We start from the raw sequence: 71542 nt of genomic DNA on the forward strand, positions 1-71542 counted from the left end.
TTCATCGCTACGAGTAACTCCGTTGCTCAAAGATGAGTGGCGGGTGTCAGTTTCTCCAACTTTAGTTGAATCGGATTTGACCGAGGAGGTCCTTGGATGAGGTTAAATAGCAACTCATATATCTCCGTTGTGGTGTTTGCGTAAGTAAGATGCGATCCTACTAGATACCCATGGTCACCACGTAAAGCATGCAACAACAAAATTATAGGACGTCTAACTTGTTTTTGCAGGGTATGCTTCTGATGTGATATGGCCAACGATGTGATGTGATATATTGGATGTATGAGATGATCATGTTGTAATAGATAATATCGACTTGCACGTCGATGGTACGGCAACCGGCAGGAGCCATAGGGTTGTCTTTATACTAACGTTTGTGCTTGCAGATGCATTTACTATTTTGCTAGGATGTAGCTTTAGTAGTAATAGCATGAGTAGCACGACAACCCCGATGGTGACACGTTGATGGAGATCATGGTGTGGCGCCGGTGACAAGAAGATCGTGTCGGTGCTTGGTGATGGAGATCAAGGAGCACGTGATGATGGCCATATCATGTCACTTATGAATTGCATGTGATGTTAATCCTTTTATGCACCTTATTTTTCCTAGAATGACGGTAGCATTATGAGGTGATCTCTCACTAAAATTTCAAGACGAAATTATGTTCTCCCCGACTGTGCACCGTTGCTACAGTTTGTCGTTTCGAGACACCACGTGATGATCGGGTGTGATAGACTCAACGTTCACATACAACGGATGCAAAACAGTTGCGCACGCGGAACACTCGGGTTAAGCTTGACGAGCCTAGCATGTGCAGACATGGCCTCGGAACACATGAGACCGAAAGGTCGATCATGAACCATATAGATGATATGATTAGCATGGGGATACTTACCACTGAAACTATGCTCAACTCACGTGATGATCGGACTTGAGCTAGTGTAAGTGGATCATGAACCACTCAAATGACTAGAGAGATGTACTTTTTGAGTGGGAGTTTAGCGAGTAATTTGATTAAGTTAAACTTTAATTATCTTGAACATAGTCTAAGTCCACTTTGAATATATTTGTGTTGTAGATCATGGCTCATGTGACAGTCACCCTGAATTTTAATACGTTCCTAGAGAAAGCTAAGTTGAAAGATGATGGAAGCAACTTTGTAGACTGGGCTCGTTTATCTTAAGCTAATCTTACAAGCTGGGAAGAAGGATTATATCCTTAATGCTGCGCTAGGAGATGAACCACCCGCTATGGCTGATCAGGATGTTAAGAACGCTTGGTTAGCACGTAAGGAGGACTACTCGGTAGTTCAATGTGCAGTCTTGTATGGCTTAGAACCGGGACTTCAACATCGCTTTGAGCGTCATGGAGCATTTGAGATGTTCCAAGAGTTGAAGTTTATCTTTCAGAAGAACGCCCGGATCGAGAGGTATGAGACCTCTGATAAATTCTATGCTTGCAAGATGGAGGAGAACTCGTCTGTCAGTGAACATGTGCTCAAAATGTCTGGGTACTCAAACCGTCTAGCTGAGCTGGGGATTGAACTCCCACAAGAGGCTATCACTGACAGAATCCTTCAATCACTGCCGCCAAGCTATAAAGGCTTTGTGTTGAACTACAACATGCAAGGGATGAACAAGTCACCCGGCGAGTTGTTTGCGATGCTGAAAGTCGCAGAGTCTGAACTCCGTAAAGAACATCAAGTGTTGATGGTGAATAAGGACACTAGTTTCAAGAGAAACGGCAAAGGCAAGAAGGGTAAATCAAAGAAGATCGGCAAGCCTGTTGCCAATCCGACGAAGAAACCCAAAGCTGGACCTAAGCCTGAAACAGAGTGTTACTATTGCAAGGGTATGGGTCACTCGAAGCGCAATTGCCCCAAGTATTTGGCTGATAAGAAGGCGGCCAAAGAAAAATTAGGTATATTTGATATACATGTTATTGATGTGTACTTAACTGGCTCTCGTAGTAGTGCCTGGGTATTCGATACCGGTTCCGTTGCTCATATTTGCAACTCGAAACAGGAACTACGGAATAGACGAAGGCTGGCGAAAGATGAAGTGACGATGCGCGTAGGAAATGGTTCCAAGGTTGATGCAATCGCCGTCGGCACAGTTTCACTTCAGTTACCATCAGGATTAGTTATGAACTTGAATCATTGTTATTTAGTGCCTGCGTTGAGCATGAAAATTATATCTGGATCTTGTTTATTGCGGGACGATTACTATTTTAAGTCAGAGAATAATGGTTGTTCTATTTCTATGAGTAACATCTTTTATGGTCATGCACCCAATGTGAGAGGATTGTTCATATTGAATCTTGATAGCGATACACACATACATAACATTGAGACCAAAAGAGTTAGATTTAACAATGATAGCGCCATATTTTTGTGGCACTGCCGCTTAGGTCATATTGGTGTAAAGTGCATGAAGAAACTCCATGTCGATGGACTTTTGGAGTCACTTGACTTTGATTCACTTGACACGTGCGAACCATGCCTCATGGGCAAGATGACTAAAACTCTGTTCTCCGGAACAATGGAGCGTGCAAGTGACTTGTTGGAAATCATACATACCGATGTGTGTGGTCCGATGAGCGTAGAGGCACGCGGCGGATATCGTTATTTTCTCACCTTCACTGATGATTTGAGTAGATATGGTTCTGTCTACTTAATGAAGCACAAGTCTAAAACATTTGAAAAGTTCAAGCAATTTCAGAGTGAAGTTGAAAATCATCGTAACAAGAAGATCAAGTTCCTACGGTCTGATCGTGGGGGTGAATATCTAAGTTTCGAGTTTGGTGCTCACTTAAGACAATGTGGAATTGTTTCACAGTTGACACCGCCTGGAACACCACAGCGTAATGGTGTGTCAGAACGTCGTAATCGTACTTTATTAGAGATGGTGCGATCTATGATGTCTCTTACCGATTTGCCGTTATCGTTTTGGGGTTATGCATTAGAAACAGCTGCATTCACTTTAAATAGGGCACCATCAAAATCCGTTGAGACGACACCATACGAACTATGGTATGGCAAAAGGCCAAAGTTGTCGTTTCTTAAAGTTTGGGGATGTGATGCTTATGTCAAAAAGCTTCAGCCTGAAAAGCTGGAACCCAAAGCGGAAAAGTGCATCTTCATAGGTTACCCAAAAGAGACAGTTGGGTACACCTTCTATCTCAAATCCGAGGGCAAAGTGTTTGTTGCTAAAAACGGAGCTTTTCTCGAGAAGGAGTTTCTCTCGAGAGAATTGAGTGGGAGGAAGATAGAACTTGACGAGGTTGTCGAACCTCTCATCCCTCTGGATGGTGGCGCAGGGCAAGGGGAAACCTCTGTAGTTGCGACGCCGGTTGAGGAGGAAGTTAATGATGATGATCATGAAACTCCGGTTCAAGTTTCTGTCGAACCACGCAGGTCGACGAGACCACGTGCTGCTCCAGAGTGGTACGGTAATCTCGTCTTATCAATCATGTTGTTGGACAACAATGAACCTGCAAATTCTGAAGAAGCAATGGTGGGCCCAGATTCCAACAAATGGCTAGAAGCCATGAAGTCCGAGATAGGATCCATGTATGAGAACGAAGTGTGGACTTTGGAAGTACTGCTTGAGGGCCGCAAGGCTATTCAGAACAAATGGATCTTTAAGAGGAAGACGGACGCTGACGGTAATGTGACCGTTTATAAAGCTCGACTTGTGGCAAAGGGTTTTTCACAAGTTCAAGGAGTTGACTACGATGAGACATTCTCACCCGTAACGATGCTTAAGTCCGTCAGAATCATGTTAGCAATAGCTGCATTTTTCGATTATGAAATCTGGCAGATGGATGTCAAAACGGCGGTCCTTAACGGTTTCCTTAAGGAAGAGTTGTATATGATGCAACCCGAAAGTTTTGTCGATCCTAAGAATGCTAACAAGGTGTGCAAGCTCCAGCGATCCATTTATGGACTGGTGCAAGCATCTCGGAGTTGGAACAAACGCTTTGATGAGGTGATCAAAGCATTTGGGTTTATACAAGTGGTTGGAGAATCTTGTACTTACAAGAAAGTGAGTGGGAGCTCTGTGGCGTTTCTAATATTATATGTGGATGACATATTGCTGATTGGAAACAACGTAGAGTTTTTGGAGAGCATAAAGGATTACTTGAATAAAAGTTTCTCTATGAAGGACCTAGGAGAAGCTGCTTACATTCTAGGCATTAAGATCTACAGGGATAGATCAAAACGCCTGATAGGACTTTCACAAAGCACATACCTTGATAAAGTTTTGAAGAGGTTCAAAATGGAACAGTCCAAGAAAGGGTTCTTGCCAGTTTTACAAGGTACGAGATTGAGTAAGACTCAGTGCCCAGCAACTGATGAGAATAGAGAGCATATGAGCACCGTCCCCTATGCTTCAGCCATAGGTTCTATCATGTATGCAATGCTGTGCACTAGACCGGACGTTAGCCTGACCATAAGTATGGCAGGTAGGTTCCAGAGTAATCCAGGAGTGGATCACTGGACGGCGGTCAAGAATATCCTGAAGTACCTGAAAAGGACTAAGGAGATGTTTCTCGTGTATGGAGGTGACGAAGAGCTCGCCGTAAAAGGTTACGTCGATGCAAGCTTCGACACAGATCCGGACGACTCTAAGTCGCAGACCGGATACGTATTTATTCTTAATGGGGGTGCGGTAAGCTGGTGCAGTTCCAAGCAAAGCGTCGTAGCAGATTCTACATGTGAAGCGGAGTACATGGCTGCCTCGGAGGCAGCTAAGGACGGTGTCTGGATGAAGCAGTTCATGACGAATCTTGGAGTGGTGCCAAGTGCACTGAATCCAATAACCTTGTTCTGTGACAACACGGGTGCCATTGCCTTACCAAAGGAACCACGGTTTCACAAGAAGTCCAGACACATCAAACGACGCTTCAACCTCATCCGCGACTACGTCGAAGGGGAGGACGTGAATATATGCAAAGTGCACACGGATCTGAATGTAGCAGACCTGCTGACTAAACCTCTTCCACGGGCAAAGCATGATCAACACCAGAACTGTATGGGTGTTAGATTTATTACAATGTAATTCGCATGATGATGTGAGGGCTAGATTATTGACTCTAGTGCAAGTGGGAGACTGTTGGAATTATGCCCTAGAGGCAATAATAATATAGTTATTATTATAATCCCTGTATCAAGATAATCGTTTGTTATCCATGCTATAATTGTATTGAATGAAGACTTATATACATGTGTGGATACATAGACAAAACACTGTCCCTAGCAAGCCTCTAGTTGGCTAGCCAGTTGATCAAAGATAGTCAGTGTCTTCTGATTATAAACAAGGTGTTGTTGCTTGATAACTGGATCACGTCATTAGGAGAATCACGTGATGGACTAGACCCAAACTAATAGACGTAGCATGTTGATCGTGTCATTTTGTTGCTACTGTTTTCTGCGTGTCAAGTATTTGTTCCTATGACCATGAGATCATATAGTTCACTGACACCGGAGGAATACTTTTTGTGTATCAAATGTCGCAATGTAACTGGGTGACTATAAAGATGCTCTACAGGTATCTCCGAAGGTGTTCGTTGAGTTAGTATGGATCGAGACTGGGATTTGTCACTCCGTGTGACGGAGAGGTATCTCGGGGCCCACTCGGTAATACAACATCACACACAAGCCTTGCAAGCAATGTGACTTATTGTAAGTTGCGGGATCTTGTATTACGGAACGAGTAAAGAGACTTGCCGGTAAACGAGATTGAAATAGGTATACGAATACTGACGATCGAATCTCAGGCAAGTAACATACCGAAGGACAAATGGAATGACATACGGGATTATATGAATCCTTGGCACTGAGGTTCAAACGATAAGATCTTCGTAGAATATGTAGGATCCAATATGGGCATCCAGGTCCCGCTATTGGATATTGACCGAGGAGTCTCTCGGGTCATGTCTACATAGTTCTCGAACCCGCAGGGTCTGCACACTTAAGGTTCGACGTTGTTTTATGCGTATTTGAGTTATATGGTTGGTTACCAAATGTTGTTCGGAGTCCCGGATGAGATCACGAACGTCACGAGGGTTTCCAGAATGGTCCGGAAACGAAGATTGATATATAGGATGACCTCATTTGATTACCGGAAGGTTTTCGGAGTTACCGGGAATGTACCGGGAATGGCGAATGGGTTCCAGGAGTTCACCCGGGGGGCAACCCACCCCGGGGAAGACCATAGGCCTTGGGGTGGCACACCAGCCCTTAGTGGGCTGGTGGGACAGCCCAAGAAGGCCCTATGCGCCATAGGAAGAAAATCACAGAGAAAAGAAAAAAGAAAGAGGAGGTGGGAAAAGGGGGAAGGACTCCTCCTTCCAAACCTAGTTGGACTCGGTTTGGAAGGGGAGGGCTACCCCCCTTGGCTCGGCCGAAACCCTTAGGGGTCCTTGGACCCCAAGGCAAGGCACCCCCTCTTCCCCTATATATACGGAGGTTTTAGGGCTGATTTGAGACGACTTTTCCACGGCAGCCCGACCACATACCTCCACGGTTTTTCCTCTAGATCGCATTTCTGCGGAGCTCGGGCGGAGCCCTGCTGAGATAAGATCACCACCAACCTCCGGAGCGCCGTCATGCTGCCGGAGAAATCTTCTACCTCTCCGTCTCTCTTGCTGGATCAAGAAGGCCAAGATCATCGTCGAGTTGTACGTGTGTTGAACGCGGAGGTGCCGTCCGTTCGCCACTAGATCGTGGGACTGATCGCGGGACGGTTCGCGGGGCGGATCGAGGGACGTGAGGATGTTCCACTACATCAACCACGTTCACTAACGCTTCTGCTGTACGGCCTACAAGGGTACGTAGATCACACATCCCCTCTCGTAGATGGACATCACCATGATAGGTCTTCGTGCGCGTAGGAATTTTTTTGTTTCCCATGCGACGTTCCCCAACACATATAGGCATCACGTCCGAGACAAGTAGACCGATACTTTCTGCATCTACTACTATTACTCCACACATCGACCGCTATCCAGCATGCATCTAGTGTATTGAGTTCATGACGAACAGAGTAACGCCTTAAGCAAAATGACATGATGTAGAGGGATAAACTCAAACCAATGATGTAAACCACATCTTTTTACCCTTGATGGCAACAACACGATACGTGCCTCGCTACCCCTTCCGTCACTGGGTGAGGTCACCGCACGGTATGAACCCAAAACCAAGCACTTCTCCCATTGCAAGAATCATAGATCAAGTTGGACAAACAAAACCCACAACTCGAAGAGAATTACAAGGATATGAAATCATGCATATAAGAGATCAGAAGAAAGTCAAATAAGATTCATAGATAATCTGATCATAAATCCACAATTCATCGGATCTCAACAAACACACCGCAAAAGAAGATTACATCGGATAGATCTCCATGAAGATCATGGAGAACTTTGTATTGAAGATCCAAGACAGAGAAGAAGCCATCTAGCTACTAGCTATGGACCCGAAGGTCTATGGTGAACTACTCACGCATTATTGGAGAGGCAATGGTGTTGATGAAGAAGCCCTCCGTATCCGAATCCCCCCTCCGGCAGGGCACCCGAACGTGCCCCAGATGGGATCTTGCGGAGACAGAAGCTTGCGGCGGCGGAAAAGTATTTTCGTGGATCTCTCCCGTGGTTTTTGATTTTTCGGGGATTTATAGGCGGAAGAAGTAGGGCAGACGAGCCATAGGGGGGCCACAAGCCTGCTAGGCATGGGCCCCTCGGCCGCGCCTAGGGGGCTTGTGGCCTCCCCTAGTGGCCTCTGCCTTGGTTCTCACGCCCCCTGTGTATCTTCTGTTCCGGAAAAATCTTTTCGAAGTTTTATTCCGTTTGGACTCCGTTTAATATTTTCCTTTAAAAAGGGTCAAAAACACGGAAAAAACAGGAACTGGCACTTGGCACTGAGTTAATAAGTTAGTCCCAAAAAAGATATAAAAGGCATACAAAACATCCAAAGTTTGACAAGATAATAGCATGGAACCATAAAAAATTATAGATACGTTGGAGACGTATCAAGCATCCCCGAGCTTAACTCCTGCTCGTCCTCGAGTAGGGAAGTGATAAAGACTGAATTTTTGATGTGGAATGCCACCTAGCATAGTTGTCCTTTGTAACTTCTTTCATGTGACATGAATGTTCAGATCCGTAAGATTCAAAAGAATAGTTTGCTATTGACATGAAAACAATAATACTTCAAGTAAACTAGCAAGGTAATCATGAACTTTCGAAATAACAAGGCCAAAGAAAGTTATCCCTACAAAATCATATAGTCTGGCTATGCTCCATCATCCCCACACAACTAATTTAAATCATGCACAACCCCGGTATTGGCCAAGTAATTGTTTTTGCACTCTTACTTTCTCAAACCTTTTTCAATTCTCACGCAATACATGAGCGTGATCCATGGATATAGCACTATAGGTGGTATAGAGTGTGGTGGAGGTTGTGAGACAAAAAGGAGGAGATGGTCACATCGACTCGGTGTATCAAAGGGCTATGGAGATGCCAGTTAATAGATATCAATGTGAATGAGTAGGGATTGCCATACAACAGATGCACTAGAGCTATAAGTATGTGAAAGCTCAAAAGGAGAACTAGTGGGTGTGCATCCAACTTGCTTGCTCACGAAGACCTAGGGCAATTTTGAGGAAGCCCATCATTGGAATATACAAGCCAAGTTATATAATGAAGATTCCCAGTAGCATATGGTGGTGACAAAACGAGAGGCTCTCAATCATGAAGACATTGGTGCTATTATGAAGCGCAAACGTGGAAAAGATAGTAGCATTGTCCCTTCTCTCTTTTTCTCTTTTTTTTGTTTGGGCTCTTTGGCCTCTTTCCATATCTCTTTTTTTTTGTGGGCAACTTTGGCCTATTTTTTATTTTTATTTCCTCACATGGGACAATGCTCTAATAATGGTGATCATCACACTTTTATTTACTCACAGCTCAGAGCTTAGAACAATGATGACTCTATAGGAAATGCCTCCGGCAGTGTACCGGGATGTGCAACGATCTAGCTTGGCGTATGACATTGAAACATCTCGCTAGCTATCTTACGATCATGCAATGGCAATATGAGAGTGACGGCACAAGTCATGAGACGGAACAGTGGGAGTTGCATGGCAATATATCTCGGAATGGCTATGAAAATGCCATAGTAGGTAGGTATGGTGGCTGTTTTGAGGAAGGCATATGGTGGGTTTGTGTACCGGCGAAAGTTGCGCGGCACTAGAGAGTCTAGCAAAGGTGGAAGGTGAAAGTGCATCTATACCATGGACTCACATTAGTCATGAAGAACTCACATACTTGTTGCGAAAGTTTTTATTAGTAATCGAAACAAAGTGCTAAACGCATACTCCTAGGGGAAGGGTTGGTAGGTGTTAACCATCGCGCGATCCCGACCGCGACACAAAGGATGACAATCAATAGATCAATTATGCTCCGACTTCCTAACATAGCGGTTCACCATACGTGCATGTTACGAGAATCACTAACTTCCACACAAGTATTTCTAGATTCACAACACCCTACTAACATAACTCTTAATATTACCAAATCCACGTCTCAAAACTAATTGAGAGGAATCAAACTTCTCTTTCTAATCAATGCACATGAATATGGAAGTTTTATTGTATCCTCGGTGCCTATCGCCTTTGGGACTACTTTCATAGCACAAGCCAACTACCAAGTTATGCACCGTAGTGCTCTAAAAGATCTAAGTGAAGCACATAGAGCAAAGTTATCTAGCTCAAAGGATATAAGTGAAGCACGTGTGAGCTAAATTGCCTAACTCAAAAGATATAAGCGAAGCTCAACGAGTATTCTAGCAAATTCACGATGAGTGCATGTCTCTCTCAAAAGGTGTGCACCAAGGATGATTCTGACACAACAAAAAATAAAATACTCCTACAATACACGACACTCCAAGCAAAACACATATCATGTGGTGAATAAAAATATAGCTCCAAGTAATGTTACCGATGGATTGAAGACGAAAGAGGGGATGCCTTTCTGGGGCATCCCCAAGCTTAGGCTTTTTGGTGTCCTTGAATTTGGCTTGGGATGCCTTGGGCATCCCCAAGCTTGAGCTCTTTCCACTCTTTATCCCTTTGTCCGTAAGAACATCACCCAAAACTTGAAAACTTCACAACACAAAACTTAAACAGAAACTCGTGATATCATTAGCACAAGAAAACAAACTACCACCTCTTGATGTACTGTAGCAAACTTGATTTCTATTTATATTGGTGTTAGATTACTGTATTCTCACTTTTCCATGGCTAGTACCCCCGATACTATCCATAGTTTCATCAAAACAAGCAATCAACACAACAAAAATAGAATCTGTCAAAAACAGACCAGTCTATAGCAATCTGTATACTTCGTGTACTTCTGTTATCTAAAAAATTCTTAAAAATTACGACAGTTTGGGCAATTGGCGTAACAACTAGCAGCAAAAAGAATCAACTCAAAAGTTCTTTCTGGATAAAAATGAAAAATAATTTCGTGAGCGAAAAGTTTCTGTCTTTTTCCAGCATGATCAAACAACCATCACCAAAACTAGTCATAAAGGTTTTACTTGGCTCAAACACGAAAAGAAACACAAAAAACACAATCATAACAGAATTATGATGGTGTGGACACAACAAAACAGAAAACAAAAATCAAAGATAAATTCCTTGGGTTGCCTCCCAACAAGCGCTATTATTTAACGCCCTTAGCTAGGCATTGATAATTCAATGATGCTCACACAAAAGACAAGAATTGAAGCACAATGAGAGCATCATAAAGCATGTGAAAATCACATCTAAGTCTAACATACTTCCTATGCATAGGCATTTTATAGGAAAACAAATTGGCAAGACAACCAATAATTACCAAATGCAAGGAAGAAGAAAGAGACAATAGCAATCTCAACATAACGAGAGGTAATTTGGTAACATGAAAGTTTCTACCACAATATTTTCCTCTCTCGTAGCAATTACATGTGGGATCATAATCAAATTCAACAATATAGCTATCACAAAGGATATTCTTTTCATGATCCACATGCATGCAAAGTTGACGCTCTTCAAAAATAGTGGGATCATCATCAACTAAAGTCATGACTTCTCCAAACCCACTTTCAATATTATTGCAAACATCATAATCATCATGAGGGTTAAACAAATTTTCAAGATCATAAGAAAAATCATTACCCCAACCATGATCATTGCAACAAGTAGTGGACATAGCAAAACTAGCATCCCCAAGCTTAGGGTTTTGCATATTTTTAGCATGATTGTCATTAATAGAATTTATAATGAAATCACTGCAATCATTCTTTCCATTCAAGGAGCCCTCGTGAATCACTTCATAAATTTCTTCATCACGATTTTTAAATTCACGCATCTCAAGCAAAACTCCGTAGAGAAAGTCAAGTGCACTCAACTCACTAGCAAATGGTTCAACATAATTGGATCTCTTAAAGAGATTAGCAAGTGGATGAGGATCCATATCAATAGATTTTTCAGCAAGCGAAGATGCAAGCATATTGAAGGCACATAGCACACAAGCAAAGGAAAGGCAAACGAAAGAGAAGGGCGAATGAAAACACAAATAGTTTTGTAAATTTTTGTTTTTCAGAAGTGGGGGAGAGGAAAATGAGAGGCAAAAAAGGTAAATGCAAGATATGAGTTTGCGACACTTACTTGGATAAGCTTCACCTAGAATAATCCCCGGTGCCAGAAATTGACACGTTGACGGGAGACTATTCTTGACTTGATTCTCCCCGGCAACGACGCTAGAAATCCTTCTTGCTACCTCTTGAGCTTGCGTTGGTTTTTCCCTTGAAGAGGAAAGGGTGATGCAGCATAGTAGCAGTAAGTATTTCCCTCAGTTTTGAGAACCAAGGTATCAATCCAGTAGGAGAATCAAGCCAGGTGTCCAGAGTACCTGCGCAAACACAAACGAGCTTGCACCCAACGCTATAAAGGGGTTGTCAATCCCTTCAAGATTGATTGCAAAGTGAGATCTGAAGGCGGAAAGTGCAATAGAGTAAAAGTGTAAGGCTGAAAATAAGATGTGAAGTAGACCCGGGGGCCATAGTGTTCACTAGAGGCTTCTCTCAAAATAGCAAATATTACGGTGGGTGAACAAATTATTGTCGAGCAATTGATAGAACCGCGCAAAGTCATGACGATATCTAAGGCAATGATCATACATATAGGCATCACGTCCGAGACAAGTAGACCGATACTTTCTGCATCAACTACTATTACTCCACACATCGACCGCTATCCAGCATGCATCTAGTGTATTGAGTTCATGACGAACAGAGTAACGCCTTAAGAAAAATGACATGATGTAGAGGGATAAACTCAAACCAATGATGTAAACCCCATCTTTTTACCCTTGATGGCAACAACACGATACGTGCCTCGCTACCCCTTCCGTCACTGGATGAGGTCACCGCACGGTATGAACCCAAAACCAAGCACTTCTCCCATTGCAAGAATCATAGATCAAGTTGGACAAACAAAACCCACAACTCGAAGAGAATTACAAGGATATGAAATCATGCATATAAGAGATCAGAAGAAACTCGAATAAGATTCATAGATAATCTGATCATAAATCCACAATTCATCAGATCTCGACAAACACACCGCAAAAGAAGATTACATCGGATAGATCTCCATGAAGATCATGGAGAACTTTGTATTGAAGATCCAAGACAGAGAAGAAGCCATCTAGCTACTAGCTATGGACCCGAAGGTCTATGGTGAACTACTCACGCATTATTGGAGAGGCAATGGTGTTGATGAAGAAGCCCTCCGTATCCGAATCCCCCTCCGGCAGGGCACCAAAACGTGCCCCAGATGGGATCTTGCGGAGACAGAAGCTTGCGGCGGCGGAAAAGTATTTTCGTGGATCTCTCCCGTGGTTTTTGATTTTTCGGGGATTTATAAGCGGAAGAAGTAGGGCAGACGAGCCACAGGGGGGCCACAAGCCTGCTAGGCGCGGCCCCCCTGGCCGCGCCTAGGGGGCTTGTGGCCTCCCCTTGTGGCCTCCCCTTGTGGCCTCTGCCTTGGTTCTCACGCCCCCTGCGTATCTTCTATTTCGGAAAAAATCTTTTCGGAAGTTTTATTCCGTTTGGACTCCGTTTAATATTCTCCTATGAAAAGGGTCAAAAACACGGAAAAAACAGGAACTGGCACTTGGCACTGAGTTAATAAGTTAGTCCCAAAAAAGATATAAAGGGCATACAAAACATCCAAAGTTTGACAAGATAATAGCATGGAACCATAAAAAATTATAGATACGTTGGAGACGTATCAATGAGCGGGAGAGGTGGAAGACGACTCACCGTGCGTCGCCGGACGACAAGCGACTGTAGGCGGAAGGAGGAGTCGTCGGTGGCGCTCTGCTACTCAGCCCATCGAAGCCCGACCACGAACAGGTCGGCGGCGTAACCGTAGAGGGGACGAGTTGCTGGTGGAGGAGGACCGTGGGCTCCGGAGCGATCTTGGGGAGGGAGACCGCGGGCTCGGCAACGCGTGCAGGTGGAGGAGCGAACGGCGACGTGCGCTGGTGCGGGGAAGGCGGGAGTCGCAGCGGGTGCGGGGAGGGTAAGGGGAGGGAGGTGGCGGCGGCGATGTGGAAGGGGAGGAGGCGACGAGTGGCTAGGTAGGGTTTCACGAGGACGAGTATTGGGTCTCCTAGTTTTTTGTCTCCTTTTCTTCAGATGGATGAATGGATGGATGGACGTGGGATTGCTAGCAATGAATGGTAAGATTTGTGTCACGTCATCGATCCGTGGCATAAATGGTTCCACCAATCAGAATCCAGCTTATGTATTTGTGTTTTTTTCTTTTGTTTCTTTTATATTTTTTATCCTCTTATTTCGGGTAAACACTCAACATATTAGCTTCATGTAGTATGTTTAAATGACCCAATATTTATGGACCCATATTGGATTTAGATATTAGTCTGTATAGATATTGGATTTAGGAAATATGGACTCATATTATTGTCTTTAATTGTATTTTTTGATTGCCTAAAAATAGTTGTACAATATTTATTATTTTCCTTAAAAGAAAACTATATTTTTTGGTTGAGTGTTGTGGGTGGAAACAATTTTCATTTAATTATGATAGTATTTGGCATTACTGAAAAATTCACCCACATATTTTTTATTGTCATGTTTAAGTTTTTATTGTCTGAAACACCAAGTTAAGGTACCCCATACCACCTTTCAAAAATATTTATCTAAATAGGGTCTACACATTATGAGATTAGCATGGGCTCATATATATCATTTGGTAATTGTATTTTATTTTCTAAAATATTTAGGATATTAAAATGAATAATTATAATTTATTGATATTTATCTAATATAATTTACTTCATCCATATACGTATAAGACAAAATTTTGCTCTCTATACATGACACATAGGCAAAATTGATGATGTCGTCCAGTCACTTCCACACATATGTTTATGGTCTTATATTTGGTCATGGTAGCATTGAAATATGATCATAAATAATTCTACACGTCTTAATGATCATTTTGTGCAATAGGATCACGACCTAATGGACGCAAAAGGTCACGTTATGGGCTTTGGACCCTCTTAGACTTGCCATGACTAATTTCAGAATTTTGGTCATGGATCAATGACCAATTAAACCACCGTCATTATTTTTGATCATAATGGAGCGTTTTTCTTGTAGTGCTAGTTATTAGTATAATCACACAAATGGTACCGTCTGCAAAATTCCCTAGACAAGAAAATTATCAAGTACCTTCATACCGGATGATGTACTTTGCAGTTCATAAAACGTCATCAATAAATAGGTGATCATAACAACAACTTTCATGTGCATCGAAAAACTATGAAAATGGACTAGATAGCTTCAGACTGGATTTGCTCCTGTGACGATGGAGAGATATTCTTAAGGACTTCTCAATCTCACGATATTCATTATCGTCTGGCTAGACACAATGTGACTTGTTCACAATGATGCCAAAACATGAGGATGGGAAAAGTGAACAAAATCAGTAAGGAGAAAACTGGCATAACGATCAAGTGTTGGTTCATTTGATTATCGGTAAGGAGAAAACTTGCATATTCTTTTCTATGCATTGAGATAGTTGAAGACTATTAATATATATACCTTTCCAAACGCTTCTGTCACTGACCTAGATCCATCACAAAGTTACGCAACAGTTAAATCAAGATCAAGTTTGGTAGCATCCATCCTCCAAAAATTATCCTTTTACGAGCATGGATTAAGTTTGGGGTGACAAGGTTGATCTAGAGTAACCCATAGCCGCCGCACGTCCTGACGGGGTCTCTCTCGGGCGTGTGGGGTTTCGCGTCTACAAAAACGTTCACCGGATTGCTTGCGTACCGCGCTTTCGTTCGGGTCCCCTTTGACCTGAGTTGCGGTCTATCACTCCGGTGTCGAGGGTACATGGTAGTGTGTTCGTTTGCGAACATGTGTTTTTATATTTTCATGATCAAATATCCAGAAAAATAACCAGTGATCCAGATCTAGGGCATTATCCATGCCCTCTTCGACGTCTTATTCCTCGAGGCAATGATTTTCCATGCACATCATGGTTGTTAGCAACTTTTGATTTACATTGACGATTTTCTTATCTGCTTCCACAGTCTCCTAGGCTATGAGATATAGAGGCCCGAAGATGACAACAAACTTTACTCATGGCGTGGTGCAGGCGGATGCATGAGAAAGCAAACTTTGGTACCCCAAGATTTGTATGCATTTTATAATTTTTTATGAGATTTTTTTAAAAAGATATGTGCTACTTAATGTAAGACCTTTGCTTTCCGTAAAAAGAGCCCGTCTTACAATTTTTTATGACAAAAATGATGCTTGTGTGTACGGTTCTTTTTTTCATGTCAATGGCTCTTTGTCCATTCTATATTTTGCCGACGTTGATAGACTTACCAGCAAAGCCAATCAAAGCTCTTTGTTGGGACATCTGTAACTTTATTCATACTCATAACCATTACATGTACATTGATTTGGATCCAAGATTCTAAAAAGTTATTTACTCGGTCCGAATTTTTTTGACCCTCAAATAGATGTATTTAGCTTTTTCGGACACAGGGAGTACAAAGTACCTCTTGGAAATAAGAATTACAATCAAATCTAAACCACAATATTATATGACTGCTAGGCATTCACCGGTGAATTTATAGTAATCATCCACCACCTTTTTAGCCGTCTGATGTATACGCACGTACCGTCCGATCACCAGCTCGGTCGTCTTCGTCCATCACCTAAAATCCCGAAACAACGCTCCAGTTGCAGAAACAAGCACGCTGCTACGCGTCCGACTGACGGGTTAAAAAGTGACTGACGGGTCTTTTGCAACATAGATTATGTTGTAATTTTTTTTGCAACAAAGAGCATGTTGCGAAAATGTCCGTATAGTTTTTTGCGATAGGATTTGTTATAGAATATTTTCTGCAACAATGATCGTGTTGCAGAAACTTTTCTAACAAAGGTCATGTTGCAAAATACTTTTACAACGTAGGTCAGACTGTAGAAAACTTTTGCAACAAAAGATATTTGTTTTAATTTTTTAAAACATAGACCAAGTTGCGGAAACTCGTCATTGCGCCTATTTGCACTAGCTTCGTCGCTGTTAATCGCAACAACGTCGTTGTTGCAGAAACTCTACGGATTTGCTCGAGGGATGGGGCTCGAGCTCGGGGCCAAACCGAGGAGGAGACGTAGGGCGTCGGAGTCTAGGACGTTTGCATCGGCACCTTCGAAGTTGGTTTTGTCCAACACAGGACACGCGTCTGGTAGGAGAGGCGGTGGACGCGGTCGTAGAAATCCATCGGTTGATGGAAAGAGTTTTTCCATATTATATAGGTAGCCAAAATATTAACCATTTTTGTAGGGATGCCAAAATATTAGCCGGGCTAAAGCTTTTTCTATCGACGGGGCCTTGCTATTTGCGTGAGCCTTTAGGCCGTCGACTGACTGGACTGACAACACAAGCCTTCCTAAGACAGCCCATACGGCCCAATTCAATGGAGTCCGGCCTGGCCCATTTACCCCATCAAGCGAATCCTAGCCGTCGGTGCTAGGTCACGGCGACGCGAGGAGGCCATTTATACCCGTCCCAGCCGCCACGCGCTCGCCCTCCTCTCTCTCCCCCCACTCTTACCCCCAAGCCCCCCTACTGCCGGCGGCGGAGACGACGGAAACATGGTGCAGCGTCTGACCTACCGGAAGAGGCACAGCTATGCCACCAAGTCCAACCAGACGCGGGTCGTCAAGACCCCAGGTCCGGATCCCCTCCTCCTCCCCCTCTTCCCTGGACGATTTTCTCCCGTACTTTGGTGGCTTCTCTGATTTGTTGGTGCCAAGATCTTCGCTGAAACCGGTCGGTTTTGTTCCCTGTGCGCCGCAGGTGGCAAGCTCGTGTACCAGTACACCAAGAAGAGGGCGAGCGGCCCCAAGTGCCCTGTGACCGGGAAGAAGATCCAGGGTGTGAGTTGCCGATAAGCTTTGCATCTCTATGAAAATTCTTGATTGTTTCGCTTTGTCACGGTAGGGGTATTCGATGTCTCGGTTTGTGTGGTGGACGGGCTGGATTCTTGTGTTTGTGTATGAGTTATGTGCGGTAAATGTGGATTATCTCCATCTTACAAATGCATGCCATCAGCTTTTAGGCTATCCTTTAGGCTTTTACCACACAGAGATCGGCTTGGTTGTTGTCAGATGCACAATTAGTAGATTGTGAATTGACCTTATGGGGCATCAGATTGATATTATACCGTTTCCTCAGATCATTCCTAAGAAGTTATTCCTTTTGGCGGGTTGTATTAGTGCAACGGTATCAAATTCAATGTTGGTTGTCGGACAGTTGGTATGATGGTGTACGTGGACAGCTGGCTGTTCAGAGTAGCAATGCTGCATTTCAACAGTAGTTCAATCGTAGTATTTATTTTAATGGTTCAATTATTCTTGTTTGTTTGTAGTGGTCCCTTTAGACTATATGAACAGTTAGATCGGTAATGTGTGTTTAACCACTTGGTTGCTCAGTTGTGTTGATTGTATTACACAATCAGATTGGATGATGCATGATTTTACTACCAGCAAAACATCCTCTCATGAAGGGAATAAATGTCCAGCTCATTTGGTCCTTCTGTGACTTCAACAGCTCCATTTGCTCACTTGGTTTGTTTTTATTATTGAAATGAGGTGCTTTGTAGAAGTCATCCGTACTTGTTTAAGCTGAGGGAACATTTTCTGTTGGAATATTTCCATTTTAGCCGTCTGTGGTTCAATCTTATTGAACTTGAGGGCTCATGATGTTGTCACTCCCAATTCCAGATTCCCCACCTCAGGCCTACTGAATACAAAAGATCAAGGCTGTCTAGGAACCGCAGGACTGTGAACCGTCCCTATGGTGGAGTGCTCTCTGGAACTGCAGTGAGGGAAAGGTCAGCAAACTTGCCTTAGAACCATCTGATTTCATTACACAAAACCTACCCTTCATGTAGTCTCATTTGATTTGTTTTCTCCTTCAGGATCATCCGTGCTTTCTTGGTTGAGGAGCAGAAGATTGTGAAGAAGGTGTTGAAAATACAGAAGACCAAGGACAAGACGACCTCAAAGTAATCTGTTTGAAACGGAAGTGCGAAGTGAGATGGTATTCTGTAAACAAGGAAAATATTTTTGTTGGTGGTTATGATCAATGGTTTAGTCCCTTCTAGCTAAATGTTTTAGAGTACTTGAAATCCTTCTGCCGCTGTGACATCAGAGATTGTGAAACATTTGATACCCATTTGCAATTTCATTTCTGAATGCATGTTGAATCTACTTGAGTTAATTTGGTTTCACCTAGCATTCTTGGTTATTGATCAAAAACGATCTTGGGTTACTTGCTCTCATGCCCTTGCTGCCCTGCCCCTTGGAGCAGAAAGTTCTTCAGAAACTTTACCCATTTCACCCCTAGATTGTTTACAATGCCTGTAAATTTTTAAGGAACAATTTTGATTGTGAAAGATGAAACATCTTTGGTATGAAGTTAGTTTTTGTCCTGACAACTGGGGTGAATAGTGCATATGTTCTAGTAGGATACTCTGGGTTGATTATGTTCCCTTTGGGCTGGATTGGTGGACCATACGGCTTTGCTCCTGGCTGCTGCAATCTCAATGTAGTGCTCTGCTTGGTCGCATTCATGAAATTGGTTGGAAACGTCATGTGCCCATATCCCATATTAGATACAGAGATCTTGCTGGACACGTTAGTACACTCAATCCCCACATTGTAATGAGATAGAGTTAACTGGAGATGGACTGGGCAGTGGTCATATAAACAAGGTGTGGAAGAACATTTTTGGGGCCTTTGAATTCCAGGAAATATAAAGCACTCTTCGTGGAAAATTCTTCATGGAGTGCTTCCTTGCTTTGGGGTTTTGGTTGGGCGCCATGTCCCAGATTCTGTCTGATCTGTTGAAGATGTCCAGCATTGTCTTCTCAAATGCAGGCGAGCAAAGGAGGCCTGGTTGCATCTTGGCATGTTGGAGACGATTCAAAAGGCTGTGGCCGAGGATAGGTCAAGTTCTATCACAATGGAGATTCTTTCACAACCTTGGATAATCTGCTTATGGCGGAGTAGGCTGTGGTGGCAAAGACGCCAGCCTGGAAGATTGATCATATGTGGAGAAGGCCCTGTCATGAACTCATGATCTGTCAAGGTGAACATTGATGCTTCATTTCATGCAGAGACACATACTCGTGCTGCTGGTGCAGTTATCCGAGATAATAAAGGTGATTTTATAGCAACAACAACTTGGTTCCTACCACATGTTAGCAATGTCGATTCTGCGGGGCTGATAGCAATTCCTAGCAAATCGGGACAGTATAGAGAGCCCTGTTCGGTGGCTCTCCGCGGAGCATATATAGCATGGAGCGGGCTTTTAGCAGCTCCATGAGTGCCTGTTCAGCAACGCTCCGCTCTCGGAGCGCACTTTGACCAGCTCCATAAAATATATCAGGACGCCACTCCGCTCCGGCACGGAGTCGCGGAGCGGTGGAAATCCGAACGCACCCTTAATACTGGATGCCACTCCGCTCCAGCGCAGCGGAGCTGAGTGGAGCTGAGTCCGAACGCGCCCTGAGTCAGACTAGTTTTGCACTGGACTTTCTGCAACTGATGGACGAGTACTTGGGCCCAGATGTTGCAGTGACAATGGAGTGCAAGCAAATGGCGACGGAGTTCCGAAGATCTACTTATATGCACAGTTACCGTGAAGCTAATCAGGTTGCTGATGAATTAGCAAAACCCTCTTTCAGTTTTAGATTTTCCAGCCTTTAAGGTTCTTGCATCCCTGATTTTGTTTCTCATCGCCTTCTAAACAATATGATGATAATATGACAAATAAAGTCTTTTGCCGTAAAAAAAATCTGGAGTTTGTTCTACTCCCTCCCATCCACATTAACTACCGTTGATTTAGTACAACTTTCTACTAAACCATCGATAGTTAATTATATTAAAATCAGCGATAGTTAATATGGATAAGAGGGAGTATTTAATTTTGAGGACCCCCATATGCCCTAGATGTAGAGTGCATGTTGTGGTTGTTGAGGCCTTGGGTCAAAGATACATAATACCTTGTTTTAATCTACTTGTTTGCCATTTGGACACCACTTCCCTTTTTACCCCTCAATTTGGATCTTTTTTATTATTTGGATGGAATTCAAATGCAATCTCTTTATCCCAACAAAATTACTTTACCTTTATAAGAAAAATGTATGGGCTTACATGGGCTGTACAATATATTAATTTTTTCATGATCAACACTTGCTTTATCATCTTAGCTGGGCAAACACCGAAGGTATGATAGCTTAACCACTATCATGTAACTTATGTTATGGTGAAAACCAATCTGGTTAAAACTTAAAACATGTTGGGAATCCATCTGTTGAAGTTCTTTCCAGGCAAAATGATTGTTTTAAGAGTCAGAATACTGATTTTGTAGTTATTTCATATTTTTTAATATATATCTGGAAATTTGTTTTTTTAATCAAGGCAAGGTGATAATTAGTTGTCTTGAAACTCGCATTAACCTCTACTCCCTCCGTTCCTACATATAAGTTTTTTAAAAGATCTCACTACAGGCTACATACGGATGTATATAAACGTACTTTAGTGTGTGGATTTGCTTATTTTTGCTTCGTATGTAATTTGTAGTGAAATTTTTGAAAAACTTATATTTAGAAACAGAGTAAGTATCCTTCTAGTTCTTCGGCTATTTGCCAGGGATGTAGGCGGACGGTGTCACGTCCGCAAGTGTATAATTAGAGCTGCACAATTATTAAAGCAACATGCCGTCGTGGACAACGTGGATGCGTCCGTTTGCATCCCTTTCGCTTGTACAAGTTTGTGAAATTCCGCTTATCCTTTGCTTATCAACCTGTTAATCTTGGCATGAAGTGGATGGAATTGTGATCAGAGAACGCTTAGCTTGCAATAGCTTGAACCACGATTAGAAAATACTTTATTCTAGAAGTTGAAATAAATAACTCTGATGGATATGAAGTTGTACTGTACATGAGAAAGCTCTAATCTGCACTTCAGACTTGGAATTACTCCCTTGTCTCAGTTGTCTCACTGTGTAATGTTTGGTAAAGTTTATAGAAAACAACAACCACCACAATACCAAATTAACCTTTACTGTAAGAGGGAAGTTTATTTGTTTCGCTTCTATCCCTCCCAATCCATTCGGTACATGTCTCCCCTCATTAATGTTTTTTTTAAACCAACACCCCAGCTCCTAATTTCTGGGTAAAGAAATCCATTGCAAAGTAATCAACAAAAAATAAATAAATGGCCAATAGCAAGAAATCACTTGCAAGCAAACAACAAAATCAACTAACATAGTTATATGTACAGAATCTCAATCACATCATATCTTTCCTTACATTTAGCCTCCTCACAACATATCTCAATCTCAATCCAACCAAAAGTTTCCTACGTTGAACCACTAGAATAAATTTGCCCCATTGCAACACATGAGTATTTAGCTAGTATTATTAATTACACAATTACTGTTTTCTATTTAATAATATAATGAGTAATTAATATTGTAGTAGTTGATTACTTTTATCTAAATAATCTTGGTCAAACTTTACACTATTTTATTGTAGACAAAAATTATAGAGCTTATTTCTGGAGACAGAGAAAGTAGCATTTAAAGTGCGACTATCCAATCTGCACTGTGATGCCCAAAACTAACTTCTGAAAATGGATAACATCGCCGGATAATAAAACTCTCAAAATGCCATTTGTTATGAAATTCAGTAGACAAAATTGTGAAAAGAAATTCTTATTGACTGTAATGGATGAAATTGGGATGAGAAGCTGCATTCTTTGAAAGAGTTTGATAGATAGGTCTCATGGAGATGAAGTTGTACATGTGGATGTTGTATTAACTTCTGAAAAATACATCCAATTGAAAAAGATCTCCTGAAAAATATGTAGCATCTTTGAAAAAGGAAAAGCCTTTTGAAGAGTTATGTTATGAATTTTTGGGACTGTGAAAAGAGAACGCAGAGGTTATAATATATATTGTAGATGAAACTAAGGTCCTGTTTGGAACCACTCAGATTATGGTGTAGATTATAAAAACTAGATGGATAGATTGTTAAAAACTCATAATCTATTCTATCCCAGATAAAATCAGATTATAAATTGCTAATGACTCATTACCCTTGTAAAATTGGAGTTAATTACATTCCGCCACCGTCCTCTTTTTTAGAAAAAGAGAGGGAAGACAAGTCATTATGCAATGTAAAACCTGAATTACAATTTATATAATCTGGTCTCCAAACATGTCCACCTAGATTATTTTTATAAATCAGATTATATAATCTATCTTCATAATCCAGATTATCATAATCTATTGTGGTTTCAAACAGGGCCTAAGATGAGTCCTCCGCAAAAATAGAAAGTAGGATGAGAAAGCTCTCACAGTAAATTAAATAAAGAAAACAATGTCAAGAGTGGGATTTGAGATGAGTCCCCTACAAAAATAGAAAGTAGGATGAGAAAGCTCTCACAGTAAATTAAATAAAAAAGAGATGTCAAGAGTGGGATTTGAACCCACGCCCTTTCGGACCAGTACCTGAAACTGGCGCCTTAGACCAACTCGGCCATCTTGACTTGACGGGACTTTCTTGCAATTTAGTTTAATATTCTCGCCATCCACAATAAGGGTTAACATCCATTTTAGCAGCAAGCACCAACAAACACCTGAGTTTTGGATCTAGGAATTTCAAACCCAGCATTATTTGGGTGGGTAACCACAATGTTTATGTGCAACATGCCAACATCGCACAGTCACTCACAAAACCACAGTACGACGCAGGAACTCCCATCGCCGTGAAAAATTCAAGTGCAAGAGTTCACCGGCGACAGCGCGCGCTCAGCCACGCCCCTCCTCGCTCCGATTCCATCCCCACGCCGCCTCTCCCCTCCACCGTCTTGATGCCTCGACGCCTCTCCTCCCCCGCCCTCTCCGCCCACATACGCACGCTCTCCGCCGCCCGGGCCTCCGCGGCCCGGGCCGGTGCCCCCCACCTGCTCGACGGAGTGCCCCGCCCGGACCGCCTCGGGCGGCTCCCGCCCGAGCTCGCGGGCCTCGTCCGCTCGCGCGCCGCGGGGCACACGCCCAGCCAGTTCGCCTACGGGAACGCGCTCGCGGCCTGCACCCCGGCCGCCGCCACAGGCGTCGGGGCGGGCAGCGTCGCCTTCGCGGAGCAGGTCTACTGCGCGGCCTGGAAGGACGGGCTCGCGGGGGACGCCTACGTCTGCAGCGGCATGGTCGACCTGCTCGCCAAGAGCGGCCGCCTCGGGGACGCGCTCAGGGCGTTCGCGGACGGCGACAGCGGGAGCGCGGTCTGCTGGAACGCGGTCATCTCCGGGGCGGTGCGCAACGGCGAGCACGGTCTCGCCGTCGAGATGTTCGGCGACATGGCACGGGGCTCCTGCGAGCCCAACTCGTTCACTTACTCCGGGGTCCTCAGCGCCTGCGCGGCGGGCGCGGAGCTGTCCGTCGGGAAGGCAGTGCATGGGCTGGTGCTTCGGCGTGACCCCGAGTACGATGTGTTTATTGGAACGGCAATAGTCAACATGTATGCGAAGTCGGGCGACATGGTCGCTGCCATGAGGGAGTTCTGGAGGATGCCGGTCTGGAATGTGGTTTCCTGGACCACCGCGATCGCTGGTTTCGTGCAGCAGGAGGAGCCAGTTGGTGCTGTTCGGCTGCTCAGAGATATGGTCCGCAGCGGCGTGTCGATCAACAAATACACCGCTACTAGCATCTTGCTCGCCTGCTCCCAGATGAACATGATACGAGAGGCCAGCCAGATCCATGGAATGGTCATAAAGACAGAGCTGTACTTGGATTATGTTGTCAAGGAGGCTTTGATCCGCACATATGCTAATATCGGGGCTATTGAGTTGTCCGAGAAGGTGTTTGAAGAAGTTGGCAGAGTAAGCAACAAAAGTATCTGGTCGACCTTCATATCTGGGATTAGCAGCCATAGCTTGCCGAGATCAATTCAGCTGTTAATGAGGATGTTTCGTCAGGGTCTAAGACCAAATGACAAATGCTATTCTTCTATTTTCAGTTCTGTGGACTCAGTTGAGTTTGGCAGGCAGCTGCATTCGTCGGTTATAAAAGATGGGTTTGTTCATGGTGTTCTTGTGGGCAGCGCACTCTCCACCATGTATTCCAGAGGTGGTGAAATGGAAGATGGCTACAAGGTCTTTGAACAAATGCAGGAACGGGATGAGGTCTCATGGACTGCAATGGTTGCTGGTTTTGCATCTCATGGCCATTCAGTTGAGGCATTCCGACTGTTCAGGAATATGATTCTGGATAACCTTAAGCCTGACCATGTGTCGTTATCTGCCATTCTTTCAGCTTGTAATGGACCAGAATACTTGCTCAAAGGGAAGGAAGTTCATGGACATATTCTTCGTGTCTACGGAGAAACTACGTCTGTTAGCACTTGTTTGGTTTCCATGTATTCCAAATGTCGAGAAGTACAAACAGCTAGAAGAATTTTTGATGCAACTCCATGCAAAGATCAGGTCATGTTGTCTTCAATGGTATCTGGATACTCTACAAATGGTTGCACTGACGAGGCAATCTCACTATTTCAGCTTATGATGGCAGCTGGTTTTCAGATAGATAGGTTCATATGCTCGTCTATCCTTAGCCTATGTGCTAATATAGCAAGACCGCTCTATGGAAAACTATTACATGGGTATGCAACTAAGGCAGGAATACTGTCTGATCTATCAGTAAGTAGTTCACTTGTGAAGTTGTACTCCAAAAATGGTAACCTGCATGATTCTCGTAAAGTTTTTGATGAAATAAATTCCCCGGACTTAGTTACTTGGACAGCTATAATTGATGGATATGCTCAGCATGGAAGTGGTCAGGATTCTTTGGAGATGTTTGATTCGATGATTAGGCGTGGAGTGAAACCAGATAATGTTGTACTAGTGAGTATTTTAACTGCTTGCAGCCATAATGGTTTGGTTGAAGAAGGCTTCAACTACTTTAAATCTATGAGAAACGTGTATGGGCTTGAGCCTGTGTTACATCACTACTGTTGTATGGTTGACTTACTTGGTCGATCTGGGAGGCTTGCAGAGGCAAAAAGTTTTATTGGGAGTATGCCTATGAAGCCTGACTTGATGGTATGGAGCACACTGCTTGCTGCTTGCAGAGTTCATGATGATGCTGTACTTGGACGATTTGTAGAAAATAAGATACGTGAAGATAATTATGACCCAGGCTCTTTTGCAACTCTGTCGAACATTCTAGCAAACTCTGGAGACTGGGAGGAAGTAGCGAGAGTCAGAAAATCATTAAAGGGTGGCAAGAAAGAGCCTGGATTGAGTATGGTGTAAAAAGTGAAATGGCCAAAGTGTTCTATAAATAAAACAGAAATGCAGCACAATACATTGACTGTGATGAAATAATGACATCATCTCGGGGAATTTGGAAAAGAGGGCCAGTTGGTTACATGTAAGCAATGTGCAATGTATATCATTGGTATATTAGATAAACTGTTGAGCCTTTACACTATTCACCAGATTTTGCATTAGTAATAATTGTTCTAAACCTGTTAGGCATCTGATTAGTGACATTTGTTCTTGATCATGGAAAAGACTTGATGCCTATCTAAATTTGCACTGACAATACCGAGTCAGGCTCTTTGCTGAACTTAATTCGTCGTTCACTTTATGATATTTGACATGTAGGGCACACTTCTAATTCTCAGGGAGAGTATATGTATTCATAATACTGAAGCACTCAATATATACATCTGAAGCTATTTCTCTCTCTATTAGCCTATCTTCTGTACAGATGGGTACAATTCACAAAGTATATACTGGGCAGAAAATGTACAAGGGCAATTGCTAACACAAATGCTAGCAACTGAAGGTTGCTCTTCTTGTTGTATTATCTAACTATGTATGTATTTTTTCCATCGAGCAGCTATTGGACATCTCTGGGGGAGACAGGGGGACAATTGAGAGATTCACATGGCACATTGGATATCCAATCATCTGAAGAATGTACCCCCAAATCAAAGGGGAATTTTATTTTTGGTGGAACTTCATACTCATTGCCTGTAATGTATCCATTGTCAGGTTTTCTTGTATATGGATCTTCATCCCTATTTCCAATACCTCCATTTGTGTCTATAACCCAATCAACTGCATACCCGTTGCACTGTTCAGGCTGTTCAAACTCTATCTCTGGCGAGGCTTCATTCATGCTATTGATTATTCCAGGGGCTATGCTGAGAAACACAGCATCTGATGACCTCTGCAGGGTCTGTGTTTCAAATGGAAAGATGATTGGACTGCTATGGATGTCTTTGTCTGATATATGAGTTAAAGACGGGCTGCGGTTGAAATTTATGACTTTACATGAAGAGCCATTTTGTGAACTGTTGGGCTTCTGCTGCTGCCGCTCATGAAAGTAATGCTGGCTATTGAGCCGATTCACAGGTATTGCAGCTTCTGCCAAGCAAGAGCTTTCGAAAGCAAAATGTGAAGCTTGTATGGACTGCAGGGCAGATAAGAGATCTGGCTCTATTGTTGCAGTTGACTGAGGACCCCATGAGTGGGATAGTGCTCTTTGTGCCATTGAACTAGGCTTTTTGAATATCCTACAAATAGCCCAGGCATCCTGCCATCAGAAGATATATATCATATATCGAGATATTTGGAATTTTAGCGCTATAAGTAAATATTCTGAATAAGAGGCTTACATTGGCTGGAATATTTTTGTCTATCAGTACTTTAGGAAGTGATGGGTCAGTTAATGAAGGAAGCCTGAACTCATGCATCATCCAGTCAGTCTTGATTCCTTTTGCTGCTCTCCCTTTATAAAAGACAAGAGACTTCTTTAGGCCTATACACTTGGTTCCCTCGGAGGAGTAAATGGGCCTATCAGTTCCTGTTGCTTTCCAGAATCCAGCTCCTGTTACTCTATTTGGTCTAGCACTGTTACGGTACTTCCGGTCCCTTGGGCAGTAGAAATACCATTCTTTTTCCCCAGAACTTGCAAGTTCTAAGCAAGAGCAAGATAATCAATAAAACATTAGGGAAGGTAAAGGCGAATAATCCAAGGCAATGAAGTAATGTTTACGAATATTTAAGGAGGATAACTATATTTAGTTTGGTTTTCTGATGAGAAGGTTCTTAACTACTTCCTCCGTTCCTAAATATAAGTCTTTTAAGAGGTTCCACTACGGAACTACATACATATGTATATAGACATACTTTAGAGTATAGATTCATTCATTTTGCTCTGTATGTAGCCTCCTAGTGAAATCTCTAAAAAGACTTATATTTAGGAACGGAGGGAGTAGGTATGCAAATAAAGTTTATGTTTTGTGCGACTTTTGCTATAATATGCTTACTATTGTATTTTGAACACGTTGCATGCATACATAATGGATATGCACAATCTTGGATCTTCTGTGCTCTATCTGAGTATGATATGACCTTATTTACCATGACCACCGGTGACTGGTTTACCCATTGCTTGAAATATTGCTAGAAGATTGCCCAACATGTATTAAGAGTAAAACTTTGTACTGAAGTGATCAGAAATCACCAGTTCTCTTTCTCTTGTTTGTTTTAACTTGCATATAGGTAACTATGAGGACTCTATCTTTGTGCTGTAGTTTCGAAAAGTAAGGAGCAGTTCCTATAGCTAAAAGCCGAGCAGAAATGTTCCGGTTACATAGTGGATATTGACACTGGTGGCTATGACTTTATCTTCCATGCATTATTTGGCAGAAACAAGATGGTGAGTGTGGAATAATTTCGAAATTCTATCTCATCCCTAACGTGGGGCATAATATCTGGTGTCTGCATGTTACTAGAGAGATAGATGTCTTCCATTCATTCCGTTGATGGATAAATGCAAAATTGCATATGCTGGCATTTATTTGGTTATTTGAAGCTAAAGCCTTTACAAGATCAAAGTTCCTTGTTGCTCCATTCAGTAACAAATCAAATAAGAACAATACAGAGAAGGTAGCAGCTTACTTGGGAGATCCCATGGGTCATATTTGTAGATGTCCAGCTGCCTGATGAGCTCAATGGAAAGGGGTTTCTGCTGAATCTTTCGCTTGAGATAAAAACCTACCAGCTCTTCATCTGTCGGATGAAACCGGAAACCAGGCAGAAGTACCTCCTCTGACTTGTCCATATCACTTCTCTCATCCATGGCTAACAAGGGTGAAGCCTGATACAGGTGACACTGCCCTTGTATTACCTATATGGATGTAGTGTATGGTTTTAGGGTCCAAGTTGCTGAGGTGAAGACAAACTCACGAAGCTGTTTCTCTAATACAGTGTAAGGACTTATCAACTATGCACAGTCTACTATTTATATCCCTTGTTTGTGGCTTTGTGCTTGTGCAAAGATGGCAAAACTCTTACTGATAGTTATCTAATATAGAGTACAGGAATTCATCAACCCAGAAAAAGAATACAGAGAGGGCTTGATGGACCTAAATATATGGGAAAGAATGAATAGAAGACGAAGGTATCATGTGTAGCTTGAGGACATGAGGTAGGAAACTAGTACTTATATAACTACTGTGTAAGATTAACTGTTTTTCTGTTAGATTTATAGGCTCCTATTATATGCCTTGTATTCCGGCGCATAAACATGACTAGATGAGGCCCACAACTCTGAAGTCCCCCTTGCAATAAGATAACATTTTATTCAGTCTCCTTTTGAATCCATTGGATTTATTTAATCAAGGATTAGTATCTCAATGACGACAAGCTTGGCAACATACATGCGGATTATTTGTCCCTTTCACTTCACACCTAAATTATGATCTAGGACACCCTAAACAACCCCTAAATTCATAAACAGTAGTAGCATCATTTCATCTATATATTTGTCAGTTTCTAGAAATCAGGTATGGTTTGAACAGTTTCTTTAGTACTCCCTCCGTTCACAAATATAAGATGTTCTAACTTTTTAGTGAATTGGATGTATATAGACATGTTTTAGTGTATTTGTTCACTCATTTCAGTCCTTATGTAGTCCGTATTGAAATATCCAAAACATCTTATATCTGTGAATGGAGGCAGTACGCTTTGGAAGCTAAACACTTTCAAATACATCAACACCACTATCCAGGATTTATTCTTGCTAGATTAATTTTGTTGAAGAATACCAAGACATATCCCCCCATTCTCTGGTTTAGAAAATCCCTTGTATATAGAAAAGGGCATCTTTTCTTACTACACATAATTTTCAGTACATATACGCGTCTGGTCGCATTCGAGATTTACTTTCCATAAAAAATAAATCCTTTTCTTATGGAATCCTCCCCGCTGTCTAATTTGTTCTCACTAGGATGATCCATTTTGCACGCACTGAAGCAACAGTTAGCTTATTTCTACTGTTAACATCATTGATGGAAATTTGGATGAAAGTTGATGTGACAACAGATGTATACGTACCTATGAATTTGTGATTGCTACTTTTTGTTCTAAACCTGTGCAATAGCTTAACTGAAAAGGCGGGGTAACTGTTAAAAAATCCGCACTGTGTATTTCAGAAAACCTTCATACCCAGTTAATGTCATTAAAAATTAATCCTCGTCATCTCTTGACAATGATAGCCTTAGCAGTGTAATTGCCTTCAGTTTTCTACCAAGAATCGTATAACTCACTGCAAACTGTTGTCGCATATATCAACTTTTATTTCACAATCAGTCAATGTCGTAGAATCAATCTCAGCTTGCTTGAGTGCTTTATGGTATGTTCTGGTCCATCACCAATTGTATACAGTTCATTGCTCATTATTTTATAAGATCATGTTTTAAGTATTACAGAATTGTGAACATCATTTAGCATAGTTAAATATGATGACTTGGTCATACATGATCTTGTACAGCCTCTCTTTTCTGTCAAAGGTATCCCAATATTTTTTTTTTGCCATGTTACTTTTTGTATCATCTTTCCTGCGCTGAATCAGGTGACATAATAACCATGCCAACGGCTTAAAGACAAGATTTTGGCCATGTTACAACTTACAAATAACTTAGTACCAAAAAGGCCTCAGAAATTTCCCATGCCTCCCCCATTCCAGGCAGGATATTACCACCCAATCAATTCCATGTTTATGAAAACAAAACATGATCTCGTTCGCAACTCTTGTCTTCTACCATGATCCACATTGGGAGATGGTTGGGTTAAACACTTCAAACGCAAGCCTTCTCCATGTCCTTGTCGCATTCTTGGTTTGTAGTTCTTGGCGCTCCAGAATGTTCTTGCCAAATGGACATTATCTTTGTTCTATTGCCTAACTTGCAGGTTGGATTTTTTCCTTTGCCAACTTTCGTGAACTTGCTAAAAATAGAGCACACCAACAATTGCATGTTTAGGACTCTGCAATCTACATTATGGCACCATATCTTCCAACCCGTGCAAGATTTTGTATCGAGGGTTGTATCTTCTGTTTGTTTGATAAGAAAAGGAGTCCCAGGTTTAGAAACTTTGGGACTATCGAGCTGAACGAGTGTCAAACTATAGCACTGGAAATTTGCAGCCGAAGTGTGCCATCGGAGAGCTTAAGATGTTCCATCTCTTATATCTTAGGAGCATATAGAAACATATGCTTACTGAGTTACTGTGAAATGTGAGAAAATTTGACCGTTTCATCTTAAGAACTCTGGCCCTGCATTGCATTCACTTTTGCAAAGCTGGCTAAATACGAGTCATTAGAGATGCCATGAATCAGGTAGTTTTTAGAAAGGAAATGAAAAATCAACTCAGTTTTTATGCATTCCTTTTCTTACAACCTTTTTGAGCAAGTGCCAGCAAAACATGTCTTCCGAATTTACTATAGTAGTAGGAGCCCTTTTCATGCATACTCATAATTTGTTTGTTCATGCACACTACAGAACTTACATTGCATGGCCTTTTTTTTGTGTGTGGCTGAAATGGACTGGCACAGAAAGCAACATCTGACCTCCAGATAGTATAATGAAGCCGTTAACATCAACCTCTTTACTCAAAAGAAGTTACTAGATAGGACAAACCAGAGCATGTCAATCATGTAGCAAAGAAAGCACAACTTGTTGTGCATACCTGCAGTTCCCTCCATTCACACAGTACATCCATAGGAAAATAATAATAGAAAATCCCAGTGAGATAGATTTGTCGGTATAAGTTTACTTAATGCACCTAGCATGGTATGAACATCCACTGCCCACTTGCAAGGAAGAACCGTTGAGCCAACCTGAAAGGTACGTACAAGTACAATGCATTTCTTATAGCAATAACCGTATTGTCTATTTGTATGATTGAACATTTTCCACCACGTAGGTTGGCAGTAGTATGAAAGGAACCATACACAATCATATTTTGTAAGACATCTTATAGACCATACATTGCGTGCCTTACCCAGTAAGATCATACACTAAGCAGTCGAATAAAGGAAAGCTCATTCTTCTTCCAGGTCTTTCTGCGGAAGTTACTCAAGGATATGCACAAAGCTGAAATCAGATCGGTTATAAAGCCTTCAAGATGCCCCCAATAGCTCCTTGATATCGTACCCTTGCAACTGAAGCAATAAAAGATCATATGTCAGTTACATAGGAAGAAGGGAACATGAATTAGCTGCCCCTGCTCATGTGTAATATTCTGCATGTTAATCAACTCATAATTTCCTTAGCATTTTCATCAAGCAAATTACTGACACAGATGATAAGACGTACCTGAAGAAAGGTTAGCAGCAGTATAACTCCCGAGTTCCAAAATGCATGTATTGTAATAGGAGCTAGAAGATTGCGAGTTTGAGCATATGTAAATCCTAGTGCAACACCTGCGAAACATTCAGGAAAACTGTATCAAGATAATGGTAAAACTGATAATTTGTCCCGAAGAAGACACCACTGACAGACTGTTGTCCTCAGTCCGAATTACACAAAGTGTTACATGTTGTGCCTGTTCTTTGTTTCATCGCAACTTGAGTTTTGTCTGTCACATTTCTGTAGCTACTTTTGTTTTCTTTCTTTAGAAGAGAAGACTACAATTATAACATACCACATAATGATTACACTAGATGTAACAAACACATAGTACAGCTAATGTTGAATATTGTTCACATCAGGATAACTACCACCTAATCTGATCCCTAAGACTTGGGGACTAACTGGGAACTAACTCAAGTCCTATACCACCTCTTTCCTAATTATCCTGAACTGCTGCCCCACCACCAATTTCTTGCTACCAGATAGAGTGATATAGGGACTTAATTATCTCTAACATGCCTAAAGATGGGCGCACTGGATTCGCTACCGGTGGCAGGGCGTCATGCGCTCCTGCTTCAACATGGGGGAGTCCACAACAGCAGCATGGACTATATGGCAAAGTTTGTCCGCAAAGTATGTTCATGCACTGATGGCAAAAATGGAATTCACATGTTTTTTTTACATCAGTTCTAAATCCCAGAAAATTACCTAATACAAACAGTTGTGGGAATTGATCAGGTGTCAAATGAGCGAAGGCAAATACAGCAGCACTGAGAATCACGCAGACTGGAGTAGGAAACCTGTACCAAAAACAAACTATTCAATACACCAACATGCAAAACTGCAAGCCAAAAATAAATAAATACAATATCAACTTGTACCACTTAGTCAAGGACACCATTAGAAATCCTCGGAACACAGTCTCCTCCAGAATTGGTGCTAGAACTCCAGTAATCCCCACCAAATAGGCAGTGCTACCAATTTTAAAATATGAAAAAAAAAGTTCTGATAACCTGGTGTATAGACAGCCGGCAAGTAAAACACAAAAGCTAGTGAGATGCTACCTGAGAGTTGATGAGCCAATTAGTGGCAGTAAAAGGACCAGTGAGTCCTTCTGTAATAACAAAGAGAGAGAGTCCAGAAATAGATCAGTAGTAATGTAATAATAGTATCCATTAAATGCATTAACTGCAATAGTTGTACAACATATAGGTATAAAAATTCTGACCATCCAAAATTATAAGGCATCTCAGATTAATCAATTGCCAACCGAAAATAAGAGAAGCTATGTTTCCAAATGTTTAACAACATAGCTCTCTGTTCTAGCAAATGTATCTTTTGATTTGACAATCGCTTCGTATTAACTCCAAAGTATATGGCAGAGAACATATAGATCAGTCTCAGAGTTGTGAACATATTGAGTTAGTCTTGCATGAGTAAAAGTGATTACATAAAGCTAGGCTCAAGTGGGCTTAAGATACGTCAAAAGATTGGCCATATGAAAACAAAACAGATTCTTACGAAGAACTTTACATTTGGCATATTCTGAACTGTCCAACAAAATGCTTTATTTACCATATTACATTTCAATGAATAAATCGGGGTGCAAATTAAAGGTGAATGGAGTCAGACCAGTGTAAGTCTGTAAGGTCACAGAAGTTTAAGGAGCAACGGTTAATAGATGACGATGCACAAGAAAAGTCTGTCTGCTAAATGCATATAACAGAGCCTGACCTCTCTCTCTGGAGGTGCACCATTCAGATAGCTCATGGCAGCTCCAACTAAAGCAATGGAAATGACTGCACCAAAGAGGCCAATACCAGCCCACAGAAGCCAGCCATTTTGCAGCTTGAATGGTTCTTTAACATCTGATAGGTCAAAATTACAGTGTCAACTTACTTCCTAACAGAAATTCATAAAAAAAATCTTTGTCCTTGACTTAAGTGTTAAAAGAAGCATTCATGAAAAAGAGGAACTCTTAAATTCATAGTTACAAGGAAACTCCAGTTGCAGTAAATAACTAACACTTCTGGCAGTTGAAAAGATTAGTCTAAAGGAAAGAATGCATCACTCTCTTTGCAGAAGATCGAATGAACTAAAAGTAAGCATATTAATAAGATCAAGTCCTGACCGTAACGGAAGACATCATCAGGGAACGGTCGGAAGGTATTGGTGATGCTAAATATAACACCAAGCACAACAGCAGTCACGCTACTGCATAAGACGGCAAAAATAAACAGAATTAAATATTTTGAAATGGGCAATATCCATCCTTTGGTATATACGCACCACCAGAAAAAGTATCGAGCAAGAATAGATCCATACAGTTGTCCGAGGAACAGTATCTCCGCCTTCTCATCTATGGTTGCCCCCGCGGCTGAATACCCTACGTATTGCAATATCGACTGCTCAACCAATCCTGTCAGAGCAAAGCTGTCTAAAGAACGCTCAGGATACTTTCTTAGGGTTAACCATGCCTCTAAAACTGCAAATAGACATCACCAACCACAACCAGCATGCATATACAAGATACTCCCTCCGTTTCAAAATATAAGACCTTTTAGGGATTTCACTAGGAGACTACATACGAAGCAAAATGAATGAACCTATACTCTAAAATATGTCTATGTACATCCGTATCTAATTTATAATGCAATCTCTAAAAGGTCTTATATTTAGGAACGGAGGGAGTACTTCTTTGAAAATAACCATCGGGTGTGCAGGATAAGAGTACCTTACTCCACAGCCCACCATGCTGAGCACAACAGTTTGCCACTCCCACGGCACATCCCACCGGCGAAGGATGGGCCACTCATTCGAGTCCTGCTTACATCCAAACGCAACAAAGTTTGATTGTCAGCAGGACAACAAAATCTGAATATTCACAGTCCAACTAGAGTTCAGAAATGTTTCCGTGGCAAGGTAGTATCGTTGCACATAGATTGTTGTCTCGCGGATGCATCGGCCACATTGTTCTATTGACCCACTGGACGGTTTTGAACACAAAGTTCTTCTGTTCTTTAAGAAGCTAAATTCTGCACCAAGCAACAAGAAGCACTCCTGCTAGCCTCAGTAGGGTAGGGCAACAAGAAATGGAGCGGCGGCGCATCACCTTACTGGAAGGCGGGGGCGGATTGTTGTAGGATAAGCACGCGAAGTCTCTGCCGCTCCTCGAGCTCCCGCTCCACCGGCCGGTCTCCGGCGGCCGCAGCAACCGCTGCTGGGCTCCTGCTGCTGCTGCTGAAGCTGCTAGGCGGCCAGTTCTTGGGGTGGGGAATGGCTTCCTGTGCTTGGAGAGGAGGAGGGATCTGCATGGGAGCGGCCGGAGGAGGACAAGAGAGAGCGGAGACGAGGACGTGGAGGCCATCGGAAAGGGGCGCGCTTCTCACTCCTCTGCTCTCTCTGCTCGCTGGGGAAGAAAGCCTCGCGGCCTCGTGGGGATAAGGTGAGGACTCTTTTGTAAATTAGATAAAATGCAAGTGCAGAGTCAGAAAACGTAGACGGGAGACCCTTTCGTTTATTTGTCGTACAACTCAGGGTCCAAATTGTAAAGTGACACACGCCCGTTCTTTTCTCCTACGGGACGCCTCCGCGCTAGTGGCAACGGCGGCGGCGATGGCGACGTCGGCGAGCACGTCCGGCGAGTGGCTGAAGGGCGCCCTGCAGGAACTGAGGGGCCGTACGGGGAGCGCCCTGGAGCTCGACGACGGCCTCATCTCCGGCCTCGTCTCCTTCTGCGAGCTCGCGCCTCCGCCCGACGCGGCCGACTACCTCGCGGTCCGTACCCCCGCCACACACCCCTCCGTCACCGGAACGATAGCTTACAGCACGTGAACCCTATCGCGTCGCGCTAGGCCTTCTGATTTGAGCTTGCTGCGCGTGTGCGCTTGTTTGGCGCGGCGGCCTGATCTGCATCCGGTTGGGGCTTTTCTCAGATTAGGGTTTGTGCGGCTTTTTTTTAGTAAATTTGGCTGACTTTAGGATTGGTTTCGTGTCAGATCAGCCTTCAGAGCTTGATGATAATTGTTACTAGTAGTTTCGATAGTCTGGTTGCCGCATTGTGCCACTGGCAGTTTGCTATTTCTGGTTGAGGGTTGTCTGTCGGTTTTAAACTGATGAATGATCAGAGCGTGTCATGTTAGAATCGTATGCAGCGAGTGGAGAACTTGGTGCTTAAAGAATCATATCATCATGAATTCCATTTTGTAACCTGATGTGTTGTTGTGAGTTTGTTTTCTTTTGAGCATCTTATCAATTCTATTGGTTAATAAGTTAATGTATGCATATATGTGCATGTTCGCTGGCAACGTAGAGCTTGAGATGTACTCCCTCCGTTCCTAAATATAAGTCTTTCTAGAGGTTCCACTAGTGAATTACATACGGATGTATATAGAGTTATAGACATACTTTAGAGTGTAGATTCACTCATTTTGCTCCGTATGTAGACCCGTAGTGAAATATCTTAAAAGACTTATATTTAGAAATGGAGGGAGTATTAGTTAACATCTTTAAGGGAGACTTAGACTAGTGCATAGTTAGCCTGCCCTTGTCTGGCTGATCTGATTGACACATGTATTGTGGCGTATGTTGAAAATGATTTGCTTTCTTGTGAGCATGTCACATTGACTATTGGTTTGGCAGTGTGTCTACATATCTTTTTGCGGAGCTTCTTGAATATAGTTGAAAGGGTGACCTAGACACATTCAGCTCAAATACTATCATCATCCAACTAATGTGTGCCCTTGACGTCCGTGTCACTGTAGTGTTGCATTAACTTTTCTCAATTGGGCGTTGTGCATGGCTTTCTCAAATTTTATGTGTGGCCATTTTGTGTTTTTAAGCAGCTCTAGTTCCATTTTTTAAAATTCGTTTGGAGTTGTACTTGTACACGCTCCAGACTGCTTCTTCTGAGTGACACCACTGTTTCTCAGCTTATCATGTTTTATATTATGCACACGCCTTGGATGTGGAAACTACTAGTATTACACTATTACTTAGGTGAAGTAAAATGTTGATCGTTCTATGTGTTCAATTCTGCAGAATATTGTTGGAGCAGAAGCTGCGCAGGACCTCATTCAGGAGTACTTGCAGAGGAGGGGCTACACTGATCCCTCAAAAGGAGCTGGAAGCTCGCAGTCGTCTAACCTTCAGCCTTATTTGAAGCCATCTGCTGATGCAGCAACTGCCCAAACAAAGAAACAGACACGTGCACAAAAAGATCCAGCATCTTCTTCTAGTCAGAGTTCCAAGAGTCAATCAGATGCGGCTGAGACTCATGTTGTCTCCAAGAGAGGTCCAAAAAAGAAGGGAGGAAAGGTCATCTCTCTTGCTGAGGCAGCAAAGGGTTCTATTGTCTTCAAGCAGGGGAAACCTTGTTCATGCCAAGCACGACTGCACAATCTTGTTAGCAACTGCTTATCATGTGGAAAAATTGTGTGTGAACAAGAGGGCGAGGGACCATGTAGTTTCTGTGGCTCACTTGTCTTGATGGAAGGTAGTACATATGCGGGTTTAAGTGATGTTGGAGTTCCTCTTTCGGACACAGAAGTTGCAGCTGAAGCTTATGCAAAGAGGCTTGTTGACTATGACAGAAACTCTGCGGCAAGAACTAAAGTGTATGATGACCAAAGTGACTATTTTGAAATGGAAGGAAATAGTTGGCTCTCATCTAAGGTAATCAACGTTTGATTGTTTCTGTTTCATTGTTCCATCTCATTCCCTGTGGCTCGTACTCATATATATCCACTCATTCGGACTCGTCTCAATTATTTGATCTTCACTTGTGCTTTACTTTAGTGATTAAGAATGTTGATACCGAGTGCTGTTTAGCTATTAACTGAAATATGCATACAACACCTAGCCATAACGTGAAAAATTATGTTTATATTTTTATAGGATTTATTTATTTATGCAATGTATTTTTCTTTAGTGCTCAGAATCAGCCCATTTCAGCAATCAACTCTAGAGTCATTTACTCCTAAAAATTATGCATATATCATCTCTTTTTATGCGTATATATATGATAAAAGATGTAATTTGATGAATTAGACAATGATAGGGTGTGTGTGTGTGTGACTGTTGAGGATATTGAAAAGCCAGTTGTTCTAATTGGATGATATATACAAGCAAATTTATCGCAATTCTCTATTTTTCTCGCTTCAGGAAAAGACAAACCTAAAGAAGGTGCATGACGAAGCTCAGGATGCAGCTGAAAAACAAAAGGGGAAAGTGACTGTCACGTTTGATTTGGTGGGCCGTAAGGTAGTAACTCGTTCATGCAGCTCGGTTCACAGTTTGGAAGCTTTTAATAAGAAAAGAAACATTTCGATGCCGATATAATTTTGCAAGTATCTTCTGCAGGTAATTTTGAACAAGGATGAAACCGCAGAGTCGGAATCTGACCAAGGGATCATGAGACCACTAGAACAGAAGCATCAGGTTCAACGCATACAGCCCAGCCCCTCGATCAGAGAGCAGCCAGTCTTCATTGAAACAGGACCTGTGAAGCCCAGAACCGACAGGGTAAAACAGAGCAAGAAGCTCGGAAAGAATGGCTTGTGCCTGGAGGTAACCGGAAGGGTGCAGCATGATGACAAGGATCCCCAGAGCTTTCTTGCTGGCAAGATGAAAAAAGGTGACCATCTCGCATACAGTTCCTTTGGTCAAGTTCGTGAAGGTGATGACTATGAGTGCTCCCTTGATTTTGATTGAGCGCTAGCTGCGAATTTTGATGCGTTCGATTGCCTTCACATTGTACTTAATTATCGCATTTTATACGGGTCGGATTGTGGTCTGGTCAAGTTTCCAGCTGGAGGTATTTTGGAAAGGCTTGCTCCGCGATCAGTAATGTTGACCTGTTCTAGGCAAAGTATGTTCTGGATCAGCAAACTCTGTAGCGCTATCTGTACAATTTTGCACTTTAAACGGCATCCGGAAAACAACAATGACGCCATGTCTTTGTTGAATTTCATTGGATAATTTACGTGCAAACTCTTGCATTGTGTACCTTTTTTTAGAACTGCCCATCTGGCATTCTATTCATTCAAGCGGATCATATCTGATTGAACAGGCTCAATCAGAAACTCAGAGATTACATGAAAGTACAATGATTAACATCTAAGGAAAATGAGTGTCTAGCACAAAGGTGAGCTGCCACGCCGGTTTCCCTAAAAAATCGAGAAATAAGAGCATCGGCCAGATTCGGTAAACGGTTGTCTTGCAAAAATCATTTAGGGCGCGTATGGTTGACCGCATAAGGCCCAACCATGCCCGCGAGCTGTTTGGTTGGCATGCATACATTATTCGGTCTGCATGTCCAGATCGATAGTTTCTCTCGGTCTGCATGACACGAACTTTATAACACTCCTAGCCAAGCTCGTGAGCTACGTCCAGATCGATAGTTTCTTCAGAGCCAGGCTTGTGCGAGGCATGGAAGGGGAACGCAACGTTGAGCTCCTGCGACCAGGGAGATGGCGCGAGCTCAGGTGTGTCTCTGAAAAATCGGCGGGAGGATCTTGGCTCACTTCCCCTCTATTCGGTGCCCCTATTTAGCCCCCATTCTCTCACCGTCCAAAGCCCCACCACCCTTCTCCCCTCTTTCGAGCTTTCCCGCTGACGCACATCGTCAACGACGACCAGGTAAGCGGAGCTCCTTCACCGACCGACGGTCCACGACGACGGTGTCACAACCCTAGTTTAACCTTGCTTGCCATTGCATTCATGCATGCATTTTTTTAAATTGAAATGAGGAATGATGAAGCCTCGGAATCAAATTTCTATCAAATAAGAATTATAAAAATTGTCTCAAAGAGATCCAAGGAAATGTTTCTGTTGTTTTGTGAAAATATTGGAAAGAGGAAAAACCTAAACCAATATTTTTGGGATCACAGAAGTATTTGTTTTGGGCATTTGAGTTAATTCAATAAGTATTTGCATTGGGTTTATAAAAGCTATAAATAATTTTATACTCCCATCGTTCCTAAATATAAGTCTTTTAAGAGATTTCACTAGATGACTATATACGAAGCAAAATAAATGAATCTACACTCTAAAGTATGTCTATATACATATGTATGTAGTCTCTTAGTAGAATCTCTAGAAAGACTTATATTTAGGAACGGAGGGAGTAGATCCAATAATTCTGAAAGTTGGTGAGTGGCTCTGAATATATTCTAACACACCACATAAATATTTTCATAAGGTTTTAAAATGATTTGGTTTAAATCAAATCAAAACAGAATTTAAAGAAATAGAGAAGAGAAAAAAGAGAGAGAGAGAAGTGGTTACCTGTCGCTCACCTGGCCCAGCCGAGCCCACCAGGGGCAGCACCGTCTTCCTTTTTTTTGAACTAGCAAAAGGACCCATGCGTTGCAACGGGAGAAAGAAATAACACACACTCTTAATTTATAAAAAATGATCTATAATCTGAGAATTTGTAGTTACGACACAAATAAAGATGGTCTTATCCTACAAAAATGCAGTTCAAAATTTCACAGGTCTTCTATTTTAACACGGCCTGCATGTAGATTTAATACGTACAACGAATCAGTCAAGTGACCTTCAGTTTCATCTCTAATCCTGATTTTGTTGACGTGTTCATCCTCAACCCGGATGAGTACCGGTATGAAAGAAAGACGAATAATGACTTATTTATTAAGATTGCATCCTAGATAGTATTTTTATTAAACATTTAACAGATAAAATAATATCATATTTAAATTCTACATATTTTTCTAATCAAATTCCATATATAATATGTTAAATTTGGAGTTGCGGTTTAAAAGATATGAGTATTTAAAAAAATATTTAATATATACTACGAGTTTAATGTCATAAACAGTAAGGGCTTTTTTGTAAAATCACCTCAGTCAAGTGACCTTCAGTTTCATCTCTAATCCTAATTTTGTTGACGTGTTCATCCTCAACCCGGATGAGTACCGGTATGAAAGAAAGACGAATAATGACTTATTTATTAAGATTGCACCCTAGATAGTATTTTTATTAAACATTTAACAGATAAAATAATATCATATTTAAATTCTACATATTTTTCTAATCAAATTCCATATATAATATGTTAAATTTGGAGTTGCGGTTTAAAAGATATGAGTATTTTAAAAAACATTTAATATATACTACGAGTTTAATGTCATAAACAGTAAGGGCATTTTTGTAAAATCACTTCGGTGAGTTTTCGACGGAAGCGATAGCCTCTTTATTATTATTTATTAAGATTGCACCCTAGATAGTATTTTTATTAAACGTTTAACAGATAAAATAATATCATATTTAAATTCTACATATTTTTCTAATCAAATTCCATATATAATATGTTAAATTTGGAGTTGCGGTTTAAAAGATATGAGTATTTTAAAAAACATTTAATATATACTACGAGTTTAATGTCATAAACAGTAAGGGCTTTTTTGTAAAATCACCTTGGTGAGTTTTTCGACGGAAGCGATAGCCTCTTTATTATTAGGTAAAGATAAAAGAGGTTTCCCCCTACTCCATTTTATTGAAGCAACGAACCATCATGTTTTACATCCAGGACAACATACCAACTTATCGACAACAACCTTCGAGAAAATATTCATCGAAACTAGCAAAAAGGTTAAGACATAGGCACAAAACTGGACATATTACAGACAAGATTTATTAGAGTTTTAGCTCTCACTTTGGCGACCAAGCGATGCGCAACAGTTCTCCCCTGAACTTGTCCAGCTTAGTGATGAACTGACGAAGAACTTCCTCCAGTGTGACGTCGCAAAGTGCAGCCCACTGCCGAAGAAAGCTTCGAAGCTTCACAAGAACGCAACCTAGACCTCTCCAAGATCGACCCTGGAAACAGAAATCATTCCTCAATCTCCAGATGCTCCATAAGGAAGCAACAACAATCATATTTTGCACAGGCATTATTTTGTGAAGCTGCCACAAGGCACATAGATCATTAAAACAAGAGATATTGCATGTTTGAAAAGATTCATCAAAAAGCCTCCAAACACACCTAGCAACCACACAATAAAAAAAAAGATGTTGTACAGATTCCATCTCCTTCCATAATAAACAAGTAGGATCATTAACACTCCTACTCTTAGCTAGGTTGTCTCTGGTTAAAACTTTGTTATACACACACAACCAAAGAAACACATGAATCTTTTGTGGACAAAGAATTTTCCAAAGCTTATCACCAATGGTAGATACCACTCCCCCAAAATTAACAGTATTATAGAAAGATTTAACCGAATAAACCCCACTTTTTTCCAACAGCCAAATTAGGGTATCACGAGCCTCAGTTAAAGTAACAACCTAAACTATCTCCAGCAATTGTTTCCATTTAATCAGCCCTCTATAGTCTACACATCTCCTAAATGACAGTTTAAGGTTAACTCCATCCCACACCTGAGAGATAGTGCAATCAGGTTGATTACATATAGAAAACAACTCCCAAAATTGAACTTTTAGGGAACAATCCCAACCCATGCCAAAATTTGATGTTTTTGCCACTACCAACATTCCACTTATAAAAATTCCTAGAAGCATTTAAAGCCCAGGTTACACTCTTCCAAAAGGAAGAACCATTGCTAGCTTTAGACCAGAAAATATTAGGAGAAACAATATTATATTTGAAAGAAATAACTTCTTTCCAATCTTTATGTTGGGGATCAACAAACCTCCTCCCCAAGAGGCTAAAAGGGCCATATTAAACTCTTTTAAATTGGGAATCCCCATACTCCCAAAGGACTTCTTCCTGGTAATCAGCCCCCAGTTGGCCAAATGATATTTATGTTGGTCTCCCATATTCCCCCAGAAAAAATGGACCATCTGTGAATTAATAGCATCAATTGCCCATTTTGGGAATCTAATAACAACCATAAGATAAGCAAGGATACGGACTATGCAAGCACATAGCAGGATCAGCTTACCTCTATAAGAAAGATGCTTACCCAACCAGCCAAAAATGCAACTGATAATCCTATCAATGATAGGATGTAGATCCTCTCTATGCAATTTGTCAAAATGAAGGGGTACACCTAAATATTTGATGGGAAAGGAACCAATCTTGCAGCTAAAGATCTGGGCAAAAGATTTAGTAACCTCTTCTTCAATATTAATGGTCAGAAGATCACTCTTATGAAAATTGATTTTCATCCCAGAAAGGTTTTCAAAACGAGATAAAATCCATTTGAAGTTTCTAGCTTTGTCATGGAATTAGCTAAGAAAAGAAAAGTATCATCAACATATTGTAAGCTAATAATCCCTCCATTAATGACATGAGGCAGAAGCCCTGAAATTAAGTTATGCTGAGAAGCTTTAATCAACATTTCGGAAAACACATCTGCAACCAGATTAAAAAGAAGGGGAGAGATTGGGCCCCCCTGCTTGAGGCCCTTACCATCCAAAAAATAGGGTCCAGTCACATCATTAATGCAGACACTAAGTACTTCTAAGAATCACACTTTTGATCCAGGATATCCACCTGGCTCCAAAACCCCTATATCTCAGCATATCAAATAGAAATTCCCAGCTCACTCTATCATAGGCTTTTTCATAATCTAGCTTGAGCACAAGCCCTTGAGTTTTGGACCTCTTAATCTCATGAATTATTTCATGGGCTAACACCACACTCTCAAGAATAAATCTCCCTTTAATAAAAGTCGTTTGATTTGAGGAGATCAATCTATCCCCAATAGGAGATAACCTGGTAGTCATGGCTTTAGGAAGAATCTTAACTGCGCAGTTTCCCAGACTAATAGGTCTAAATTTCTTCATATCCTTAGCATCCACTTCTTTAGGAATTAACACAATAATGGAAAAGTTTAGCTTATAGATGTCAAGATTACCCTCTTAAAAATCTCTAACCATGGCCATGAAGTCGTTTTTAATCAGATCCCAGAAAACCTGGTAGAATAAAAATGAAAGACCATCCGGGCCTGGTGCACCATGTGCATAAGAACTGAAGATGGCATCTTTAATTTCCTCCTCATATTTTTTTTGTAACAAGTCATTTTCCCCCGAAGTCACCAATTCACCATCCTTCCAAAAGGAAGGGCCCAGACTAATATTGTGTTTCTGTTCAAATCCAAAAAGAATTTTATAGAATGATGTGGCAACCTCCAGCATCTCTTTTGTAGAATGAACAGGGCCATCATCACCATTCAATTCAAACAAGTGGTTCTTCCTATGATGATGGTTAGCTAAGGCATGGAAGTACTTATTGTTCTTGTCCCCATCCTTGACCCTCCTATCTCTGGAACGCTGCCACAGAGCAGTTTCTTCCTTCTTCCAGATCTCGTCTAACTCTTTCTTAATCTCCTCCATACGGATCCTATCAGCATCATCTAATCGGTTGGATTCGGAGAAAACATCAAGGATATCAAACTCTTGAAGAAGATCCTTTTTCTTTCTCTTCAAAGCAGCTTATATATTAATACTCCAACCCTTAATCTTCTTCCGTAAAATTCTAGTCTTATTCAACCAGTTATCAATAGCCACATTACAACAAGGAGTGTTTGCCCAAGTACTGCGAACTAAGTCTTTGAAGTCAGGCTGGTCTAACCACCATTTATCAAATCGAAATGGTTTGGGGGAGGTAACCCTCCTAGCTTTTGTATCTAAAAGAAGTGGGGTATGGTCACTCCCAACACGAGGGAGAGCAGAAAGAACAGATAGAGGGAAATGAGCATCCCACGATGTGGACACAAAAACACGGTCAATCATTGCAAAAATAGGATCATCTTGGTTGTTACTCCAAGTATAGCTCCTATTAGCAATTTTAATTTCCATGAGACCCCATTTGTTGATCCAGTCATTGAACAAATAAGAAAACTGGTTATTAATCAGCCCATTATTTTTGTCAGAAACAGACCTAACTAGGTTAAAATCACCACCAAGTAGCACAGGATAGGACACCTGATGCATGACATCATGCAACTCACCAATAAACTCAATTTTGTGCTCATTGTAGGCAGTACCGTAAATCGCAACCAAGTGCCATAAAAAACCATAATCTTTATTCTTAACAGTAACTATCATGCATAATTTTTTGTTAATAACACCAATGATCTCAAAGACATCATTTCTAAGACCCACAAGGATGCCACCAGCAGTATTAATAGCAGTAAGAATATGCTAGCAAAAGTCACTCCCACTAGCAATGGTTTTCAACATGTGGTTATCAATAGTCTCTCTCTTGGTTTCAAAGAAACCCACAAAGTCAATTCTGTGTCTACTAATAAAGTCTCCTAGGCACTGTAATTTACCCTGTTGCCCTAAACCCCTAATATTCCAAAAAGCTCCTATCATGGGATTTTTGAAAGGATGAGACAAGCCACAAGGCTTACTTTTTGTAAGAAGGGTTGGACTATCTAACACTAAAACAACAGTGCCCCCTGTTTTAGAGTTAGGAATAGTGCCACCAGGGGAGCAGTTAATCTGAATATTCACATCCAGATTGTCAGGGAGAACAATCTCCGGGTTAAGATCAGCAAATTGAAGGCATCTTAATTTCTCATCATCAATCATGTTATCAATGATAGCATCTTGTTCAGTTTCATTATTACCTAAACAAATATCTATTTTCCTAGCTTGATCAGCAAGAATATGATTCCCAAGACAGGAAAAAGAGTTACCTTTGAAGGACTTGGGAATCTCCGGATTTTTCTTCTTTTGATACTCCTTGGCTTTATCCATGATGTTGATATCCCCATGTCCTCTACTGTTTGGCCCGATGGATAACACTAGACCCCATTTGGTAGATCCCTCCTAAAATTTCCCCTTCTTTTCTGATTAAACTTTTTCCAAGGTATCAAGTAGAGATCTCTTAGTGGAGCCAAAGACTTTAACCATCTCATCAGGCAGGCATTGCATCTCTGGTAACTTGTCCACAATCTCATCATCAAATTCAGCCATGTCAAAGTTTTTGAGCTGTTTAGAATAGTAATCCATATGGGCAGACATGGGAATCCCATCAAGAGGTGGAGATGGTAGTATCCTCATAGGAGAATTCATCTCTTCATCAATTTTATCACCAAAGGTACTTGCAAAAAGACCATAGGATTTAATCTCCTCAACAAAAGCTTCATGATCACCATCTGACATAAATTGGGGGAGGAGTTCAGCTGCAGAAACAACTCCTTTTTGTTTGTTGCTATAAGTCGAGGCAGAAAGATTGTTCTTAGTGAAGTTGGCCTTGTCTAATTCATCTATTGGGTTAGCACCATCTTCCAAACTGTCCTTATCTGTCAAGTCCTGATTTCCTTCAAAGTCCTCATCCTCATTTTTGTCTTTGTCCAAATCATCTTCATAAGGATCATCCCCATCATCTCCTTCATCCCCAATCTGGTCAAAACCCTCAACAGTGAAGAAAAGAAGGTATAATTTCTTCTTCATTTCCACAAGTCTCTCAAAAGGAATCTTAGCTGGGTTTTTGCATGCTACTTTCACACGGTTAGTCTCATAAAAACTTTTAAAAATACCATTCCAGTCCACATGCACAAGGATACCAAAACAGGAAGTTATCTGTGCAAAAACTTTCCATGCACACCATTTAGGAGGTATTCCTTCTATCTGCACCCAAGCCTCAACTAACTCCCCATAAGGGTTCAACATACCCTGCCCTTCAGCCACTTTCACTGAGACACCATCAATAGGCAGATCAAAAGGGGGAAACTCAATCAAGTCATCCACATTTTTCCAAGGGGGAAACCTTAGAAGATTTTTTTTTGTCCTCCAACTCCCTGGTCTGCCATAGACATTCTTTGTTTTTGTAGAAAATACCATTCAACTGCATCAACAACTCAGAGGCAGAAACCTCACCTCTCACAACATGAAGTAATGCACAGTTTTTAAAATTCATCCAGCTAGATTCCGCAGCTATAGGGACATCAACATGGTAAAAACCTAAACCAGCTGCTGCACTTCCAAAATAGGTAGCTGTGGGGTGTTGATGAGCCCAAGCAGCACAATTGTTAACATTATGCCTTCCCGCACAAATGAAACATTTTTTGGGTTCAATGCAATTACCAATGTAATGCCCATGCCAACTACAGTTGAAACATGTCATCTCTTCGTACCTTGGGTCTAGTGCTTGGATAGCAGGGGGATTGGGATCACATGAACCATAGGAGCAGGCTGGGCATGATTGCTACCACCAGCCTGGTTCTTCCCGGCTGCACCCCCTTTGTTCAGGACAGGTTTAGCCGGTGCGGGGGGAGGAGGTTGCAGAGGCTGGGCCTGGTCCTTTTGGTCAGGAACCGCCTTCTTGTTGGCTTGGCAACGAGGGGGTCGTGGCTGTTGCTGACGCCGAGGATCCATGACTCCCTTGGTAACCTTTGCAAAGGAGAGAGATCCAGGGCCAATCCCCTCCACAGAAATCTTGAAGGAGGTTGGGGTAGGGTAAAATCGACCAAGCTTCTTCACAGGAAAGCAGTCATCACATGAGAAAGATCTGGATATGAAGAGATCCTTTCTGATCCAGAAGGTCTTTGGGAGGGGAGGAGTAGGGTTCGGTGGAGATGGAGGAGAAGAAAAATGGGGGCGACGGGATGTGGGGGAAGGGATAACCCAAATTGCCCAAAAAACTCCTCCACCATCTCCTCAGAACTGTTTCCCACATGAGAAGACGGATTTTGAAAAGGTGCTTTCCTCTCAACCACACATCCACATATGAGAGGTGAGGGAACCGGTTTGGGCCCGCCGACGGATTTTTTTGGACTGAGATGGTAGTTGGACTCACCGTCAGTCAGAATCGCCGCCGGCGCCCCCAAACACATGGACAAGTCCATGGCCAGCTAATTTTGGACGAAGCCTAAATATTTCTGAAATCTTAGGTTCATCGACAGTCAGAGTTTTCGCTGTAGGTACCAATTCCACCGGAGTAGAAACTCCAAACCTAGCATCATCCAACAAACAAACTGCTTCTGACAATCGTCGAGTAGGAACAAATCCATGGTCAGATTTTTTCGGACCGAGACTGGGTGTTTCTGAAATCGTAAGGTCACTGGCAGTTAGAGACTTCGCCGTTGGCAACACTGCCACCGGAGTAGAAACTCCAGACCCAGGCCTAGTAATATCATGTTCTAATCTAATAGCAACACGATTGGAACCAATGACTAAGCAGTCAACATCCTTTTCCCCAGGTTGAGATTGGAATCTGGATGAAGCAAAATGGGGAAAACACACCTGATTTTGGCGAGGATGGACCTCACCTCGGCCCCTGGCCATGGCGGAGGTTCCGAGCTATGCAGCAGCACACCTCCCGCCCGACGCCCTTGCAGCGAGAGAGCACGCCGCAAGGCACGTCCGTCGGGTGCCCGAGAGATCAGGGGATGCGGGGCGGGTTGACCCTTGGTGGCAGCGCCTCGGGACGTAGCTGGGACAGTTCCAGCACCTGAGGCGGCTGATGACCCACAAGTATAGGGGATCAATCGTAGTCCTTTCGATAAGTAAGAGTGTCGAACCCAACGAGGAGCAGAAGGATCTGACAAGTGGTTTTCAGCAAGGAAACATCTGCAAGCACTGAAATTATCGGTAACAAGTGATTGTGTGGTGAGATGATTCGTAGCAAGCAACAAATAACAAAAGTAGCAACGGTGCAGCAAAGTGGCCCAATCCCTTTTGTAGCAAGGGACAAGCCTGGACAAAGTCTTATAGGAGGAAAAACGCTCCCGAGGACACACGGGAATTTCTGTCATGCTAGTTTCATCATGTTCATATGATTCACGTTCGTTACTTCGATAGTTTGATATGTGGGTGGACCGCCGCTTGGGTACTGCCCTTACTTGGACAAGAATCCCACTTATGATTAACCCCTCTCGCAAGCATCCGCAACTACGAAAGAAGAATTAAGACAAAGTCTAACCATAGCATTAAACTAGTGGATCCAAATCAGCCCCTTACGAAGCAACACATAAACAAGGGTTTAAGCTTCTCTCACTCTAGCAACCCATCATCTACTTACTACTTCCCAATGCCTTCCTCTAGGCCCAAATAATGGTGAAGTGTTATGTAGTCGACGTTCACATAACACCACTAGAGGAAAAACAACATACAACATATCAAATTACCGAACGAATACAAAATTCACATGACTACTATTAGCATGACTTATCCCATGTCCTCAGGAACAAAAGTAACTACTCACAAAGCATAATCATATTCATGACCAGAGAGGTAATGAGTAGCATCAAGGATCTGAACATAAACTCTTCCACCAAATAATCCAACTAGCATCAACTACAAAGAGTAATTAACACTACTAGCAAGCTTACAAGTACCAATCGGAGTCGCGAGACGGAGATTGGTTACAAGTGATGAACTAGGGTTTGGAGATGAGATGGTGCTGATGAAGATGTTGATGGTGACGAGTCCCCTCCGATGAGAGGAGTGTTGGTGATGACGATGGCGATGATTTCCCCCTCCGGGAGGGAAGTTTCCTCGGCAGGATCGTCCTGCCGGAGCTCTAGATTGGTTCTGCTCAAGTTCCGCCTCGTGGCGGCAGCGAAACCACGAAAAAGCCCCTCCTTAATTTTTTCCGAGATGAAACCCTTCATATAGCAGAAGAGGGGGCATGTGGGCCAGCAGGTTGCCCACAAGCCCTCATGGCGCGGCCGAGGGGGGGGGGAGGGGGGGGGGTGGCCGCGCCGTGCAGGCTTGTGGCCAACCCCTGGCACCCCTGTGGCACTTCTTCGGCCCAGTATTTTTGATAAATCCGGAAAAAAAATCCTCATTGATTTTCACGGCGTTTGGAGTTGCGCAGAATAGGTATCTCAACTTTGCTCCACTTTCAGGCCAGAATTCCAGTTGCCGGCATTCTCCCTCTTCATGTAAACCTTGCAAAATAAGAGAGAAAAGGCATAAGAATTGTACCGTGAAGTGAAATAACAGCCCAAGAAGCGACAAATATCAACATGAAAACATGATGCAAAATGGACGTATCAACTCCCCCAAGCTTAGACCTTGCTTGTTCTCAAGCGAAAGCCTAGCTCAATAAATATGTCCACATCTTTAGGGAGAGAGGTGTCGAAAAAACAAGATACGAACATGCATGCATCATGATCATGATCAGAACAACAATACCAACATATAATCTCTCATGCTAAAGTGATAATTCCTTCACAAAGTAAAGCATGGATCAAGAACCTTACCGAGAAGTAACAACCGATAGCCTTTAGTCATTGAAGCAATTGCAATTTATCACAACATTAGAAAGAGTCAAATAAGAGCTTGTAAAGCAAATCCACATACTCAATCATTCTTTTGTTCTCTACAATTCCTACAACTCACGTGGTACTCATGAGATCAAAGTTTCAGCTGGACACAGAGAAAGATAGGGGCTTACAGTTTTGCCTCCCAACTGCTTACCTCAAGGGTAATGTCAACAATAATAATTCATGAATACTTACTTCCAAGTTGACATATGAATATAGATCTTTCCCAAGCATATGACGTTAGCCAAGAGAAAGGCGAAATAAGGAATTGGTGAAGATCACCATGACTCTTTCAAGGAAAAAAAAAATAAAGGTACACGATAGGCCCTTCGCAGAGGGAAGCAGAGGTTGTCATGCGCTTTTGTGGTTTGGATGCGTGTCCTCTTAGTGCGGAGGAACGTCACTTTATATTGCCTCCTGTGATAAAGAACTTTATTATGCAGTCTGTCGCTTTTATGTCTTCCTCATCACAGGTTCGTACAAAGCTTATTTTCCACACACTAATAGATCATACATATTAGAGAGCAATTTTTATTGCTTGTACCGATGACAACTTACTTGAGGGATCTTATTCAATCCATAGGTAGGTATGGTGGACACTCATGGCAAAACTGGGTTGATGGTTTATGGATGCACAAGTAGTATCTCTACTTAGTGCGGGAGGTTTGGCTAATGTGAGGTGGAAGCAATCGTCACATGCTAAGGGATCTCTAATCATATAACATTGTTCGGAGCCAAGCAAACACAATTCATTATGTTGTCTTCCTTGTCCAACATATACTTCTAGGCATGCAATAGTTTAGTGAGTGTTCACAATCATAGATGGTGTCAGAGATGAGATATTTATATGTGAACCTATCGTTCTTTATCACTTCCTATTAATTGCAACAATGACCAAGGTCTACGTTTGCCTACCCTCAACAAGTTTCAATCCTCATTCTTTTTATATGTGAAGCCATCACTTCCCACAAGATCATTACATGATCTTTCATGATTTTGTTCTATTCTCACTCTTTTGATCATGGCAAGAGGCAACGCCCTTCAACTAAGACACTCTTTATTATATGGCTCACGAGCTCGAATACATCGGGGGAAACGGAAGCTTGCGACGGCGGAAAAGTGTTTTCGTGGATTCCCCAATTTTTTCTGTATTTTAGGGAATATATAGGCGAAGGAGCTAGGTCAGGGGGGGCGCTAGGGAGGCCACAAGCCTGGTAGCTGTCACCCCCTGGTGGCGGCTACAGGGCTTGTGGGCCCCCTGTGGCTCTCCTGCCTTGGCCCTCAAGCCCCCTAATCTTCTTCCGTTCTGGAAAAATTTATTTCGGGGATTTATTCCGTTTGGACTCCGTTCCAAAATCAGATCTGAAAAGAGCCAAAAACACAGAAAAACAGGAACTGGCACTTGGCACTGAATTAATAAGTTAGTCCCAAAAAAGATATAAAAGGTAAACAAAACATCCAAAGATGACAAGATAACAACATGAAACCATAAAAAATTATAGATATGTTTGAGACGTATCAAGCATCCCCAAGCTTAACTCCTGCTCGTCCTCGAGTAGGGAAGTGATAAAGAATGAATTTTTGATGCTTTTATGCTACCTAGCATAGATGTCCTTTGTAACTCCTCTTATGTGACGTGAATGTTCAGATCCATTAGATTCAAAACAATAGTTTGCTATTGACGTGGAAACAATAATACTTCAAGCAAACTAGCAAGGTAATCATGAGCTTTCAAAATAACAAGGCCAAAAGAAATTTATCCCTACAAAAGCATATAGTCTGGCTATGCTCTATCATCATTGCACAACGAATTTAAATCATGCACAACCCCGGTATTGGCCAAGTAATTGTTTTCACACTTTTACTTTCTCAAACCTTTTCAACTCTCACGCAATACATGAGCGTGAGCCATGTTTTTAGCACTATAAGTGGTGTGGAGTGTGGTGGAGGTTGCAAGACAAACAAGGAGAAGATGGTCACATTAACTAGGCATATCAATGAGCTGTGGAGATGCTCATCAATAGATATCAATGTGAGTGAGTAGGGATTGCCATACAAATGATGCACTAGAGCTAAGAGTATGTGAAAGCTCTTAAAGAAAACTAGTGGGTGTGCATCCAACTTGCTTGCTCACGAAGACCTAAGGCAAATTTGAGGAAGCCTATCATTGGAATATACAAGCCAAGTTATGTAATGAAAATTTCCCACTAGCTATATGGTGGTGACAAAACGAGAGACTCTCAATCATGAAGATCATGGTGCTTAATAAGCACAAGTGTGGAAGGATAGTAGCATTGTCCCTCCTCTCTTTTTCTCTCATTTTTTGTGGGCTCTTTGGCCTCTTTATATATATATATATTTATTTATTTTGGTGGGCATCTTTGGCCTCTTTTCGTATATGGGCTTCGCTGGCCTCTTTTATTTCCTCACATGGCACAATGCTCCATCAATAACGATCATCACACTTACAACTCAAAACTTAGAGCAACGATGAATCTATATGGAATGCCTTCGGTAGTATACCGTGACAATGATCTAGCATGGCATAGACATTAATGGAAACATCATGCCAGCTATCTTACGATCATGCAATGGCAATGTAGAAGTGGTGGCACATGTCATGGTGGTAGTTGCATGGCAATATATCTCCGAATGACTTTGAAAAAGCCATAGTAGGTAGGTATGGTGGCTGTTTTGAGGGAGGCTAATGGTGGGTTTTGTGCACCGGCGAAAGTTGCACGGCACTAAGAAGATAGTGATGGTGGAAGGTGAAAGTGCATCTAAACCATGGACTCAACATTAGTCATGAAGAACTCATATACTTGTTGCAGAAGTTTTATTAGTAATCGAAACAAAGCATTCAACGCATACTCCTAGGGGAAGGGTTGGTAGGTATAAACCATCGCGCGATCCCGACCGCCACACAAAGGATGACAATCAATAGACTAATCATGCTCAGACTTCATCACATAGCGGTTCACCATACGTGCATGCAACGGGAATCACTAACTTCAACACAAGTATTTCTAGATCCACAACACCTTACTAGCATAACTTCAATATTACCACAACCACAACTGAAAACTAGTTGAGATGAATCAAACTTCTCTAACTATTCAATGCACATGAAGGTGGAAGTTTTCATATCCCTTTGGATAACTACCCCTTTTGAGACTACTTTCAAAGCATAGATCAACTACCAAGCCACGCACCGCCGTGCTCTAAAAGATATAAGTGAAGCACAAAGAGCAAAATCAACTAGCTCAAAAGATATAAGTGAAACACATGTGAGCTGAATTGTCTACCAAAGGATATAAGTGAAGCTCGATAAAATCACGGTGAGTGCATGTCTCTCTCTTTAGGTGTGCAGCAAGGATGATTGTGACACAACAAAAATAAAAGACTCCTACAATACAAGACGCTCCAAGAAAAACACATAACATGTGGTGAATAAAAATATAGCCCCAAGTAACGTTACCGATGGATTGAAGACGAAAGAGGGGATGCCTTCCCGGGACATCCCCAAGCTTAAGCTCTTACGGCATCCTTGAATCATCTTGGGGTGCCTTGGGCATCAGCAAGCTTGAGATCTTGCCACTCTTTATCTCCTTGTCCATAAGAACTTCACCCAAAACTTGAAAACTTCACAACACGAAACTTAAACAGAAACTCGTGATAACATTAGTATAAGAAAGCAAACCACCACTTCGTTAGATACTGTAACAAACTTAAATTCTACTTATGTTGATGTTGGGTTACTGTATTTTAAATGTTCCATGGCTAATACCCCCCGATACTATCCATAGTTTCATCAAAATAAGCAACCAACAGAACAAAAAACAGAATCTGTTAACAGCAGACCAGTCTGTAGCAATATGTATACTTCATATACTTTTGGTACTTCAAAAATTCTGAAAACTTACGACAGTCTGAAGCATTTGCGTAGCAATCAGCACCAAAAAGAATCAACTGAAAAGCTCTTATAGAAAAAAATGAAAATTCTTTTCGTGAGCAGAAAGTTTCTGTCTTTTCCAGCATGACCAAATGATCATCCCCAAGACTAATCATAATGGTTTTGCTTGGCACAAACGCAAAAAGAAACACAAAAAACACAACCATAACAGAATTATGAAAGTGTGGAAAACACAAAAACAGAAATAAAAAGGGTAGATTCATTGGGTTGCCTCCCAACAAGCGCTTTTGTTTAACGCCCTTAGCTAGGAAAAAGGTGATGGAATCACGTATAGTCATCTTTGGTGCTCAAACCATAAGTAGGCCTCATCATAGATTCATAAGGCAATCTTATTTTCTTTCTAGGAAAGTCCTCCATGCCCTTCTTTAGAGGAAATTGAAATCTAATATTCCCTTCCTTCATATCGATGATAGCACCAATAGTCTTTAGGAATGGTCTACCAAGAATAATGGGACATGAAGGAGTGCAATCTATGTCAAGTACAATGAAATCCACGGGTACATAGTTCTTATTTGCAACAATAAGAACATCATCGATCCTTCCCATGGGTTTCTTGACAGTAGAATCCGCAAGATGCAAATGAAGAGAACACTCTTCAATCTCATGAAAACCAAGAATATCACATAAAGACTTTGGAATCGCGGAAACACTAGCACCCAAATCACACAAAATATTGCACTCATAGTTTTTGATCTTGATTTTGATAGTAGGTTCCCACTCATCATGAAGTTTTCTAGGTATAGAGACTTCTAGTTCGAGCTTCTCTTCAAGAGATTTCATCATAGCATCTACGATATGCGTGGCAAAGGCTTTGCTTTGGCTATAAGCATGTGGAGAGTTTGCAATGGATTGCATCAAAGAAATGCATTCAAACAAGGAGCAATTATCATAATTGAATTCCTTGAAATCCAAAGTGGGAGTTTCATTACTACCCAAAATTTTGATTTCTTCTACTCCACTCTCCACACCTTTATCATCAAGATGGGTGGACTCCGAATCATTGGGGCGTTTTTCAACCAAAGTGGATTCATATCCAGCCCCTTCATCAATAGGTTTGACACGCGAAAACAAAGATTCAAGAGGAGTCACACCAAGCACTTTAAGATCTTCGTGATTTGCATCACTAGAACGCACCCTTTTAAACCATTCATGGCTAGCGCGAATTTGGGCGGTTCTTTCTTTGCTCTCATTCATGGAGACGTGCATGGATTTTAAAGTTTCATCCAAGTTGACCTTGGGAGGAGCACATCTAACTTTCAAAGCATCAATATCACAAGACATCCTATCAACGCTCTTAGCCAAATCGTCAATTTTGAGTAGTTTTTCCTCTATGGACGCATTGAAAATCTTTTGAGAGTTGATGAACTCTTTGATATTACTCTGTAAATCTGAGGGTAATTTGTTGTGATTTCCATAAGTGTTGTTGTAGAAATTTCCATAATTGTTAGAGGAGTTACTAGGAAAAGGCCTAGGAACATAGTTTCCTCTAAAAGCATTGTTGTTGCCAAAATTGTTCCTACCAACAAAACTAACGCCCAAACTAGCGTTGCTACTCTCAATCAAGGAAGATAGTGGCATGTCATTAGGATCTAAAGGAGCGTTTCTACTAGCAACCAAATTCATCAACTCGTCCATCTTAGCACTAAGCGAGTTAATTTATTCTATAGCGTGTACCTTTTTGCTAGCAGGTGACCTTTCAGTGTGCCAGTGAGAGTAGTTGGTCATGATATTGTCTAGGAGTTTTGTAGCATCTCCTAACTTGATTTCCATGAACATTCCACCTAAGGCGGAGTCCAAGATATTGTGAGAAGCGAAATTCAAACCAGCGTAAAAGATTTGTATAATCATCCACAAACTCAAGCCATGAGCGGGACAATTTCTAATCATTAACTTCATCCTCTCCCAAGATTGTGCAACGTGTTCATGATCAAGTTGCTTGAAATTCATGATATCGTTACGTAAGGAGATGATCTTAGCCGGCAGAAAATACTTGGATATGTAAGCATCTTTGCACTTATCCCAAGAATCGATACTATTTTTAGGCAAAGAAGAAAACCAAGTTTTTGCGCGATCTCGCAACGAGAAAGGAAAAAGCTTCAACTTAATCACGTCATTATCCACATCTCTTTTCTTTTGCATATCGCAAAGCTCAATGAAGGTATTGAGATGGGATGCGACATCTTCACTAGGAAGGCCAGAGAATTGCTCTTTCATAACAAGATTCAGCAAAGGTGCGTTGATTTCATACGATTCCGCACTAATGGCGGGAGCAATCGGAGTACTAATAAAATTATTATTATTGGTACTCGAGAAGTCGCAAAGTTTGGTGTTTTCAGCCATGATGACTTCAACAAACAAACAAGCACAGAAGCGAGCAAGAAAACCGGCAAAGGAAAACGACAAAAAGGCAAAAGGCAAAAGAAAACGGCAAAGGAGAAAGGCAAATGAAAACGGCAAATGTGAAGTGGGGGAGAGGAAAACGAGAGGCAATTGGCAAAAAAGGTAAATGCAAGAGATGAGTTTGTGGGACCTACTTGGATAGATCTCTCCTTCCCACACAACGGCGCGAGAAATACTTCTGCTACTGCAACAAAAGACCTTCCAACGGTGCCAGAAACAAGCGTGCTGACGGGAGACTATTCTTGTCTTGATACTCCTCAGCAACGGCACCAGGAATCCTTCTGCTACGGCTACGCCTTTAGGGACTTCCTTGGCAAATATGCAAAGGATTCCCCCGTGTCCTTGGAGCCTTGCGTTGGAGTTCCCTCGAAGCGGAAAGGGTGATGTAGCACAGCGGCGGTAAGTATTTCCCTCAGTTTTGAGAACCAAGGTATCGATCCAGTGAAGGATTATCACAAGTACCTGCACAAACACAAAGAGCTTCCACCCAATGCTATGAAGGGGTTGTCAATCCCTTATAGATTGTTTGCCAAGTGAGAACTGAAAGCAACAAAGAAACAAAGCAAAGTAAAAGCAAAATTGGAAACGATAGGTGTGAATAGACCCGGGGGCCGTAGAGTTCACTAGTGGCTTCTCTCATGAAAGCAAGTAGACGGTGGGTGAACAAATTACTGTCGAGCAATTGATAGAACCGTGCAAAGTCGTGACATTATCTATGGCAATGATTATATCTATAGGCATCACGTCCAAAACAAGTAGACCGATACTTTCTACATCTACTACTATTACTCCACATGTAGACCGCTATCCAGCATGCATCTAGTGTATTAAGTCCAAAAGAATAGAGTAACGCCTTAAGCAAGATGACATGATGTAGATGGACAATCTCATATCTACGATAAAAGCCCATCTTGTTACCCTTGATGGCAACAACATGATGTGTACCTTGCTGCCCCTTCTGTCACTGGGAAAGGTCACCACACGATATGAACCCAAAACCAAGCACTTCCTCCGATTGCAAGAATCATAGATCTAGTTGGCCAAACAAAACCCAAGACTCGGAGAGACTTACAAGGATATCAAATCATGCATATATGAAATCAGCAAAGACTCAAATATATATCATAGATAATCTGATCACAAATCCACAATTCATCGGATCTCGACAAACACACCGCCAAAGAGGATTACATCGGATAGATCTCCATGAAGATCATGGAGAACTTTGTATTGAAGATCCAAGAGAGAGAAGAAGCCATCTAGCTACTAACTACGGACCCGTAGGTCTGAAGTGAACTACTCACGAGTCATTGGAGGGGCGATGATGTTGATGAAGAAGCCCTCCAACTCCAAAGTCCCCTCCGGCAGGGCACCGGGAAGGGTCTCCAGATGAGATCTCGCAGAAATGGAAGCTTGCGGCGGCGGAAAAGTGTTTTCGTGGATTCCCCTATTTTTTCTGTATTTTAGGGAATATATAGACGAAGGAGCTAGGTCAGGGGGGCGCTAGGGAGGCCAAAAGCCTGGTAGCTGCCTCCCCCTGGTGGTGGCTACAGGGCTAGTGGGTCCCCTATGGCTCTCCTGCCTTGGCCCTCAAGCCCCCTGATCTTCTTTCGTTCTGTAAAAATTTATTTCGAGGATTTTATTCCCTTTGGACTCCGTTCCAAAATCAGATCTGAAAAGAGCCAAAAACACAGAAAAACAGGAACTGCCACTTGGCACTGAATTAATAAGTTAGTCCCAAAAAAGATATAAAAGGTAAACAAAACATCCAAAGATGACAAGATAACAGCATGAAACCATCAAAAATTATAGATACGTTTGAGACGTATCAAGCATCCCCAAGCTTTGCCGCCTGATGTTGAATCGAAATGGATTCACCGCCTTGAAGCCGCTCCACTTTGCCGCCTGCACCAGATCCGCCGTCTCCGCCTCCCGCATCGCCCAGTAGATGAGCTCGTAGTCCATGCCCCCATCGTCTCCGCAGAATCGGGAGCGCCCCTCGAATGTCGCCCTGCGGATGATATCCATCATGACTTTCGGCCACCTGGATCGATCTGGGAAACGCCCTCGAACTACTGATACGTCTCCAACGTATCTATAAATTTTGTTGGTTCCATGCTATTATCTTATCAAACTTTGGATGTTTTGTATGCCTTTTATATCTTTTTTGGGACTAACTTATTAACTCAGTGCCAAGTGCCAGTTCCTGTTTTTCCGTGTTTTTGACCCTTTTCATAGGAGGATTTTAAACGGTGTCCAAACGGAATAAAACTTCCGAAAAGATTTTTTCCGGAACAGAAGATACGCGGGGGACTTGAGAACCAAGGCAGAGGCCACCAGGGGACCCCATAAGCCCCCTAGGCGCGGACAGGGCCCCCGCGCCTAGTAGGCTTATGGGCCCCCTGTGGCTCGTCTACCCTACCTCTTCCGCCTATAAATTCGTGAAAAATCCAAAATTGCGAGAGAGATCCACGAAAATACTTTTCCGCCGCCGCAGGCTTTTGTCTCCGCAAGATCCCATCTGGGGCACGTTCTGGTGCCCTGACGGAGGTGGGACTCGGATACGGAGGGCTTCTTCATCAACACCATGACCTCTCCGATGATGCGTGAGTAGTTCACCATAGACCTTATCGGTTGAACCTTTGTGCCAAGGATTCATATAATCCCGTATAACATTCCCTTTGTCCTTTGGTATGTTACTTGCCCGAGATTTGATCGTCGGTATCCCTATACCTATTTCAATCTCGTTACCGGCAAGTCTCTTTACTCGTTTCGTAATACAAGATCCCGTGACTCACACTTGAGTCACATTGCTTGCAAGGCTTGTATGTGATGTTGTATTACCGAGTGGGCCCCGAGATACCTCTCCGTCACACGGAGTGACAAATCCCAGTCTTGATCCATGCTAACTACACGGACACCTTCGGAAATACCTATAGAGCACCTTTATAGTCACCCAGTAACGTTGTGACGTTTGATACACACAAGGTATTACTCCGGTGTCAGTGAGTTACATGATCTCATGGTCATAGGAATGAATACTTAACACGCAGAAAACAATAGCAACAAAATGACACGATCACATGCTACATTCATAATTTGGGTCTTGTCCATCACATGATTCTCCTAATGATTTGATCCCGTTATCAAGTGACAACACTTGACTATGGCCAGGAAACCTTGACCATCTTTGATCAACGAACTAGTCAACTAGAGGCTCACTAGGGACAGTGTGTTGTCTATGTATCCACACATGTATTCGAGTTTCCAATCAATACAATTATAGCATGGATAATAAACGATTATCATGAACAAAGAAATATAATAATAACTAATTTATTATTGCCTCTAGGGCATATTTCCAACACCGAGTTAGTAGGTTAGTCCAAATATGTGTAAAATGATATAAAAGTGTAGCTAAACATATAAAATGTCACCCAAAAGATCATGGAACAAGCAGAAATTATGGATACGTTCGGGACGTATCAACATCCCCAAGCTTAATTTCTACTTGTCCTCGAGTAGATAAATGATAACACAATAATTTCTCTGGTAAAATGCTAACACACATATAATAACTTCAAAGTAAAGCAAGCAAGATATGCAATTCAAGTCAAGACAATAATAAGCAAGTGTCTATATCCAGTATTGAGTTTAGCAAAGTAAGAACATAAAGGTGTGCTACGGCAACAAAAGTTCTTCTCCGGCAATGGTGCCAGAAATCCTTTTGTCATCTCTTGAGCTTGCGTTGGTTTTTCCCTTGAAGAGGAAAGGGCGATGCAGCACAAGAGCAGGAAGTATTTTCCTCAGTTTGAGAACCAAGGTATCAATCCAGTAGGAGAATCTCGTCAAGTCCAGAGTACCTGCACAAACACAAAGAGCTTGCACCCAATGCTATAAAGGGTTGTCAATCCCTTCAAGATTGATTGCAAAGTGAGATCCGAAGGAGGAAAGTGCAACAAAGAAAACGTGTAAGGCTGAAAATATGGTGTGGAGTAGACCCCGGGGCCATAGTGTTCACTAGAGGCTTCTCTCAAAATTGCAAATATCACGGTGGGTGAACAAATTACCGTCGAGCAATTGATAGAACCGCGCAAAGTCATGACGATATCTAAGGCAATGATCATACATATAGGCATCACGTCCGAGACAAGTAGACCGATACTTTCTGCATCTACTACTATGATTCCACACATCGACCGCTATCCAACATGCATCTAGTGTATTGAGTTCATGACGAACAGAGTAACGCCTTAAGCAAGATGACATGATGTAGAGGGATAAACTCAAACCAATGATGAAAACCCCATCTTTTTACCCTTGATGGAAACAACATGATGCGTGCCTCGCTACCCCTTCTATCACTGGATGAGGTCACCACACGGTATGAACCCAAAACCAAGCACTTCTCCCATTGCAAGAATCATAGATCTAGTTGGCCAAACAAAACCCACAACTCGAAGAGAATTACAAGGATATGAAATCATGCATAAGAGAGATGAGAAGGAACTCAAATTCATAGATAATCTGATCATAAATCCACAATTCATAGGATCTCGACAAACACACCGCAGAAGAAGATTACATCGGATAGATCTCCATGAAGATCAGGGAGAACTTTGTATTGAAGATCCAAGAGAGAGAAGAAGCCATCTAGCTACTAGCTATGGACCCCTAGGTCTATGGTGAACTACTCACGCATCATCGGAGAAGTCATGGTGTTGATGAAGAAGCCCTCTGTATCTGAATCCCCCCTTCGGTAGGGCACCAGAATGTGCCCCAGATGGGATCTTGCGGAGACAGAAGCTTGCGGGAGCGGAAAAGTACTTTCGATGATCTCCTGATTTTTTTCTGGGATTTTAGGGAATTTATAGGCGAAAGTCCTAGGGCAGAGGTGGCCCAGGGAGCCCACAAGCCAGGGAGGCGCGACCCCCCTGGCCGCGGCTAGGGGGCTTGTGGGGTCCCTGATACATCTCAAACGTATCTATAATTTTTGATGGTTTCACACTGTTATCTTGTCAACTTTGGATGTTTTGTTTACCTTTTATATCTTTTTTGGGACTAACTTATTAACTCAGTGCCAAATGCCAGTTCCTGTTTTTTCTGTGTTTTTGACTCTTTTCAGATTTGATTTTGGAACGGAGTCCAAACGGAATAAAATCCCCAAAATGATTTTTTTCCAGAACGGAAGAAGATCAGGAGGCTTGAGGGCCAAGCAAGTGGGCCCACAGGGAGCCCACAAGCCCTGTTGCCGTGGCCAGGGGGGAGGCCGTGGCAACCAAGCTTGTGGCCTCCCTGGCGCCCCTCTGCCCTAGGTCTTTGGCCTATATTCCCTAAAAATCCAGAAAAAATCAAGGCATCCACGAAAACACTTTTCCGCCGCCGCAAGCTTCCGTTTCCGCGAGATCTCATCTGGAGACCCTTCCCGGTGCCCTGCCGGAGGGGACTTTGGAGTTGGAGGGCTTCTTCATCAACATCATCGCCCCTCCAATGACTCATGAGTAGTTCACTTCAGACCTACGGGTCCGTAGTTAGTAGCTAGATGGCTTCTTCTCTCTCTTGGATCTTCAATACAAAGTTCTCCATGATCTTCATGGAAATCTATCCGATGTAATCCTCTTTGGCGGTGTGTTTGTCGAGATCCGATGAATTGTGGATTTGTGATCAGATTATCTATGATATATATTTGAGTCTTTGCTGATTTCTTATTTGCATGATTTGATATCCTTGTAAGTCTCTCCGAGTCTTGGGTTTTGTTTGGCCAACTAGATCTATGATTCTTGCAATGGGAGAAGTGCTTGGTTTTGGGTTCTTACCGTGTGGTGACCTTTCCCAGTGACAGTAGGGGCAGCAAGGCACACATCGTGTAGTTGCCATCAAGGGTAACAAGGTGGGCTCTGTGGTAGATATGAGATTGTCCATCTACATCATGTCATCTTGCTTAAGGCGTTACTCTGTTCTTTTGGACTTAATACACTAGATGCATGCTGGATAGCGGTCGACATGTGGAGTAATAGTAGTAGATGCCGAAAGTATCGGTCTACTTGTTTTGGACGTGATGCCTATAGATATAATCATTGCCATAGATGACGTCACGACTTTGCGCGGTTCTATCAATTGCTCGACAGTAATTTGTTCACCCACTGTCTACTTGCTTTCATGAGAGAATCCACTAGTGAATACTACGACCCCCTGGTCTATTCACACCTATCGTTTACACCTCCGCTTTTACTTTGCTTTGTTACTTTGTTGCTTTCAGTTCTCACTTGGCAAACAATCTATAAGGGATTGACAACCCCTTCATAGCGTTGGGAGCAAGCTCTTTGTGTTTGTGCAGACACTTGTGATACTCCTTCACTGGATCGATACCTTGGTTCTCAAAACTGAGGGAAATACTTACCGCCGCTCTGCTACATCACCCTTTCCGCTTCGAGGGAACGCCAACATAAGGCTCCAAGGCCACGGGGGAATCCGTTGCATATTTGCCAAGGAAGTCGCTAAAGGCGTAGCCGCAACAGTAGGATTCCTTGCGCCGTACCAGGGAAGGTCTGTTATCTCAGTAGCAGTCCCTGCAGGCCCCGTGCCCTGATTCTCACGCTTCCTGATCTTTTTCTGTTTCGGAAAAAATCTTTTTTGTAGGTTCATTCCGTTTGGACTCGGTTCAAAATACTCCTTTGAAAGGGGTCAAAAACATGGAAAAAACAGGAACTGGCACTTGGCACTGAGTTAATAAGTTAGTCCCAAAAAATATATAAAAGGCATACAAAACATCCAAAGTTTGACAAGTTAATAGCATGAAACCATAAAAAATTATAGATACATTGGAGACGTATCAAGCATCCCCAAGCTCAACTACTGCTCGTCTTCGAGTAGGGAAGTGATAAAGACTGAATTTTTGATGTGGAATGCTAACTAGCATAGTTGTCCTTTGCAACTTCTTTCATGTGACATGAATGTTCAGATCCGTAAGATTCAAAACAATAGTTTGCTATTGACATGAAAACAATAATACTTCAAGCAAACTAGCAAGGTAATCATGAACTTTCAAAATAACAAGGCCAAGGAAAGTTATCCCTACAAAATCATATAGTCTGGCTATGCTCCATCATCCACACACAACAAATGTAAATCATGCACAACCCCGGTATGGGCCAAGTAATTGTTTTCGCACTCTTACTTTCTCAAACTTTTTATAACTATCACGCAATACATGAGCGTGAGCCATGGATATAGCACTATAGGTGGAATAGAGTGTGGTGGTGGTTGTGAGACAAAAAGGAGGAGATGGTCACATTGACTCGGCGTATCAAAGGGCTATGGAGATGCCCATTAATAGATATCAATGTGAATGAGTAGGGATTGTCATACAAAGGATGCACTAGAGCTATAAGTATGTGAAAGCTCAAAAAGAGAACTAGTGGGTGTGCATCCAACTTGCTTGCTCACGAAGACCTAGGGCAATTTGAGGAAGCCCATCATTGGAATATACAAGCCAAGTTATATAATGAAGATTCCCACTAGCATATGGTAGTGACAAAGCAAGAAGCTCTCAATCATGAAGAACATGGTGCTATTATGAAGCACAAGTGTGGAAAAAGATAGTAGCATTGTCCCTTCTCTCTTTTTCTCTCCTTTTTTTATTTTTTTTATTTGGGCTCTTGGGCCTCTTTTTTTTCTCTTTTTTTGTATGGGCTCTTTGGCCTCCTTTTTTTTTATTTCCTCACATGGGACAATGCTCTAATAATGATGATCATCACACTTTTATTTACTCATAGCTCAAAGCTTAGAACGATGATGACTCTATAGGAAATGCCTCCGGCAGTGTACCGGGATGTGCAACGATCTAGCTTGGCGTATGACGTTGAAACATCTCGCTAGCTATCTTACGATCATGCAATGGCAATATGAGAGTGACGACACAAGTCATGAGACAGAACGGTGGGAGTTGCATGGCAATATATCTCGGAATGGCTATGAAAATGCCATAGTAGGTAGGTATGGTGGCTGTTTTGAGGAAGGCATATGGTGGGTTTGTGTACCGACCAGAATTGCGCGACACTAGAGAGGCTAGCAATGGTGGAAGGTGAAAGTGCATCTATACCATGGACTCACATTAGTCATGAAGAACTCACATACTTGTTGTGAAAGTTTTTATTAGTAATCGAAACAAAGTGCTAAACGCATACTCCTAGGGGAAGGGTTGGTAGGTGTTAACCATCACGCGATCCCGACCTCAACACATGGGATGACAATCAATAGATCAATTATGCTCCAACTTCCTAACATAGCGGTTCACCATACGTGCATGCTACGGGAATCACTAACTTCAACACAAGTATTTCTAGATTCACAACAACCTACTAACATAACTCTTAATATTACCAAATCCACGTCTCAAAACTAATTGAGAGGAATCAGAACTACTTTCATAGCATAATCCAACTACCAAGTCACGCACCGCCGTGCTCTAAAAGATATAAGTGAAGCACATAGAGCAAAATTATCTAGCTCAAAAGGATGTAAGTGAAGCACGATGAGCATTCTAGCAAAATCACGATGAGTGCATGTCTCTCTCTAAAGGTGTGCAGCAAGGATGATTGTGACACAACAAAAAGAAAAGACTCCTACGATACAAGATGCTCCAAGCAAAACACATATCATGTGGTGAATAAAAATATAGCTCCAAGTAATGTTACCGATGGATTGAAGACGAAAGAGGGGATGCCTTCCCGGGGCATCCCCAAGCTTAGGCTTTTTGGTGTCCTTGAATTTGGCTGGGGATTCCTTGGGCATCCCCAAGCTTGAGCTCTTTCCACTCCTTATCTCTTTGTCAATGAGAACATCACCCAAAACTTGAAAATTTCACAACACAAAACTTAAATAGAAACTCGTGATAACATTAGCACAAGAAAACAAACTACCACCTCTTTTGGTACTGTAGCAAACTTGAATTCTATCTATATTGGTGTTGGGCTACTGTATTCTCACTTTTTCATGGCTAGTACCCCCCGATACTATCCATAGTTTCATCAAAACAGGCAACCAACTCAACAAAAACAGAATTTGTCAAAAACAGACCAGTCTATAGCAATCTGTATACTTTGTATACTTCTGGTACCTCAAAAATTCTGAAACATTACGACTGCCTGGGAAAAAGGCATATCAACCAGAAGCAAAAAGAATCAACTCAAAATCTCTTTCTGAATAAAAATGAAAAATCATCTCGTGAGCGAAAAGTTTCTGTCTTTTTCCAGCAGGATTAAACAACCCTCACCAAGACTAGTCATAAAGGTTTTGCTTGGCTCAAACACAAAAAGAAACAAAAAAAACAATCACAACAAAATTATGATGGTGTGGACGCAACAAAACAGAAAGAAAAATATAAATTTATTGGGTTGCCTCCCAACAAGCGCTATTGTTTAACGCCCTTAGCTAGGCATAAAAGCGATAGAATCACGTATCGTCGTCTTTGGTGCTCAAACCATAAGTAGCGTGATCACTCATCATCTTAAGGTCTTCATCTTTCTTACTAGATGATTCACCACTATTTTTAGGAACAAAACAGACTTGGTGACCTTATTGTGGGCAAAATTTGGAGTATTCTGCACAGCGGCAAAAGCGGAACCCAAGTTGGTTATAACATCCTCTAGTTTGCCAATCCTAGCGGAATCATGACCTAGTTTTTCGTTAGCTGTGGGTTCCTTCTCCTTTAAATTTTTCAAAACCATTCCCACCTTGGATCCGTACTGAGTGATTTGATTGTGGATATTTTTATCCAAATTCTCAATAAGTTCGATCGTAGCAACTTTATTTTCAATGACGTCCAGCTTACGCATCACATGTTCCAGAGTTAAGGTAGTTCCATTAACCATGAGTGGGGGTGAGCCTACCAAATTTATCACAGCTCCGTAAGAATCAACGGTATGGCTACCCAAGAAATTTCCACCTACGATGGTGTCAAGAATATACATATTCCAAAGTGAAACACCCACATAAAAACTGCGAAGCAGGACGGTAGTGGATTGCTTATGAGTAGATCTACTCTGAGCATTGCAAATCCTATACCAAGTGTCCTTTAAGTTTTCTTCCTCAATTTGTTTGAAATTGAGAACTTCCCTCTCGGGAGTATCGTTCGCAGTGGTGGATCTAGCCATGAGGACAGGTAGACTATCCCACCAAGATGAATAGAAAGCGAGCGAGAGAAAAGGGCAAACGAAAAGGCAAACGAAAAAGGCAAAGATTTTTTGTAAATTTTTGTTTTTCAGAAGTGGGGGAGAGGAAAACGAGAGGCAACTGGCAAACAAAGTAAATGCAAGAGATGAGTTCGCGACACTTAGTTGGATGAGTTCTTGACTTGATCCTCCCCGGCAATGGCGCCAGAAATTCTTCTGCTACGGCAACAAAAGTTCTTCTCTGGCAATGGTGCCAGAAATTATTCTGTCGTCTCTTGAGCTTGCGTTGGTTTTTCCCTTGAAGAGGAAAGGGCGATGCAGCACAGGAGCAGTAAGTATTTCCTCAGTTTGAGAACCAAGGTATCATTCGAGTAGGAGAATCTCGTCAAGTCCAGAGTACCTGCACAAACACAAAGAGCTTGCATCCAACGCTATAAAGGGGTTGTCAATCCCTTCAAGATTGATTGCAAAGTGAGATCTGAAGGCGGAAAGTGCAACGAAGAAAAAGTGTAAGGCTAAAAATATGGTGTGGAGTAGACCCGGGGGCCATAGTGTTCACTAGAGGCTTCTCTCAAAATAGCAAATATCACGGTGGGTGAACAAATTACTGTCGAGCAATTGATAGAACCGCGCGAAGTCATGACGATATCTAAGGCAATGATCATACATATAGGCATCACGTCCGAGACAAGTAGACCGATACTTTTTGCATCTACTACTATTACTCCACACATCGACCGCTATCCAACATGCATCTAGTGTATTGAGTTCATGACGAACAGAGTAATGCCTTAAGCAAGATGACATGATGTAGAGGGATAAACTAAAACCAATGATGAAAACCCCATCTTTTTACCCTTGATGGCAAGAACACGATGCGTGCCTTGCTACCCCTTCTGTCACTGTGTGAGGTCACCGCACGGTATGAAACCAAAACCAAGCACTTCTCCCAATGCAAGAATCATAGATCTAGTTGGCCAAACAAAACCCACAACTCGAAGAGAATTACAAGGATATGAAATCATGCATAAGAGAGATCAGAAGAAAATCAAATAAGATTCATAGATAATCTGATTATAAATCCACAATTCATCGGATCTCGACAAACACACCGCAAAAGTCCTAGGGCAGAGGTGGCCCAGGGAGCCTGATACGTCCATTTTGCATCATGTTTTCATGTTGATATTTATCGCTTCTTTGGCTGTTATTTCACTTCACGGTACAATTCGTATGCCTTTTCTCTCTTATTTCGCAAGGTTTACATGAAGAGGGAGAATACCGGCAACTGGAATTCTGGCCTGAAACTGGAGCAAAGTTGAGATACCTATTCTGCGCAACTCCAAACGCCGTGAAAATCAACGGCGATTTTTTTCCCAATTTATCAAAAATACTAGGCCGAAGAAGTTCCAGAGGGGCACCAGGGGGTGCCCACAAGCCTGCACGGCTTGGCCAACCCCCTAGGCCACACCATGGGGGCTTGTGGGCAGCCCACTGGCCCACTTGCCCCCCTCTTTTGCTACATGTAGGGTTTCGTCCAGGAAAATATCAAGGAGGAGCTTTTTTGTGGTTTCGCCGCCGCCACGAGGCGGAACTTGAGCAGAACCCATCTAGAGCTCTGGCAGGACGATCCAGCCGGGGAAACTTCCCTCCCAGAGGGGGAAATCGTCGCCATCGTCATCACCAACACTCCTCTCATCGGAGGGGACTCGTCACCATCAACATCTTCATCTTCACCATCTCATCTCCAAACCCTAGTTCATCTCTTGTAATCAATCTCCATCTCGCGACTCCGATTGGTACTTGTAAGGTTGCTAGTAGTGTTGATTACTCTTTGTAGTTTATGCTAGTTGGATTATTTGGTGGAAGAGTTTATGTTCGGATCCTTGATGATACTCATTACCTCTCTGATCATGAGTATGATTATGCTTTGTGAGTAGTTACTTTTGTTCCTGAGGACATGGGATAAGTCATGCTAATAGCAGTCATGTGAATTTGGTATTCCTTCGGTATTTTGATATGTTGTATGTTGTTTTTCCTCTAGTTGTGTTATGTGAACGTCGACTACATAACACTTCACCATTATTTGGGCCTAGAGGAAGGCATTGGGAAGTAGTAAGTAGATGATGGGTTGCTAGACTGACAGAAGCTTAAACCCTAGTTTATGCGTTGCTTCGTAAGGGGCTGATTTGGATCCACTAGTTTAATGCTATGGTTAGACTTTGTCTTAATTCTTCTTTCATAGTTGCGGATGCTTGCGAGAGGGGTTAATCATAAGTGGGATGCTTGTCCAAGTAAGGGCAGTACCCAAGCGCCGGTCCATCCACATATCAAACTATCAAAGTAACGAACGCGAATCATATGAACATGATGAAACTAGCATGACAGAAATTCTCGTGTGTCCTCGGGAGCGTTTTTCCTCCTATAAGACTTTATACAGGCTTGTCCCTTGCAAAAAAATGGATTGGGCCACTTTGCTGCACCGTTGCTACTTTTGTTACTTGTTGCTTGCTACGAATCATCTCACCACACAATCACTTGTTACCGATAATTTCAGTGCTTGCAGATATTTCCTTGCTGAAAACCACTTGTCAGATCCTTCTGCTCCTCGTTGGGTTCAACACTCTTACTTATTTAAAGGACTATGATTGATACCCTATACTTGTGGGTCATCAAGACTCTTTTCTGGCGCCGTTGCCGGGGAGTGAAGCGCCTTTGGTAAGTGGAACTTGGTAAGGAAACATTCATATAGTGTGCTGAAATTTATTGTCACTTGTCACTATGGATACTAATACTTTGAGGGGCTTGTTCGGGGTATCTTCACCTCGAACGGAAGAATGAATGGTTGCTCCTCAACCTGCTGCACCTAGTGAAAATATTTTCTTTGAATTTCCTTCGGGTATGCTTGAGAAACTGCTGGCTAATCCTTTTACAGGAGATGGAACATCACATCCAGACTTGCATCTAATCTATGTAGATGAAGTCTGTGGTTTATTTAAGCTTGTAGGTGTGCCCAAGGATGAGGTCAAGAAGAAGGTCTTTACTTTATCTTTGAAGGATAAGGCGTTGACATGGTATAGGCTATGTGATGATACTGGATCATGGGACTACAATCGGTTGAAATTGGAATTTCATCAAAAGTTTTATCCTATGCATTTAGTACATCGTGATCGGAATTATATTTATAATTTTTGGCCTCGTGACAGAGAAAGCATCGCTCAAGCTTGGGGGAGGCTTAAATCAATGCTATATTCATGCCCCAATCATGAGCTCTCGAGAGAAATTATCATTCAGAACTTCTATGCTCGGCTTTCTCATGATGATCGCACCATGCTTGACACTTCTTGTACCGGTTCTTTTATGAAGAGAGATATTGACTTCAAATGGTATTTATTGGAGAGAATTAAATGCAACTCTGAAGATTGGGAGCTTGAAGAAGGTAAGGAGTTAGGTATCAATTTCACGTTTGATTGCGGTAAATCCTTTGTTGAGACAAATACCTTTAGTGATTTTAGCGCCAAGTATGGACTTGACTCTGAGATAGTAGCTTCATTGTGTGAATCCTTTGCTGCTCATATTGATCTCCCCAAAGAGAACTGGTTTAAATATCATCCTCGTTTATAAGTCAATGTAGTTAAACCCACTCCAGTTGAAGAGAAAGTCATTACCTATAATGATTCTATTGTTCCCAGTGCTTACATTGAGAAACCACCTTTCCCTGTTAGGATAAAGGATCATTCTAAAGCTTCAACTGTGATACGTAGAGGCTACATTAGAACACCTATACCCCCTGAGCAAATTAGAGTTGAACCTAGCATTGCTATTATCAAAGATCTTCTGTCTGAAGAAGTTGAGGGACATAATATTCACTTCTGTGAAGATGCTGCTAGAATTGCTAAACCTCACGTTAGAGACAAACATAGGTCTGTTGTTGGCATGCCTGTGGTTTCTGTTAAGATAGGAGATCATTGTTATCATGGTTTATGTGACGTGGGTGCTAGTGTTAGTGCAATACCTCAATCCCTATACGATGAAATCAAAGATGAGATTGCACCTGTTGAGATAGAACCTATTGATGTCACTATTCAGCTTGCCAATAGAGATACTATCTGCCCTGTGGGAATTGTTAGGGATGTTGAAGTCTTGTATGGTAAAACAAAGTATCCTATTGATTCCCTCGTTCTTGCTACTGCACAAGATAGCTTTTGTCCCATCATATTTGGCAGACCTTTTCTCAATACTGTCAATGCTCATATTGATTGTGAGAAGCAAACTGTCACTGTTGGCTTTGAAGGAGTGTCACATGAGTTCAATTTCTCTAAGTTTGGAAGACAACCTCATGAAAAGGAGTTGCCTAGTAGGGATGAAACTATTGCCTTAGCTTCTATTGCCATGCCTCCTACTGATCCCT

The 71542-nt window shown here is 42.0% G+C and overlaps 5 protein-coding genes, 1 long non-coding RNA gene and 1 other non-coding gene across 7 annotated transcripts; 4 read left to right on the top strand and 3 right to left on the bottom strand.

Moving 5' to 3' along the window:
- The first annotated feature begins 17191 nt into the window (after positions 1-17191).
- LOC123398291 (60S ribosomal protein L34) lies at positions 17192-18885 on the top strand. The gene is made up of 4 exons (XM_045092771.1): positions 17192-17334; positions 17461-17540; positions 18387-18496; positions 18584-18885. Exons 1-4 carry the CDS (start codon positions 17256-17258, stop codon positions 18672-18674), a joined length of 360 nt encoding a protein of 119 aa, XP_044948706.1. The 5' UTR covers positions 17192-17255; the 3' UTR covers positions 18675-18885.
- Positions 18886-23141: 4256 nt separating this feature from the next.
- Positions 23142-23222, bottom strand: TRNAL-CAG. Its single transcript has one exon. It is a non-coding gene; the product is annotated as a tRNA-Leu (tRNA).
- Positions 23223-23344: 122 nt separating this feature from the next.
- LOC123398294 (pentatricopeptide repeat-containing protein At1g74600, chloroplastic) lies at positions 23345-26743 on the top strand. The gene is made up of 2 exons (XM_045092773.1): positions 23345-26103; positions 26578-26743. Exon 1 carries the CDS (start codon positions 23547-23549, stop codon positions 25983-25985), a length of 2439 nt encoding a protein of 812 aa, XP_044948708.1. The 5' UTR covers positions 23345-23546; the 3' UTR covers positions 25986-26103; positions 26578-26743.
- On the bottom strand, positions 26578-29068 carry LOC123398296 (protein FEZ-like). Its single transcript, XM_045092776.1, has 3 exons — positions 28647-29068; positions 27359-27660; positions 26578-27276 (listed from the first exon to the last, which is right to left on the bottom strand). Exons 1-3 carry the CDS (start codon positions 28825-28827, stop codon positions 26578-26580), a joined length of 1182 nt encoding a protein of 393 aa, XP_044948711.1. The 5' UTR covers positions 28828-29068.
- Positions 28871-29302, top strand: LOC123398298. Its single transcript, XR_006610131.1, has 2 exons — positions 28871-28956; positions 29062-29302. It is a non-coding gene; the product is annotated as an uncharacterized LOC123398298 (long non-coding RNA).
- Positions 29303-31874: 2572 nt separating this feature from the next.
- On the bottom strand, positions 31875-35824 carry LOC123398297 (membrane-embedded CAAX protease MroQ). The gene is made up of 10 exons (XM_045092777.1): positions 35493-35824; positions 35115-35203; positions 34706-34813; positions 34512-34594; positions 34115-34248; positions 33445-33494; positions 33262-33354; positions 33089-33180; positions 32345-32451; positions 31875-32190 (listed from the first exon to the last, which is right to left on the bottom strand). The coding sequence occupies exons 1-10, from the start codon at positions 35745-35747 to the stop codon at positions 32149-32151; spliced, it is 1053 nt and encodes a 350-aa protein (XP_044948712.1). The 5' UTR covers positions 35748-35824; the 3' UTR covers positions 31875-32148.
- A 105-nt stretch (positions 35825-35929) lies between these two features.
- Positions 35930-39370, top strand: LOC123398295 (activating signal cointegrator 1). Its single transcript, XM_045092774.1, has 4 exons — positions 35930-36157; positions 37421-38053; positions 38543-38641; positions 38741-39370. Exons 1-4 carry the CDS (start codon positions 35996-35998, stop codon positions 39089-39091), a joined length of 1245 nt encoding a protein of 414 aa, XP_044948709.1. The 5' UTR covers positions 35930-35995; the 3' UTR covers positions 39092-39370.
- Positions 39371-71542: the final 32172 nt, after the last annotated feature.

This window comes from Hordeum vulgare, chromosome 5H (genome assembly GCF_904849725.1).
Source record: "Hordeum vulgare subsp. vulgare chromosome 5H, MorexV3_pseudomolecules_assembly, whole genome shotgun sequence".
Classification (NCBI taxonomy): Eukaryota; Viridiplantae; Streptophyta; class Magnoliopsida; order Poales; family Poaceae; genus Hordeum; species Hordeum vulgare.

Excerpts from the sequence above, each read along its gene's own strand:
- LOC123398291 (XM_045092771.1), top strand. The coding sequence starts at position 17,256 with ATGGTGCAGCGTCTGACCTACCGGAAGAGGCACAGCTATGCCACCAAG. Across the intron at positions 17,541-18,386 it reads CCGGGAAGAAGATCCAGGGT|ATTCCCCACCTCAGGCCTAC; the intron begins GTGAGTTGCCGA and ends TCCCAATTCCAG. Across the intron at positions 18,497-18,583 it reads GGAACTGCAGTGAGGGAAAG|GATCATCCGTGCTTTCTTGG; the intron begins GTCAGCAAACTT and ends TTTCTCCTTCAG.
- LOC123398294 (XM_045092773.1), top strand. The coding sequence starts at position 23,547 with ATGCCTCGACGCCTCTCCTCCCCCGCCCTCTCCGCCCACATACGCACG.
- LOC123398296 (XM_045092776.1), bottom strand. The coding sequence starts at position 28,827 with ATGGATGAGAGAAGTGATATGGACAAGTCAGAGGAGGTACTTCTGCCT. Across the intron at positions 27,661-28,646 it reads TGACCCATGGGATCTCCCAA|AACTTGCAAGTTCTGGGGAA; the intron begins GTAAGCTGCTAC and ends GCTCTTGCTTAG. Across the intron at positions 27,277-27,358 it reads ACAAAAATATTCCAGCCAAT|GATGCCTGGGCTATTTGTAG; the intron begins GTAAGCCTCTTA and ends TTCTGATGGCAG.
- LOC123398297 (XM_045092777.1), bottom strand. The coding sequence starts at position 35,747 with ATGGCCTCCACGTCCTCGTCTCCGCTCTCTCTTGTCCTCCTCCGGCCG. Across the intron at positions 35,204-35,492 it reads CGCCCCCGCCTTCCAGTAAG|GACTCGAATGAGTGGCCCAT; the intron begins GTGATGCGCCGC and ends GGATGTAAGCAG. Across the intron at positions 33,355-33,444 it reads ATTGGCTCATCAACTCTCAG|CACTGCCTATTTGGTGGGGA; the intron begins GTAGCATCTCAC and ends TAAAATTGGTAG.
- LOC123398295 (XM_045092774.1), top strand. The coding sequence starts at position 35,996 with ATGGCGACGTCGGCGAGCACGTCCGGCGAGTGGCTGAAGGGCGCCCTG. Across the intron at positions 38,054-38,542 it reads ATAGTTGGCTCTCATCTAAG|GAAAAGACAAACCTAAAGAA; the intron begins GTAATCAACGTT and ends TTCTCGCTTCAG. Across the intron at positions 38,642-38,740 it reads TTGATTTGGTGGGCCGTAAG|GTAATTTTGAACAAGGATGA; the intron begins GTAGTAACTCGT and ends TATCTTCTGCAG.